The sequence below is a fragment of the Barbus barbus genome (genome assembly GCF_936440315.1).
Source record: "Barbus barbus genome assembly, chromosome: 37".
Classification (NCBI taxonomy): Eukaryota; Metazoa; Chordata; class Actinopteri; order Cypriniformes; family Cyprinidae; genus Barbus; species Barbus barbus.
Window position 1 is genome coordinate 11,408,153 of NC_136715.1, and position 61,720 is coordinate 11,469,872.

Sequence of the window (61,720 nt, forward strand, 5' to 3'; positions counted from 1 at the left end):
GGCTGATCATGTGATCTCAACATGGCCGCCCACATGACGCAGATCTCTACATTGTGCCTGTGCGAATAAAACATGTAGTGGCTCTTCAGAACCATAAGGACTTAAGAGATATTTAGCTTTGACAGGTCAATGCAATGTTATCAGGCCTATTTGAAACAATGCAACATACTTTTTTATTATTTTTAAGGGATGCTTTGTTTATGTTGCAGTAGTCAACGTGGCAATCGTTTTAGGTTGCTAACATGCAGCAACATGAATGTAGCATTGTGCTAAAGCTACCGTTTTTTAGTTACCCATGCAATTAGGCCGCATCCGAAATGGGATACTTCTCTACTATATAAAACACTATGTGGACAGACTACGATGTATGAATTTATAGTATTCATAAAACAGTAGGCAAAAAGTGTACATCTGACACTTATTTACGTTCATGCTACATAGAACATATTTTTTAACGGTAACAGTAAATTACTTGTATAAAAGATGTACCAAGAGTGCTCCTTTAACAGAAAGCACTCTGTAATATTTATTCCATTTCCTGGTTGACCTTAATCTGACACAAGCAGGTTATGATTTAGGTTGTGTAAAAGGAAACTAATCATCAAATTTTAGAAACTCTAGGGATTTGGAATGACATTGGTATTTGCCTAACAGCTATCAAAGGCAAGAACTGCTATTAGTGCAGTTTCTAAAATTACTCTCACACGACACTCTTATTTGCCAAGAGGCGTTTAGCCCCATCACTGTGTAATGGAAAACATCATTTAGAAAAGTACTGTCATTTGCTGTATGATATCCTGTCAAGTATATGCTTCAATTTAGAAAAGCTCCTGTCCTTTCGGGCAGGAAGCAGATTGTTGCATAATGCCCTTTCCAGATGTCTTGTACTATTGCAACAGTCATCCCTGCAATTAGAGTCATCATACAGTTCACAATGCACACAATGTATCTAACTAAAAGCAATGCTGATAGCTTCTTTTTTTCAACAGTGTGAGAGTAGCTCAGTTCTTTTTAAAATAGCATAGCTTTTCTAGTAACACGCTACTCTTTCCAATGACTGGTGGTGTAGCATAAATGCTACATTGCTGTTTTTGTTATTGTATTGCATGCACGGATTTGCAACCAGAGCAAACTGAGGTAATAATCAAAGACGCTCTCCCAAAATGTGTATATATTCTCTAATGTTTTGGGAAGTTTCATTTATCGGTTCATTCAGAGAGTTATTTAAGTCAAGACTGGAAAGTTATTTATCAAGTCCTTTTTTTGTAGAAAAATATTTAGTTAAATTACTGTTTATCACAATGTTTAAAAACAAAATTGCTTTCTAATGGTGCAAACCTCATTGTGCCATATTGTTTTGTACCTGTAATTATTGCTTTAATTTGATTTTGATTACAAAAACAATGCATAATCATTTGAGTTTTATATGGAAAAATAGCCATCCCTCAAAAAATACCTTTTCTATCAGCTAGCGTCAGTGCAATGTTATTCTAATATTATTTACAGTATATGCGATTATAGTATTTATTAAGATTCTGAACTAGCTTTTATTTTTATATTTTCAGTTTTCATTTACATTTTACTTTAAGTATAATTTTAGTTTTTTGCTGTTGTAATTTTTATTGTTCCCCCCCCCCCAGTATTTCTTTATAGCTTTAAGTTATTTTTATTTTAGTTTTAGTAATTTTAGTAGAACACAGACTTAAACATTTTTCATTTTAGCTTTCTTTTATTTACCAAAAATATTTTAGTTAACGATAATAATGCTGTTTGACTGTAGCTAAATTACATTATTTTATTAGCTCGTAGTTTGACAAGCTACAGTTTTAAAATACTGTAGTTCCCCAACATCACCCATTGAAATTTATAGAAAAGATGGTGCCATTACCAAAGTATTTTCTGTATATCTTCGTTGTTGTTGAATTCTGTATTTCTCAATGCAAACAGCTTTTCCAGAACTACAAGTCAAGGCATAGGTCTATCACTCACACATACTCTGCAGCTTATGCAATTACATCACTGTTCACAACAAGCCATTTAGACACTCGTTGACAAACTGGCTTGCATCCCCTTTTATTTTGGAGCTCTTAATGGATTATGCTATAACTGTGCCAGTCAGTTTTTCAACAGTCTTTATGAGATGGCTTTTGCTTGTCTGTTTTTCTTCCTCGCTGATGTTAATTCATTCGCTAGCAGCAGCTGTTTTGAGGATCATCTGTCAAAACAAAAGGGAGCGTTTTGTCAGGGAGATGGAGGGAGGATAGACTGTGTTGTGACTGCCACAGGTGGGGAACTTGACAAGAGGAATAATGAAAAGTCCCAATCTGCATCCCAGGGCCTGTCACTCTGGAATGCCACAAAGAAATTTTCTCAAACAGGAACGGATAAGATGGAACATGCTTTAGTGCCTCGGTTTACGGGCGAATCGTGGCCGAATGACTGATCTAATGTTAATGAAAGACAAACAAAGCATTTGCGTAATTGAAACAGCCAGGCTACGAGATGAGAGAATAATAGTGACAGTTGGGAATTGCCGTAATGTGTCAGGTGTTAACAGGTACAGAGAATAAAGAAAGAATGGAGAAAAAAATGCACTTGAGAGGATTTAATTAGGCTGTTAAAGTCAGGGCAGGAGTTGAGGAAGAGGGCATATCGGGTTTTAGAGACCAAGAGAAAGGAAAGCATCAAACACTGATGCCTTTAAATGGCAACTCTAATATCATTTGCCACTTCAGTTCATCCTATTCATAATGTTTATCAGCGCTTGCAGTGCGCTACAAAAAGATGACTGAGGCGTAAAGTATGTCTTTTCACACTTGTAGATTATTACAATAGCTTAAAATTTAGGGCATGATGTAAGTGTGAAAATATGTTGTTTGAAGAGCAAGTAGACAGTTTTTTGACATGACGTGGCTAATATCCACGTATTATATATATAATTCACTTCACATTTATTTGTATAGTGCTTTTCAAAGGAGCTGCAAAGAAATATAATGTTTACAATTAAGAGTAATTTGTTATTAGAAGTGTCCATATGGCATAAATATACAGTTCTAAGATGTACACAGGAAATACACCTGAAACACACAAAAATTATTGTTATTATTATTCATGGTCCAGCAAAGCAACTTCATCAGCAAGCAACCCAAACTATAATATACTACAACATACTATAATTGAACTCTTTCCTGTTTATTTATTAAAAAGTATATTTGCATTAATATTGGATATCTTAAAATTAAAATTTAGGATGTGATCTATGTGTGAAGATATGGAAATACATAGCAGCCCTATAGTGAAAAATAAATATACTGAAATTTGAAATAACTACATTTTTCATGCTAAGTGTACTAGAAGATTTGTACTGGAGGGACAGTCTACTGTAGAAACAACTTTACACGAAGGCAAATGATGGTAGCTCATGACTTAACCCTTTTGTGGTTTAAAATTGTGAATACAAATAAGTCATGACTGGTTTCTCATGCTCTGCTTGTTTTTAAAAGGCCCGAGTCACTGATTACTCAGAGCTCAATGACTAAAGGATGAACTTGTGAATCTAGTCTTCTGAATGCTATCAATAATCAAAGATGATGTATGCCAGATATTCAAGTGTGGTTTGCTACTTGGCTATTTAAATATAGCTAAACAAAAATAAACACATTTAAATCTACATAATGGCTTAAAGATGACTGACGGGGTTTTCCAAATTCTCAGTGATTTTTTTATAATGCTGTATCACAGTCAACATCACTTTAATACGTTATGCCTGATTAAACAATGTGTCATTTCCCCCTGTTTTCTTAGTAAGACTACGTGTTTGAAATCTTTTTTTGATTTTGACTTTGATAAATTTTGACAAATGTGTTACTGAAAGGTACGAAGTTTGACAAATGACACCATAAAAATCCAACTAAAGTACATGATGCAGAACAAAACTTGAATGGCCCTTTAATAGTTTGAGGTGTGATGTTTCACCCAATTTGAATAAACATGAACTCTGAGAACATCCAAAGAAAAATTAGGGCATTTCTCTCCATAAAATAACATCGCTTTGTATTTCAGTCAGCTTTTTTAATGACTCTTGTAATGATTCTCTTTGTTTTGTTGACCTGAGACACAATGCCCACGACTTCCCCTCCGCTGTGGGCACAAAGCCTAAGATATCATCCAAAATGTTCACACTTCTCTCAACTGAACGTCATAAGTGTATTTTGAGCAGTGTAAGGGACATATTTCATTCCAGTTTTAAAGTCTGAACATTAAATCCAAAACTCCCATTTTTCCATGCACGCACTAACAGCCACAAAAGTGACTCCGTAATGAGATGTTGTTTGACACGCATGCAACATTTGTTCAAGCCATTTGGCATGTTGCAGAAAAAGAGCCAGAGTGGGTGAAAGAAAAGAGAGAGGAAAAGAGAAAGGCTGTCATGTGAACTCTGTCTCAAACCAAGCCCATCGCTACACTGCCTGTAATAATAGAGAGGAAATTGAGCATTAAATACAAATCAACGGTTATTAATTTCAGCGTGACAGAAGAAGGGCGCAGAGGTTGAGCCTTTCAGCACTCCAGCGCATACAATTGCTGTTACTTCACCTCTGTACCTCTGAAAGTAGGGGCTGCGTTAGTGTGGTGTGGGGGACGGTGAGGAGGTTATTGGGTGTTTGGGTTTCGTTTAGATTCATGCTCTGGTTACATTTGATTTGAAGATGATTTATGTTTATATATATATAACTAAATTACACATTAAATTGATCAAAAGTGAGAGTATAAACATTTTTAATTTTACAGAGGATTTCTATTTTAAATAAATACTATTATTTTGAACATTCTACTCATCAAATAATCCTTAAAAACATCACAGTTTTAAAGTTTCCACAAAAATATTAAGCAGCACAACTGTTAATAAAAACAATAAAAAAAAATTCTTGGCTATCAGATCAGCATATTAGAATGATATTTTCTTATTTTAAATTGTAATAATATTTCACAATATTATTGTTTTTACTGTATTTTTGATCATTTAAATGCAGCCTTGGCAGATAAATGCAGACACTTTCTCGTTTCATGTGATTTTACGTTCACTTATATCACAATATTTATGTATTTTTGTTTTTTATAATTAAGCACATTTATGTTTATTTTTTATGTGTAATGTAATATTTCTTTTATTGGTTTATTTTGGTACTGATGATTAGGCTCTGTTTTTTTAAAGGAACTGCCGCCTTAGGGCAAAAAAAAAAAATCAGCCATATTGTAGTGGGGAGTTGAATTATATACAAAAGTTCTTTTAAGTCAATGATCAATCAGAGTCTCAAGCTGCAACTGCACATTATCAAGCACTGGGTCCTCAGTATCATGCGCTCGGAGAACTTACGGAGAATGATGGGACTGATCAGACACAGTGTTGGGAGGCCTTGACCTTTGTCTCCTTCTATAAACCATGGAGGAAGTTGCGCTTGATCCCAGTGTTTTCCAGCACCTGCAAAATGTCAACCTGTTTAGATTTGAAGCAGAGACACTGATAGGACTATCTGGACCTTCACTCATGACTTCCAGCCACAGTCCGTGTTCACAGCCAGCACACTTCAAAAATGGATCAGCCAAGACCTCATTTGTTACTTTTTGACTAGCATAAGGTGAAAGACCCACTCAAAAAAGAAGAAAAAGAAAAGAATCAAACACCACTAAATTGATTCAAACCTCATCCACCATGTAGTAAAAAGATACTCACCTGCTGTAAATATAATTTTGGGGACTTTTTTCCACTTGTCAAAACAAAGATCTGCAATTGCTATCAGGCTTAATCTTCAGTTGATTGTTTTAAACACATTAACACATCCTACTCTCATCTGGGAAAATGCCTCTTAGTAAAAGTGCCCATTTATACAAAATAACTTCTATGCTCTAAATTTGTTTCTATACACTCTTTTAAAAATGAAGGTTCTAAAATGGGCTTTTCATATTTTCATAGTGATACCATGGAAGAACCTTTTTGAAAAATCTTTCAGTGAACAATTTCTACAAAGAACCATTTTTCTTAGTGTGAAGGACATTTTGATAATCTGAAGAACCTTTTGTGCAATGGAAATGTTCCATGGATGTGAAAGGCTCTTTGTGGAAAAGTTTTTTAAAGCATATAGCTGCATTATGTTAACACCTTTTTGTGGAACATATCACAACACTTCTGAAAGCACACACATCTGCGGTAGGTCCTCTATGTCTCTTAACGAAATGGTGACACATTTCTCTGACTTTCCATCGTCTTGGTTTCAGTGCAATATGTCATTAACAGTTTCCATAACTTTGACCCCTATGAGAAAATACTATGTTAAACAATTCAGCAATTATACTTTTTTAACAGTCATAACTTATGTGCATCTACTTGAGAGCGCTTTTTTCCATCTGTCCTGTCAGCTTCGGTGAATGGCGTTACACCTTTCCACTGGCAGACTGTGGCAGAAGCAAATGAAAAAAGGGCGTGAAAAAGCAAGTCAATGGACCCGACTTCACTCTTGAAATTCTGTATGACTGAAACCGCCAAAGGGCAAGGTTAGGGGAGAGGCAACCATCTGGCACGCCTGCGTTTGACTGGCACATAGCTAAACAATGATGCAGTTTGACAAATTCCAAGTAGAGCTTATGAAAAGATAACATAAACACAAGAGTCACCCAAAGCAGTGCATCCACCTGTGTGCATTGCAGAGAAGTGTGAGGTAAAGGTTGTGGCTAATGAAGGAACCACTGGCTCGCTCTTGGATTAAGGTCTTTGTAATGTAAATCACTGTCAGATAAAGGGCCCGTGTTTACTCTTAGTGTTAATATTTTGATCAGCATGTTTAAGGGACCCGGCTCCTTAATGCACACGCTGTGGGATGCCTTGGCGCAGACTGCCCTGTCGTCAACCGCGTTAACATGTCATAAATCTCTTGCCAGCTCCACTGCGGCTCTCCGTGCTGAATCGCGAGACGTGTTCCTCTTAGATTTTCTTGGCAAATCCCATGCTATTTCATTTCGAATTTTTGGGCACATTAATACCCAATTAGCCATCATTGAATGAGTCTTAAAAGGATGAATGTAAAAGTATGGACTGGGTGGGCTTTAAAAAATCGCCTTTACTGTCTCTACAACTTTTTTCCATTTTTGACTCCATTTTACTTGAAAGCTTGTTTGGTATTTTCGTTGGAATCGTTCTCATTCATCCTTCCTGCAAAACACGCCGTGCACTGTAAAGTTTCACGGAAAACGTAGGAGTTTAAAATTGAGGTTTCAATAACTTAAAGCGGCTTTTTTTGGCAAATATTCTGTCATTCCCTGATTGGGGTCATTTAAGCCGCCCTTAACGGCCGACTAAACCACGTACCTGATGCAAAACAGCTGTTTATGGGTGTAAATTGTGTCTTACTGGCTGTATTTGTCCATTGCAGCGTCATATAAACAGCCTTGATCATTCTAACCGACAGATTGATTGGCTCAGCCGCTTGGCGTTGTTACATTCTGCTTGATGGAGTAATATTCATCAATCACAACTGAATGTGTGTGTGTGTGTGTGTGTGTGTGTGTGTGAGAGAGAGAGAAGGGATTCGTTAGCCATTAGCATTTTCAATCTGGAATATTTGGCTACATTGATAATACCATAAATATTAATACCCCTTTGCAAATTACATAAATGAATTTGAATGTTATTTAATTTCACAGAATTAGTCGTCTGTTGGCTTGACTAACATTAGCAGGATCTCACAGCTGTCTGAATGTGACTTAATAAGAAGGATTGGCGACATTATGCTTAGCATATACTGTAAATCTACTATTACTTTTTGTTAATCAGGCTGTAATAAGAAAAAATACTTTTTATTATTTAAATCACATTAAAGACTAACATTGTTTTTGATGCTTGTAAAATCCAGTTTTGTCAATGATGCAATGTGCTCTTTATATTGTATTTCTAAATAGATCTATTATTATATTATTTATAATAGAATATTTCTTTCCGCATCTACCACAATGAAATAACCTACATTTTATCCACTGATTGCTGTGTACACATATTACGGGAAAAAAGACTGATTACAGAGTTTCAATTTTGAACTTAAACTATCCATCATCTTAAAAAAAAGAGAACAGAGTATGACCAGCAAAAAAACAAACAAACAAAAAAACGTAATACTTTAATTCAGCAAAGAACACATTAAATTGATAAAAGTGAGAGTGTATATAAACATATATTATTCTATTTCCAATGCATCTCTATTCATCAAATAATCCATGAAAAAATTTATCATAGTTTCCACAAAACTATTAAGCAGCACAGCTGTTTTTAATATTGACAATGGAGAATGTTTCTTGAGCAGCAAATCAGCATATATTAGAATGATTTCTGAAATAATGTGACACTGAAGTAATGGCTTCTGAAATTCACACAAATACATTTTTAAATACATCAAAACAGAAAGCAGTTATTTGAAATTGTAATAATATTTCACAATATTAACATTTTAAGCAAATAAATGCAGCCTTGTTAAGCATAAGAGACTTTATACATTTTATTTTATATACAGTGCAATCATTTTTTTATTTTATCAACACTTTTGCAACACTATCTCCTCTCATAGGACTTCATATTATGTAATATTATTTTTTAAAATTGAGACTACAGTTCTCAGTTTTGTCAATGATGCAATGTCCCCATTGTATTCTATACAAATGCAGCCCATGTGGATGCTAAAAAAATATATTTTCTTTCTTATGTCTACAAGAATGGACTTGTAACCCTTATTTTTATCCACTGATTGTTGTGTACACATACTGCAGAGGAAGAAAGAAAGAAAGAAAAGTGATTACAGTGTTAAAGGCTTTCTATTTCCAACTTAAACTATCCGTCATCTTACCGCATAAACAGTGACAAAGAACAACTGAGTGTAACCGGCTCGCTACTATTTTCCAGACCATTACGATTACGTAGCATTCACTAAATGAAAATGACCGGAAGTCCTGAAGTCATTCAAAGACGTACGATAACATCTCTGACAAGAAACTGCAGAATGGGGAGAAACAATATTGCATTATTTCAGCCTCTTAATGACTGGCGTTCTGTCGACCGCAACCACAGAGTTACATACTGACCCACAGCGTGTTCTGATCCAGCTGCCCGTCGTCCCTGACGTCTTTATTTAGAATGCTAAAAACTAAAATAACACTTTGCTCAATGACCATTTCTTACTGCAAAATGTTTATGTGGTTTGAGGAACCAGGAACAGAGCATGCTAAGTAATATATTATGAGATCCAGACCTTTAAAGCCAGGAAAAGACATAAATCATAGCTAATATACTCGGGCTATAAATTGATGAAAGTGAAAAGAAGTGTGGCGCAGACCACTCTCTGCTGCGTGCTGAGCAGCCTGGTTTGGAGGCTCTTATGTGGAACTGTATTGTTTTGAGTGTTTGTACAGAGTCCGTCTGTCATTATATGGCTGTGATTGATTAATCTGAAAGCCCTTAATATAGCCTGTAGCAGTTACACTCCACTTAGTCCCAGCTTCAGACCGCATTCCCATGGATGTCCAGTCTGTTCACTGACCATATGATGCATACTGCATACAAAAAGTGTTGAGTGAACTTACCAGTTCCTTTCTATTTGGCTGGGTTTATGCTTGCAATTGCAAAGGCAACATCCATTGTTAGAGTCATCACAGATCAGTTTACAAATAAGAAAATATATTAAAATGTTTTTAAAAATACTTTATGTATATTCTAGTTAGTCTTAGATAAAAGATGGAAGTCATTTCAGCTGATATAATCAAATTTCCATTATAATCAGTCAAATAAACAGTTTTTCCTTTTTATTTTTGTATGGTTTTGAAAGTGAAAAGTTGTGAAACAGCCTTTTTTCCCCATTTGGTTAGCACTTTTGTAGTATTTACAAAGTCATTATCTTTCTGTATTTGTATATTGATTTAGAATACATGACACATTATTTGAAACTGCCCCATAGTGTAAGATGCAACAGTAAAACAAGTCAAGTCACCTTTATTTATATAGCGCTTTTAACAATACAGATTGTTTCAAAGCACTTAACAGTATCAAATTGGAGGATAGAGTGTCAGTAATGTATTATAAGATTAAACACTGAATTTTCAGTTAAAGGCATTTCATTGTTGAATTCAGTGATGTCATTGTCTAGCTCAGTTTAGTTTAAATAGTATCTGTGAAATCAAATTGACAATAATCACTAAAAAAATCAAGTGTCCCCAACTGAGCAAGCCAGAGGCGACAGTGGCAAGGAACCAAAACTCCCTCTGTGACAGAATGGAGAAAAAAACCTTGAGAGAAACCAGGCTCAGTCAGGGGGCCAGTTCTCCTCTGGCCAACAACAGCATTATAGGATCCCCGCGAAAGAACCCTGGGTCAGATCCTTCCGCTATATACCATGTGTACCTCTTGAACTTCTAGACAAGTGGGTCCAGAGAAGAGCATATACTCGCTGCTTGTCATGTCTTCTCAAAAGTCTTTAAAAGGTGGGATTGACTTTCAAGTTAGATTTTGAGAGGAAATATTTTTTGTGCAATAATTGCTATATAATGAGTGCTTCAGTCACCTCCTGCCATATTGTGGCTGTGTTTTTTTATTTACTTGTCTGGTCAGAGCCAATGGCTCTGTTAAAGAGATGGAAAAATAAGTCTTTCCAGCTCCTGCTGGAATTTGATTTCTTCCAACAGCTGTCTTGCTTTATACTACCATGAAGTCAGGGAATCGCCCATCTCAGATCAATCACAGGGGGCTGACATTTCCTGCAAACTGTGCTCATAGGATAAATGGACGGGTTGGGGATGGGAGGAAGGGGGGTCACGGCTAAAAAAGGAACATCAAATTGGCAGCTGAACAGCTGGAATGATGTACTTGTTTATGTGCTCTAATGCCTTCTCCCATTAGTCTGATGTCTTTGAGAAGTCATTTGCTGCACTTTAGGAAAGTCTCAGCACTTACATGGAGAAATATTACTTTTGATAGGGTTTCATTAAGACTGGGAATTGAAGTACTTTCTCCTTAATGAATTTTAGATCTCCCTCTTTTTTCATTTTCCAGAATGATTCCTCCTTACTCATGCTATGTCAGAATATATTTTCTGTTGACTTGCTGCAGGGAAACTGCTGCGGTGGAAGGAATAAGTCAGGACTGCATAATATGTGACTCACACAATAACCGATCGAAAGTGGACGAGGCGAAGACAACACGTGTTTTGGTACTGTTTGTACAATGACGCAATAAAGCCTGCTTTTGAACATTAGGGTGAGTAGCGTGCACATTTCGGTCATTAGGAATTACAAACTATGGCTGTTAAGCTTTGAGACATATATAAATAGTGTTTATTTTAAAGCTGGGCTCTGAGAGAGTGCCCTCTTGCTGGCGTGGTTGTGTAAGAACACAGAAACAGTGGAGACCTTATTCACACCTCGCTCGCTGAGCTCGGCAAGTGAGACCTGAACAGCACCGCCCAGGAGCTCAAGAGTGTCCAACCCAATGAATAGGTCATAATGTGCATGTATAGTAATGAGGCATAGAGGCCCTTAAACCGTATACACTCTATATTTGAATTTTCCTCTCTCGTAAAAATGTCATCACCTCTCCATTCTTCAGAAATGGTGTTTTAGTATGTGCTTTGATAAATGTGCCATAGCTATGGGTATTTATTTAGACATTTTGCAAATGTTTCACAATGTATTTTCAATGAATAGGACTTTTGTAATTTAACATGCAGCCAGTAAGCATGGTGCATTTTGCCATGGAAACAACCAAGAGCAACAATAGTGTCCTTAGCAATTTAGTAAAGCATGCCTCTAGCAATGCCAAGGTCATAGGATCGATTCCCAGAGAATGTGTGAATTCTTTAAATGTATTAGTTAGAAGAACAGTTTACTTAAAATACAACAAAAGACATCGTTTACCCACCCTCATGTCTTTCTGAGTTCGTATGGCTAACTTTCTTGTGTAAAACTCAAATAATGTTTTAGTTGTTCTGTCCATATTATATAAGTCAATGGGAATCAAATCTTTCAAGCTCCAAAAGGAAATAAAAGCAAAACATCTACACCACTCTCCGGCAATGCTGCTATCCCGCTTATTTCAAGTTTGTCTTTTTTTTAATTCAGCTAAGTGACATATCATTCCTATATTTGTGACATGACACAAATTTGTCAGGTTAGAGTTTACCTCACTTGAACTTTGGAATGCATTGAAATACACATTAGCTTGTATTTCTTGTTTCTGGAATTGGCATTCGTATGTATGTAAGATAATCTTTAAATATGCAGATACAAACCTTGTGCGAGAACCTGGGAGGTTTGATGTTAGTTTGCATTTGAGGTTCATGGCGCCATATTGGAAATGTGTTCACTTAACATTGTTTTGGTTTGATTTAAAAGTGAGTAAAGGCTTAAAATTTGATATGTTCATCTTACAAAGTGATAATTTTGCCATGAAGAGTTGTATTATGCCATAGGGGTTTTTGGATTTTCATTTCATGAAGTTTTATTAACAAAGTTCGGGATGAGCACATTCAGTAATTCAGCATAGCACAAAAATAACGACTTTATTCAACAATTCTCCTCCTCATCCCGTCTGCGGCGGCGTGCCGCCATTGTGGACAGTATCATGACGCACGTGTTTGCTCTCCTCTAAATGTAAACAACGCAAACATTGTTGAATAAAATTATTTTTGTTTTCTTTGTGCGCAAAAAGCATTTGTACTCGTAGCTTCGTAAAATTACGGATGAACCACTGATATCACATGGACTATTTTAACAATCTCCTTGCTACATTTCTGGACCTGGAAACAGTTGTTGTCTATGGAGGGTCGGAGAGCACTCGGATTTCATCAAAAATATCTTCATTTGTGTTCCGAAGATAAACAAAGGTCTTACAGGTTTGGAACAACATGAGGTTGAGTAATTAATGACAGAATTTTTATTTTTGGGTGAACTGTCCCTTTAATTAGCATGATAGTAAATATATAGAGCAGCTTACCTTTGTCCCGTGACATTTTTCTGATATCCCTCCTACACACCAACTCCTCACTCTTAACAATCCTTATCCCAGCTTGGGGATAGGGGTGTTCTCTGGGTTCAAGCTATATACTATTTGCTCAATCTGAATATTTGTTATCAGAAAATGCTATTTGGATGTTTTTTTGTAGCTTGAAATTTTTGGGACCCATTGACTTTCATTATTTGGACAAATCATTATTTGTGTGTGTGTTTCAAAGAAGAAACAAAGTCATATCACTTTGAAATGCACAGTTTGGCTAAATTATGTTTGCTTTAAATAAATTAAAAGGTAGTTCAAAGTGTGAAAACACACATTTGATGTTATCACTTAAAATTTGAACAGAGTGACATTAAAGCATGCTGTCAAACATAGTCCAGTGAAAACAGAGGGGAGGCAGGGTGACCGTAGAGGTACTCCATGCTGAATCAAGTTTCAGCGTAATTGGGATCATACGCAGCATGTGCAGTTTTGGCACATAAGTTAGATTAATCAGAGGAGCTTTAATCGTGAAGAATTCTCCTGTGTGTGGCTGGGCAGACGCTCAACTTGTGGCCCCCTAAGTTGAGTTCTGTTTAAGTGTGCACCTTTTGACTCCACAAACACCCATCTCAGAATCTGGGGGTCTCCCCCCCCGCACCCATCAATCCTAGCTCGCTTCTTGCATCAGCACACGAACATGCCACCACAACAGGGTCCACTTAATGATTAAATTGCATCTCACGTGGAAGTTTCAAATCACCAGATCCCTCGAAGCTGACTCTTCCTGCTGATTGTAATTTATGTCGGAAGTCATTGCCGTCCAACTCTCGGCCTTCACGAGGTCCAGACAGGAAAGAGAAGACATGTGGAGCGTTTAGCCGTGTGCTGAACATCTGGTGTTGGCATCACACAGTCTGTAAACACACAACCTCTCACAACACATGATTACAGGTAATGAAAGTTGCCATGGTCATCACTGCTGGCCTTTCATGCTGTTGCTAGAAGTGCGTGTGCACCTGTTCTTAATCTGCATAATGATTGCCGCAAGACCTGATTATGACATGGGTGAATACTGACGAATGGATAAACTGTTTAACTGAGACATAGGGAGTTGTGGGGCCTGCCGATATGCATGCACAGTCAATCGTTTAAAACAAAAACACTAGTAAAGATAATGCACACAGATGGAGAGTTTGGGATTTTGTGTTTTTAAGCGGATCACACAACTGAGCTAAATATATTTTCAGCTTTGCACGATCATTTTAAAATCTTCATCTTGATTGAAGAGACCTCGAGTTTATCAAGTCCAGGCTCAAAGTCTGTTTCTGGGATGAGGTTTTGTTCACTTGAGTGCATTAGGCATTCCTGCCCATGACTTCATCCGCAACGGATTCCCTTCAATCCAGACGACAATGCATGCATTTATTTTCCACAAGCTCTTGAGCTAAATACTTCTGAGTGAAATTTCAGCACCTGCATTGTAAACCCATCTCTTTTGTTCAGTTGAAATCCAAGCTAATGACACTGGAAAGACTGCAAATAACATTAAATGTCCCATTAGGAAGGAAGAGTTGTATGGGATTGTGCAGGGCTTATTTACTAAAACTTGTACTGTTGTCTTTGTGCAGTTAACAGTATTAAGTGTCTTGTGGAACAGAAACTTAAACGAAAATGACCATCCTGCGGTTATGTCTCCTAAAGATCCCGCACCACCAGAGTGATCGCTACTCATGTTTTCATGACATTTTATTCTCTTTAACTGCTACAAATGTGTAAATAAAGCAGAGTACATCTGTCTGTAACAGTAGACCATGGCATCCTCTGAATCATTTCACTCTAATGATTCTGACACCAGCATTTGTTTCCTTGTAATCCAGTTAAACTAGTGTCATAAACACCCAAAGGAAATAATTGTTGGTTATTATATGGTGTGGAAAGACCTGTATGGGGCAGGTACCCTTAATACAGCAACGAGGATATTCAGGGGATAGACTGTTCAGTACAGGGCAGCATGTTTGTTATAAAGCTACTTTGTCATGTGATGATGTTTGGTGACATTCTATATATATTTATATATGTAATTTTGTATTTGGGTTCAGGTAAGGAAAGAAAAGTCACTTTAGGTTTCCAGTGTATTAGTAGTTTTATTTTTAGTTTTTTTTTTAATCATAAGTCTATTATGTGCAACTTAAACAGATCTTTCTCTTGTAGAGGCAATAATTATCACCGTTCAATTAAAAAAATAAAAATGTTAACCTAACAAAGGAGATTTCAAATGAGAGCTTCCACTCTTCCTCATCACCATCCTCTTCTTTCTCCAAAGCCAGGTCTGTAATGTAGCCATATGTGACCCTGGAGCACAAAACCAGTCTTAAGTCGCTGGGGTATATTTGTAGCAATAGCCAAAAATACATTGTATGGGTCAAAATTATCGATTTTTCTTTTATGCCAAAAATCATTAGGACATTAAGTAAAGATCATGTTCCATGAAGATATTTAGTAAATTTCCTACAGTAAATATATCAAAACTTAATTTTTGATGAGTAATATGCATTGCTAAGACTTCATTTGGACAACTTTAAAGGCGATTTTCTCAATATTTCGATTTTTTGCACCCTCAGATTCCAGATTGTCAAATAGTTGATTTTCAAATATTGTCCTATCATAACAAACCATGCATAAATGGAAAGCTTATTTAGGTGATCTAAGGCTTATCTTGGTGACTGCCATTATTAAACTAATATTACAGCAAATATTTTATTTTAAAGAACTGTATGTGTACATTATAGTTTTATGAATGTTGTATGTTTCTTTATGATGTTAAACAAATATCAATAGAGTTATTGCAGTTTTAAAACTGCAACACGTTTTTGAGATTCTTTTTATTTTTTTCACCAAAAATAAATAAATAAAGAAATAGCATAAAGTAAATTAAATAATATTACATTTAAAAAAATGATTGAAACCGTGTCATAGTCTACTTTTTAAAATGTATTATTATTATTTTGTTTGACTCAACGAGGTTCAATAACTTTCATCGTCTCCACAACATTACATAAATCCTTTTCATGTTGGTTGACTGGCTGGAGGCAAAATCTTTGGTCTTACTTCAACACAATTGGATTTGACAGCTACAGTCACGAATTGTTTTACTACGTGCTGTTGTGGCGAACTCCATCTAAAAAACAACAACAAAAAGAAAAAAAGAAAACATAAACACGTACAACGTCACTTAAGACTACAGTAAAACCTACTGTAATACACACACACGCACACACAAAATCTAAAATTTATTATGGCCTCATTTAGGCTATTTAATTGGAAAGTACACTTTTAAAAAATCTCAGTTATAAAACTGGATTCTCAATAATAAGCTATCTCGTATCTCTCTTAAAAGAAAACTTGACCACGTTATCTGTAAATTGGCCTGTAACATACTTTATGTATCTTATGAGATATGGCCTTCACATGAAAGAGTTATTTCACTTTGCACTTAAATATAGTTAAACATGTATGTAATTAGATTTATTGGGGAAATTCCAGGCGCAACAAGTGCAAATGTGTGAGCTTGATAATGGCAGGTGGGTCATAACTCAAAGATCCCTAAAATAATTTATTTTTTTCAGTGTTTAAGAGAATATCTGTGTTGTGGAGACTGTTAGATTTTGTCAATATAAATATCCTAAATGTCATTTGAATATATGGAGTTGTCGGAAAAGGCGGATGGAGATTGTGGGCTGGATTGCGGCTGCTTAATTCAGAAAAAAAGAAGAAAAGAATGGAGCCTTGCCACGCGGCTAAATACAGCCTAATTAATGTTTTTACTGTTATTGTATGCAACCACATATGGGCTATTGATGAGTGCCGTTGTTTTATATGTGTTCTTGAATGATGATCCTGTCCTGGCACTATAACTCCAGCCTCCAGAATTTATACAGGACCAAGAAAACCTATATTAGGATCAAATTTACCAAGACAATTGAGCACTGCAGCGCATCGTTATTCCTTCATTAATGTATGATTTTGATTAATAGCCTTGTCTGGAGTTCTCATTGGTCAAACGAAACCTAGAGCATGTTAAATTATTTGTACCAAATCACTAAGGTACTATTCTCTATATTCCAGGCAGGATATGATTCCGTCCACCCAGACTAAACTATCAGGCCTATAAAAGAGACTTGATATTAAAAATGTCTCATAATTATTTCCTTCACTGTTCGATGATTGTCTGATGAGCTCTTTGACAGCTATAGTTAGCCTATTTGTGTTCTTATTTTTGTATTAAATTGAAAACGGACTTCCCACAAATGGCCCAGCTCAATATTTTGTGTGCAGCCAAATATATTATGAAACAAAAAAAAGAAAGATGATATGACTTGTTCGTGATTCTGTTAAAATAGCCTAAAATTATATTTAAATATGTGTCCGCTATAAGTTTGTAGGATGTTACGAGAGCCTAAGTCCGTAAGGGTTTACATATTTTAGACTACAGACAGTGACTCAGTGACTTAAGATCACTGAAAGCAACACTTAAACATGCATATTTCTGCTGGATAGCCATTGTTTATTATAGATCATTTTATGATTATATTGTTATAGGCTATTGGAGGATGATGCTGATGGGTGATATAAATCATTTTGTACAGAGTGTGCAAAATACGCGTTTAAAACTGGAGTGCATTATTATGCTACTTTATAGCTACAGTAACTTTTACCAGGCCACATCATCAACAAACATTTTACATCTTGTAAATTCTAAGCAAAGTAGCAGCTGCCTCACCGGTATTTAAAAATGTTGTCCGTATGAAAATATATGAGTCAAATATTAGGCTAATAGAACGATTTGAATGTACAACTTATTTATATGCATTAACAGCCTAATGTAAGTCTAATATACTATTCGTTAATTTTCTCTAGGCTGTTTATAAAATGTTACTGTTTATTTCAAAATCTAGTATTTTCTAGCATCATGAGGCAAGGGTCCTAGGCGTTAAATATGTTAGGCTACTTAAAGAAAATCGAGAAAAGAGCCGTATTTTCTTAATAGCCCAATTCCAAAGTTATCAGCAGAAAAAGATCATTTTAGCATTTTGCAAATACTGTGGTGGAAATTGAAAAGGCCTACATATTCATCAAACTGCAAACCGCTTACTTCAGACACTTCTTCTTGGCACCATAACCAGTGTCATTGATTAAAAGGATCTTTCTGTGAAAATAAATAACCTCACTTCGAAAATATTGTGTTACCACATATTTACTTTCACTGCGTAAACACGCCAAAATAAGTTTAATGCGCGGTGTGATGGCGCTCATAAACAATTCCGCATAATATTACACAGCTCGCATTCGATGAGCCTCAGAGATATGGAGCATGAATCTGACACAATATGAAAGGAAACCCAGCAACGAGGGATTTTACATTATTTATGGTTGTTGTTAGGCTACTATTATTATTAGCCTATTATGGTTGACTTTGCTGCTGTCATTTGTGTCTTGTCGTGCCATGTTTTAGAAAAAAGGTCACATTGTCACAACATAAAACTGTCTTCGAAAAATTGACATTTTAATCATTTTTTAGAATATTTTTGAAATACCAATGAAAAGCGTAAAAAAGCACAATATATGCCGATAAAATGTCCATGATACCACAGCCGTCAATGCTGAGAAAAAGCCCATTCACTACTAACCACTGCTCTGGTTCCTGGAAAAAGTTCACTATGACTTTTCAAGGCCCGCAAAAGTTGGCGTAATCAAACAAACAGACAAAACATAGGTATTATAAAATCAGGCCAAGTGGTTAGGTCTGTAAATGCCAACATAAATGCATCGGTGCACACTGATCCAAAGAGGCCGTTTAGGCCCGTTCGCGTCCTGGAGACAAACATATTCGCACGGATGTTGTCCTTTTATTCCTCTTGGTTTGCATCAGAAAGTGAAGAAGCACCGCCGTCGGATAAGTGGTCCGCTCCTCGTGTCCGCTCCTGCTCCGACAGCTGCTCGCTGGTGGGGATGGAGTTCTTTTTTGGACGACCCTTGGGTTTGGTCGGAGACTCTAGTCCTCCTCCTTGCAACACCTTCGAAGCAGCAACGATACACATCAGTTTAGACTTTCTCAGGTATGACAGTTGAATCACAATTTCTATGTCAGTTATAACTTACGATTTTTTTCCATTTCATTCTTCTGTTTTGATACCATGTTTTGACTTGAAGCTGACTCAGGCCTAGTGACTCTGCTAGGTCTATTCTGTAAAAAGAGAAAGATGTCGACTAAGCCATTTCTTAGACAACACCAATATGTTCTTTGCATATAAGCTGTGAGTCCATAATTACGCTCATAAGAAAATAATACAGTTGGGGGAAAAGTCAAACATTTACATTGTTTTAAATAGGCTACGTAAAATAACTGAAATTAAAAAGCGTGTTTACCTGTCAGGAGTTGAGAGATACTTCTGTTTCTCAAATCGTTTTTCCAAACCCATCAGCTGTAGTTCGGTAAACACAGTTCTACTCCTTCTTCCTTTCTTAGTCTTGTTCACTGCATCAGCTCCAGGGTCGAGTTTTCCCCGAAGATGGAGGTCCAGCGGGAGATGATGGGATGAAGAGCCCACCTGCAGACCCGCAGCGCCGGACAGAAGCGCAGAGCCCAACGGCGCCCCGAGCGAGCAGGACAGAGGAGACACTGGAAACTTCAGGAGACTGGTCTGGTCTGCTTTCAGGACTGGAAGTAAAACAGTTGTATGTGTGTGCGTTAGTCATGATAATTTAGTCGGAACTACAACTTGCTGATATGGCATGTTCATGTCAGTTAAAAAATAAAAGTTTGGATGGATCCATAATGGTTCATCATAGTGAAAAAGTTTCTTTTTTTTTTTTTTTATACATAGGCTTATAAAATAATATAACCGTTTTCCTGATCAGTCTAGTTATTACCTACAATTGAATTACATGCTTTTGAATCCAGAAGGAGTTTTATGTAAGATACTAAAAATCTTGAATAACAAAACAGACTAAATTACATGTCTTGGATTATTGTTTTGCTTACATCTTTCCATCCGTAACGGGTGGTGTTATTAAAAAATTAACAGTCTTATTTTTCATACTGGAATATTTCAGCGTCAACTGAAAGCTGCATTATTTTTCCTCAGTGTAAAAATGTTTTCATTACAATCTTTATTTCCAAACGTCTTTTCGGCCTGATTTTCATCTGAATTTCTTCATCTTAAATTCAAGATGAAGAAATTCAGGAAAAAAGGCTAAATGTAACAATGCAGTTTGTTACTTTATCACCACTATTATTTTATTTTACAGTTTAAGTCGGCAAATAAAACACTTTTTTTATTTTCGTGATTTTTTTTTTTTAAATGCATGAGCTGGTAAGAACTCTCTTTCCCAGAGTATATATATATTTAAAAAAGCATGAAATGCATGCAGTAGGGCCTGAACTGAACGTGCATTTGCAATTTTTACAAGCTTGCTCGGTGCAATGCATTGCATAGGCTATTTCGATCTGAGATATCTGATTTGTTTTGTATTGGCCCGCAGAGACAATGTGGAATCTTTTCCCTGTGAGTAGGCAAATCGAGAGGTTGTGCAATTTGAATGTCCCTGTATTAAGAGAAGGTTAAGATTAAGCGATTGCCCATGCCGGATCTCAAAATATCGTCTGACTGAAAGGTCACGGACCGGTACTTACCTAAGTGGTTGTGGTATGGTCTGGCGGACAAAAGGGCATGTACTCCAAATTTGAGAAGGTCTCCAGTAGGACGTGATACCTTGTGATCCGGATGGTCTGTAAGAATCTCTTCAATCATGAAACTCCTGTACCTGTGAGACCTTTGGTCTGGATAGGCATCCGGGGGGTAGTAGTGCGCCCCAATCTCCAAAGGATGATGCATTATTATAGTTTAAAGGTAGCAGATGTTCTCCGAACCTCCTGGAAGCCTGTAGAAACCTTGAGGTCACATTGAAGATTCAGATGTCCTTGTGAAGCACCGAGGCATAAACGTCCATTCAGATTTTTAGATGCGATCATTAAAAAAAAACATCCTCACGGTTGTGGAGAACTTTTGAAACACGTAAAGAAGTCTCTGACTGACGCTTGATCTTAAAACACGAGTGAAATTGCTTTCTTTTCTGTTGGCGAGTTTCGAAATGTGAGGTCCGGTCCACGCAGCTGGAGTGAGAAGTCTGATCCGCCCAGTAAGGGCAGCCTGTTTCTGTTCTTACCGCACCAACTGAGCTCTGAATCAGGAACATAGACATCTGAGTTGTCTGAGGAGGTCTAGCACAACGCCACACCTCCTCCTCAGCATGCTTGGGCACCCTCTGTAAATAAAGGGAAAACAAATAGTCAAAACATTTAACTTGTGGTGCGGCTTTTTCAAACGTCTTCGATGATTTGAGTAAGTTTAGTTTTAAAACGGGCCAGAGATGCTGTTTGTACGGATATATTAAATTATTCTAAAATACATTTTTAAAAAGCCATTCATACAAAAATTATTTGAATAGATACACTTCTGTAAGCTAATGATGTTTCCATTTCTGAACTAAAAATGTTTTGTAGGTCTTGTTTTTATTTTATTTTTTTTGCATTTGATTTCTGCAAGATTTTTTAATAGTCTCGAAATTCATTAATCGCATGTTTCACCGACGTGCTTGTCTACAGGGAATCAGCTTAACAAAGAAATAGGTTGTATAATTAAATTACATGGGAGATATTTTATTAAATTGAAACTTGCAAAAAATTAACGAAAGCCTTGCCATAATAAATCTGAATAAGTCCGAAATAAAGATGGGCGCTTATCAAAGAATGGCACATCACCTTCACCAATTAGGTTATTTATCATGGTTATTAGCCTAATAGATATACCTATTCATTTTTATTTAAAATCTAAGCTTAAGAGACTGGGGCCTTTAAAAAAACGTCCGCAAAAATGTACTGCGATAATTAGAGGAACATGAAAATATCGTAAATATTTGCGCTGATGCAATAAGCTACATAAAAAAGTATATAACCTAGTTCAAACATTTTTTAAATGGCCTTTTAACTGCCTAATACTTGGCACACAGTTTTCATTTACTTGTGATGTTGTAATAGAAAAATAGAAAACGTTTCATCACGTGTTATCTTATAATTCGACGATAAAACAAACAGTGGTGAATCATTTAGGCCTGCCTATAGCTTATTCACCATCGTCAGGAAATTGTTTTGAATTTTAGCTCATCATTTTTTTCTTAAATACAGTGAATCCATTTAACATGGCAATTCAAGTGTTATAATCAAAATGCTGTTTGTAATCTTTAAATAGCTATAAGGTGCTATTTTTATGCTTACATCTTTTAGTTTGGTTTATTTTATGCATCCAGCATTCCGATTCATATTGAAAAGTTCATAAATAGGTTAATGCAAAATATTGTTAAGTGAGACACTTCTGGTCAGTAGTAAAGTCTCTCCTTTAGACATATGGTAGACCACTGAATTGTGTCTCATGTTACAGTCCTTTGACATAAATAATATTTCTTTCTTTGTTTTAAACTGTTTAGTAATAAGCCTACTATCGCCGTCGATTTGAACATTAACTCCAGAATTATGCAGCAGCACGCGTTTTCTTTCTACTATCGTCTTTCTTTATCACAATCGATTTATTTTTGTCTCTACATGCGAAATTATGTTGTTTTACTTTCATAAAGTGCGTACCTGGATTTTTACTAGCCTATTAGAGGCTAATTACCATTGTTACTTGTGTATTAGTTGTGTATTATTATATCTTAAATACTGAATTTACATATTTGCTATCACAGAAATAAAGATATTGATATGAACATTTCTGTAAAGAGATTTTCTTAAAAAGAAAGAAAGAAAGAAAGAAAGAAGTCGTTATACACATCCAACCCCTTCTCCACCTTAAGATATTATAGGCAAGGTGGCCTCTGGTGGGAGCGCTTCTATATTTCAACCACTAGGCGACATCATGTGAATGCTGCATTGCAAAGCATCAGTATATATTAATAAGCAGATGCATTTTTTTAATATATTGTTTTTTTAATATATAGTCCTTTACTAGCTGCATGAGTGCCTTGCAATCACTGTTCAGAAAAAAAAGTCATTTTAAACTGCATAATTAAACAGTGGGGTTATAGCCATTAGCCATGCAGTATTGTGGGAAGTGGGACCACTTCAGCAAAAGGCTTAGTGTGTTAATGTGCTTAACCATATGCACCACCAAGGGGTGGGAGGGGAGAGGAGGGGTGTGGTGGAGGTGGGTGATTGCAAGGCACTCATGTAGCTAGTAAAGGACTACATATTAAAAAAATCGATAATTACATCTGCTTATTGATATATAGACTTGAAAGTGCACTATTTAAAGTCAAATTGTTATAATTCATGAATGCTTTTGAATACAGACCTAAGGTTGGTCTCTTTTTAAAGAAGACAATCAGCAGATTATTGCAGAAGTTAAATAAATTAAAAAAATGAAATTAAAAAAAGTTATAAAAGTTTAAATTTACTGTAAATAAAATGTACGGTACTATTATTATTTTATATTATATAAAATAAATATTTTACAAAATGTTTTAATCCAAATTTGGCATAAAATTAAAGCCATATGTTTAAATAAGTTGTGTTCCAAATTTGAAGTTGATATATAAAAATTTGAGGTTACTATGCAATTTTGTTTAGGCGTTATACCACCAACAGCCACCTGGTGCCAGGCAAACCCCTTTGATTTTTTTAAATGCACTTTTCTGTCACAAATGTATCAATTTCTCTCTCAGTATCACTCCTATCACAAAATAATTTTGTCAAGATTATAAAAAGTTTTGATTCTATAAGACCTTAATACATTTGGAATATGACACCTCCCACTAAGGGGGAGGAGCCCTCTAAAATATTTTAAAGTACCATTTCTATGGTAATGCAATATCCGATTTCAAAACAGTTTTCACACCATGAATTTTGAGATTCTAAGCTTTCAAATGATATGTAATATATGATGATTACTAAAACATGTGATAGGAAAAAAAGGAAACAAATAGAAATTTTGTGTCAAAGGTCAGAGCTCCTGTTATGGTGTATATGTTTTGAGGTGCGCTCTTGTCATAAATTAATCTATTACTGCTCCTACATAATTTTTTAACAACAAACAGTGGTAAAATATATATTTAGGAGTCTTGGACCTTTCCAACGATATGTAGTTTGTCGTGATTTGGATTAGGATTTAATGGTAATATAATATTGAACTAAAGTTAGGCGTTAGACACCACATTGAATTTAACGCGTTTTTTTTACAAAGGCGCGTACTGTGCATTTTTATGCAGTATTTTTGTCTACTGAAATTTTGTCTATTAAAAGTTTTTATTCGGAAAGACGTTTTGAAATCCGAACACTCAGTATGTTGATAAAAAAAAAAAAACAGTCCAGTGAATCCAGTCCATTGAATTCACTGAGCTACTAGCTACTTCTATCACTCACAGCCTCGTTTTCATTCCAGTCAAAAATTAAATGTGGCGCTGCCCTGACTAAGGTCTATTGACCACGTGAACTCGTTTTTACTAAAGATCAGATGTTCTTGCTTCCATTGAAGCATAAAATGCTATTTGGATCATTGACAAATCATGTGGGATAATAGGGCTGGGTATTGTGACCAATTCTGCGATTCGATTCGATTCTTATTTTTATGGTTTCGATTCGATATCGATTAGCTATCAATATTTCATTTAAAATGTTAGTTTTGCCGAATCGATATCGTTGCGTTAAACTGAAGATCGATTAAAATCGGAGAATCGATATTTTTTACCCAGCCCTATGGGATAATATGCTCATTAAATTTTACACAGATGTGGCGTTTACACATCTCGAGACATAGCTCTGACATTAAAGCATGTGATAGCAAATACTAAAACATTTTGAAACTCATGTAATTTTCCATTTCAACATTGTCCTTAAATTGTTATCGCAATTTATAATAAAAATATAAAATTAGAACAAATAGAAGCTATGTATGTGGGCATTTCATATGTGGGCACTATTTTATTATAGGCTATATTAGTCGTCTTTTTTATACATAAGATAATGGCAATTCGTGACTACCTTATGAAATATGATTTCATGGTTACCCTTTATTTCAAGGTGTCCTTGTTACAGTGTAATTATACATTTAAGTTCTTTTTCTTCACTACATATAGGCCTACTTACTATGCGGTTAGATGTATATGGTATATAGCCTACGTTTCCATGCAATTCTGCATTATTTATTGTTATTATAATAGTAAGTAGGCTACATGCAACATGTTTAATTAGGACACCTTCAAATAAAGTGTTACCGATTTCATTATTTATAATGGCAGTGATATGTATTTGTAAGTACTTCAGTTCATTAGTTAGATCAAGTACACTATTAAGATGAGTCAATAACACTTGTGCTGCTCCTCAAGTATTTAGCCCCATTTCCTTATGCTCTCACCGCTCTTCATCCGTGCTTTATGGCCCTCATTTGATCACATGACCACGGATCGGCCAATGACAAGCCTTATCTGTTTCCTCCAACCTGTTACAATGTAACATCCCCTTGAGTAGCGAAACTGATACAAATGCACGCGACAGCTGTCTGTTGTTGATCCATGCTTTTGCATTTCACCATGACCCCAATGGAAACAATGGTCTTTAGCTAACAAAAACCGGATACAGGGACCAAGGTATGTAACAATGAGCCCTAATGTTAGCCTTTGCTTTTAGCACAGTAGCATTAATGGTTAGCTAGCTGAGAGATGCACCGCAAGAGATTAACCATACAGTCTTTTAGTTAATGTAGTGATCTGCTCTTTAAATTCTTTTATTGTGTATTTGCGTCTCGATTTTGTTTCGAAACGATGCGCACAAGGGCAAACGCTTTATCTACAGAGCCAAAGGGGAAAACAAGCTGCATTGTCCTTCTCGTGAGCTGTAATGTATGTTACTGCCAATAAATTAACGCTAGACATTCATTTGTGGGATCAAAGCAAAAAGTTAACACGGATGAAATACTGAAAATATGATCTTATCTTTTGAAAGCATGCTGTTAACGCTTAAGAACATTGTTATTAAGAGTCAGTGCCCTCTTAATAACCATGTTTTATTTGTATGTATAGGATGCCTTTATCCTCCAGTGTGCCGAATATTATACTGTATGTGTATGTGTGTGTGTGTGTGTGTGTGTATGTATGTATGTATGTGTATACACATTATTCTCCCATGTGACACATTTTCTTGTTGCGTCTGTCCAAGCTCACTTGGTGTTTAAGTAAAAAAAAAAAAGTATATATATATATATACACACATACATAAAACTACAATACCATCTTTAAGCTACATGATATTAGAAATGCAATAAAATAATGAATGAGAAAGAAGTGGACAAAATTTTACATCCAGGTCAAGCAAGTAAAGGGAAGAATCAGGGTAGTAACATTGATATTTTTTATGTTTATTTTCTTTTAATTAGTAAAAAAAAAAAAAAAAAAAAAAAACCAACAACAAAAAACCAAACAAACAACAACAAAAAACAGTTATTTATTTATAAAATAACCAAAACAATATTGCATTGTCATACACATCAAACAACATAACAACAATTGTGGTAATAATAATAATAATAGTGATAATAATCTCTGAATTTTTTTTTTGCATGTTGCATATAAAATGTACTTCACTCCATAATCAGGGAAGCAATACATTACAAAACCTTTGACCTCGGGCTGCAATTCATGATGCAGTTTAGTCTGGATGTCTTATATTGACGTAAATAAACTCCAAGCCAAATGTTTCCCAGGATAGATATCTGCATAGATCAGTAGCTACCGAGACATCACGTGTACTTGGTGGTTTCTAAGGAAGAGGGCATGTGAAGGGTCAGACACTGAGCCAGCAACAACAGCAAGATTTCTCTAAACGCTTCAGAGAGTGCTATGATTGGCTGAGGTAACAGTGCATCTGAAAGGCAATGTAAGCCTAACTAAACACATTCACTAAGACATTTAAGCTGTCATTTTTACATTATGCTGAGAGGTTGTGGCTTAACAACAGACATGCTGAATCAACTAAAGCCTTTAACTTAAAATTATAATTTCATGCTTTATAACATAAACACATTTATGTTATATGTTGTCATTTATGTTGTCATTTTATCAACATAGTCATCAGAATAGTAGCTGGTAATGGACACCAGTCAGTAGTCTAGTTAATAATGAATGCAAAATAATCAATGTGCAAATTTAGCAGTAACACTAATCTGATATAAAGTATGCAGTCCTTTTTATAACTCTGTTGGTTTTGAAAACGCTTTGAAAAATCAGTTCAAAGTTTAGATGAAAGTGATCGCTGCCCTTTGATTAAATCCAGTGGGCAGCATTCAAGGATTCACCCAAGCTCAGACTCTGACAGCTTTTGTAAGGGTGACAGCTGGAATATTGTTTGCAAGCATGTTCATAATGTTAATTTATTAAAATACATTACAATGATTTTAAACACCTGAACTGCTGGAATAAAATAGGAATGGATTAAGGAACTAAAATGACCTTAAAATACAAGACTCAAACACCTTAGATAAGTTGTCTCTTTATGTTGAAGTGTTGATCAGGATTAAGAAAAATCCATTCCTAATCAGATGAATAGCACACACTGATTGACTAGTGTCAGGTTGAGTTTTTGGATGGCTCGAGGGCATTTTGTCTTTGTCTCTGTTGGATCAGTGTGTAAAGAGAAGTGTACGTTACAATGCAAATGAGTCTCATAATGCCACTCCGCTGTCATGTGTCTTCTCACTTTACAGTGTGAATTAATCACGGTGTATCAAATGACTGCTAACATCATCCAGAATGTGCCAAAGATCGCTACAGAAACCCAACACAAATAGTCATTACTGAAAGCAGCACTGTTCTGATCCACTTTCGATTATTGTTAAAGATAAATAAATGACTTGAAAGAAATGTTCAACAAGACACAATCTGAATGTTTGAAAATGTTTTGAAATCTGTCTATTTTTATAGATTGCAAAAAGTTTTGTTGGGCTATAAAAAATATTTGAAGTTGTAAATAAATCAAAGATTATTGGAGTATGTTTTGTAAGAAAATACTATTTCAGTCATTCTACTTCCAAGTTTCATATTTACTAGTGAAATAATTGAGTGAAAATTGTTTCTACACCAGATTTGGAGAGGTCTAGGAGGAATTTTCAATTGAGGTTTATAGAATTTTATTGCAAGTTAGACACAGTATATGAATAGAGCAGGCTGGTCTGTGCTGAGTTCATTGGATGTAACTTATCTTATTGCTTTCGTACTACATTTAGAAAGTGTGATTAGGAATCAAATCCCAGTTTTGTACAGTAGTAATATTCCTTTGTCAGACCAAATATAATTAGAAAAATATTGACAAGTAGTAATGTAAAAATCCAGAAGTATTAGCTCTGTTTTAGAGCAGGACGGTTCCAGTCATTGCCACTCCAACCTGTGATTAAAGTAATGGCTATTAAGGTCACAATGGTAATGTGAGTAGACACTTGATATGCAGTGGAGTGTAGGGTTAACCAACACATTGAAGTTTCCAAAGCTTCTCCGTACATACTAATACAGTGTAGGTTACAAAAAAATCTGTCACTTAAAAATCTAATTTTTTTAGGTTAATTCCTGTAAAAATCCTGATGATTTGAGTTCTTTTCTGCATCAAAAACAAAATCATAAGGGTTTATTTGTTATTTTTCAGCATAAGGATTTATCTGTTATTTGTTTGTTGGTATCCTCCGTAGTCAAGATCTCTTTTAAATGTGTAAAGTTCTCTATTTATACGTTCTTAGTCTAGAACTTGCTCATTATATTTGGCCCTTGCTGACACTAGAGTCAACACCACACTTTGTATATTTTCCTCCCAGGAGGGAAAACTCCCTGGCAACCAGCCTTACAGCTTCCTCATTTATGTTTACCCTGCCACTGTTTTGTGTCTGAGTCTTTGACACCATGTTTTCTCCCTTCTTTCAGTGTCGGCCATGGCAGCAGGCGTCAGTTTGCTGAGTGACCTGCCCTACTCCACCGGCAGTTCAGCTAACAGTAGAGAGTCCAGCACTGACATGGAGCCAGGTAATAAACTGCTATTTCTGTACCTATGGCTGGGGAATTTTTTAAATGGTTAATGCACAGTCTATAATTTAAAATAATTAAGGTGAAATTCTGATATGCAAGGACCATATTAAGAGAAATAGGTAACAACTGGTGTGTTTATTATGTAAAATCACTGGAGCTCTAGTTAGTAGTTATACAAGTCAAATTTGATTTATGTTATAGTGTCATTTATGAATCCCAATTCAGATTTTTTACTGGTTTACTCAGAAACAAACCAAAAAGAATTAAAGATCATGAGGAAAATATTTGCATTGTAATTAACTACAATAACATTTTAGATTTGAAAGATTTTTTAAAATTCTATTTATTCTATTTTGATATTTTAAAGATGAAAAATAAGAACACTAGAGCTTGTTTAGTCTATTATATTACTGTTATATTATAATAGTAATATACTATTATATTATTGTAAAGACATTTATAATGTAATAAGAAATGTTTCTTGAGCTCCAAAATTAGCATTATAATGATTTCTGAAGGATCATGTGACACTGAAAACTGAAGTAGTTTCTGCTGAAAATTCAGCTTTTCCATCACAGGAATAAATTCTATTTTAAAATATATTACTATATTATACCATCGTCTTTCTATTAAGGCTAATAATGGGTAATAATATGGCTACATAAACTTATCTAGACTTGTGCAGACATTTTAAAATCTTTTGTCATTTTTTTTCCCAATCTATTTGAAATGACTCGTTCCATATCAATTAGCCCCACTAAGTACAGAGATAATGCATCTCCTTTTAATTTCCTCTGAATTCAAGCAGGTTAGGTGAGATATGACACTCTAATAGCCACGATAACAAAAACTTTTGTTTACAAGTCTCTTCAGATGTTGAGTCGACTGACGTATGAGGAAACCACTTTTCTTTTATGTGGTATTCAGTTTTTGTGCTCTGAGTTATGTAAAATCTTTGTATTCAGCGCAGCAGATGGAATTAGTTGAAAAGGTATAATTCAAGTCTTATTATGTTGAAATGCATGCAGGGTTATGCAACCCGAGCGGTCTTTTTCATTTCCATAAAACACATCATCCTGTTTCTCTTCCACCTGCGACAACACACACAAGCTTCTGCACAGCCTCCCACTGACTTTGGACTTGGTCACCATAGAGACCCCTTTCAAGTGCAACTGCAGAACCAGTTGGATTGTATCTGCCTCTCATGCCTCTTTTGTGCAGCATGGTGATTATGTAGCGATGATTCACTGCTCTGGGGTCAGTGCTTGGTTTGTTCAGGCTCTGCTAAATGTAGTGTCATCGCTACTTTAGACGGGAGACGGGCTTGCTCTTCCCTGGTAGACGAGATCTTCATGGGTTTTCGAAAGACACGTCGGCACTCGGCTTCAGAGATCTTGAGGTGCAGCTCAGCCATAGAAGTCTTAACTTCTTCTTCACAAAGGGTCATTGTGGCGCTTAGCATGTCTGAGGCACAGACTGACATCACAGACTGTGGATGTAATGTGTCATGTTTAAGTTGGAGCTATTTAGTCTGAGGACTGAATTCTGAATCCTCATTTTTCTTCATCTGTCTCTACAGTGAATGTCAGAGTACCCACTGCAAAGTACACCAAGGTGGGTGAGACTTTGAGGCATGTCATCCCAGGACATATGCAGTGCTCCATGGCATGTGGTGGTCGAGCGTGCAAATACGAAAACCCCTCTCGCTGGAGCGACAAAGAACAAGCCGTCAAAGGACTGTACTCCTCCTGGTAAGCTGTCTTCGTGCTCTCTTCTCAAACGGTGCGCATTGTTTAAAGTCAACATGTAAAATATTTAGCAAGAGTCAACACTGATTCATTGTGCTAGTCCTAAACAATCCAAAACTCAGATATATTGTTAATTGAGAGCAAAGATAATTTTAGACTATTAATTAAAAAAAAATGCTTGTCTTGGATGGTCTGTTAATTTTATTTTATCTTTAGTTTTCATGAAAGTAGCCTTTAATACTGATATGGCAAACAAACAACATTATTTTCCATCCATTCTCCAAACTTGTCCATCCATGGTCAGTCCATTTTTTATTTTTTTATTTTTTTTATTTTACCATAAATATAGCCTGTGATACTGATATGGCAAACAAATTATTATTTTTTTCCCATCCAATCTGCAAACTTCTTGTCAATCTTGGGCAAATTTTATTTTATTTCATTATTTGTAATTTAATTAAATTTTCTATTTAATTTAATTTTATTTCCATGAGCATTGCTTTTGATACTGATACTGCAATAAATAAATACCATTGCTCACTTGCACTTTAACCATTTGTTTTCCTTTTTGTGCTTTTGTAATATTTGTATTAATGTTATTGAGTGAGATATCAAATTTATATTCTGTTTACAGGATAACGGATAACCTGTTAGCCATGGCAAGACCTTCAACTGAAATCAATGTAAAATTCAACATCATCGAACAGTTTCATGCGTATGTTGTACTCAGTGCAAGCTACAAATAACTGATTCCCAAGATGCACCATGGACGGCTTTGCTGATGCTTAATCTTGCTTCCTTCTAGGTGTGGCTTAAAGACAGTAATCAACTTGCAGCGTCCAGGGGAACATGCCAGCTGCGGCAGCACTCTGGAGCCAGAGAGCGGTTTCACCTATCGCCCAGAGGTTTTCATGGAGGCAGGGAGTAAGTAGATCACACGCATGCACACAAACATACACCTCTTCCTCTCTCAGTAGTCAGGGGAATCAGGCTGGGATAAATCCTTACTAAATCTTTACCGTTTACGCATTAAATTGTCAGTGTGTTAGACAAGCTAAAGAACCTTTTATACAATATTTGCTTTCTATACTTGAAGTGGTTGTGCTTGCAGTAGTTGTTCAGCTTCCATTCAGGTTTTGAGGCTTAGGGGGATTGGCAGCCCTTAACAAGATCTCCTGAGAGTGGTGCCGTGCTTATAGACAGCCCCTTCTGGGAAACTATGTAAGGCACAATTTCCGAAGAGCGCAGCATGTCGAAACATGCACCAAACATCTCTCAAATTAAGAAAGCATCAGCACCGATGAGAGATCCTCTGTGTGTTATATAATGTGTGTGTGTCATATTCCCATTTATCCAGAAAAAACAGAGTATGATTTCACATAAAAAATAGACAACATTTCCACCACAGCGTCATTTCCACCACATCACAAATTATGTTTTGTCTTTAGCATTCTGGGATTAAAATGATGATGGTGGAAAGTACATTTTATATATATATATATATGCCTCACAGGTCTTTCTAAGTGATCAGCTGTGTCCTGTTGCATTATTCTTCAGATATTAAAAGCAGGGAATGTGTCGTATCAGTTATATCCATTACTTCTGTATTCTGAATCCTGCAATCGTTGATGACACACACAAACCAGTATGAAGATGAGGGAGCTGACTTTGAGAGAAAAGCAAGCAATTTGGATGCTAAAAGAAAAGAGGAAGTCAATTAGAGCTCTAGCAAAAACAAAGGGCATGGAGAAATCAAGAGCTTGGAAACCACCAGCAACCAACAACTACCTGATTGGCTGAGAAAACAACAGTAGTTGATGACGGACAAATCATAAAAGCTGTGAAAATTAACCCTAAAAGACGTGTCTGTAAAATCACCAACAACTTCCAGAAAGCTGGGGTGATGCTCTGACAATCTACTGTCCTCAGGAGACTTTGACACAGAATTACAGATGCTACACAGCAAGATGCAAACCTCTGACCAGCACCAAAAATAGAAAGGCAAGATTAGAGTTTTTGGAACTGTGTTTATGGACCGATGAGACAAAGATGAACCTTTATCTAAGTGATGGGAAAGCAAATATGTGGAGACAAAAGGGAACTGCAATGATCCCAAGCATACAGCCTCATCTGTAAAGCATGGTGGAGGTGGTGTCATGGCATGGGCATGCATGGCTGTCTCTGGAACAGGCCCTCTCAACTTTACTGATGACTTAATGTATGATGACAGTAGCAGAATGAATTTGATAGAGTACAAAACCATCTTGCCTACCAATATTCAAGCAACTAAATAATAGCTTTTAATCTTTTATATCTGCCTTTTGTTCAACTGTCACAATACTTATGCTCACATCAATGAGTGGGATGAACTCTAAAAGTGCTGTTCTTTTTATTTGGTAAAACATGTATGTGTTGAAACGGCTAATAATAAAATGTGACATTCTGTAGTTTTGTCTCATATTCATCTTTTAATCATATTTGCAAATGTCTTGACTCCACAGCCAACAGAGCAATTTTGTCTTTACTGTTCCAATACTTTTGGAGGGCACTGTATATGTATGTATATACAGTATATATCCTTAAATATAAAAACAAAATATCTCCTTTGTCTTGCTAAGGTTGTTTTCATAGCCAACATTTAATGTAGCCTAAATAATTATTATTATTATTTTTTTTTTTACCTTTTTTTGCATAATTTGACAGAATTACAGCATGATTGGAAATGGCACAAAATAAAAATATTGTTTACAAGTGAAGAGTTCCAATGTAAAAGCCTCTAAAAGCCACGTTGGTCAAAAATGAGAATGCTCTCCACACACAGTATATTTTCATCAAGTACTTTCACTTTAAATGCGCAAAATTCCAGCCTCAACCCATTTATAAGTACCAGTACTTACATAGAAACCTATAAATAGTAGCCAGAAAGAAATGCTTATTTTAAAGAAAAACGTCAGACGTACTTCTTCAAGTGATAAATTTGTTGTCTTTTTGAAAAAATCAAGTGTACTAACTTGCAAAAAAAAAAATCTGGGTTTTGGACAAGCGTAAGACAATAAATCTAAAAATAAAGCAATTTGAGGCCAAAACACAAGGTGAAAAAATAAATCTTAAATCTAAAACGAAATCGGTTTACAACCTTTGGTACATTACCATGCAAAAAGCAAATAGCTAAAAAAAAAAGTATGTTGCTTGAACTGAATTTTTTGAATTGCACTTTCACTTTTTTAGTGGCTTCTTTGTTTCATCTTAAGAGACATACATTTGACTTTTTACAGTTTATTTTTACAACTTTGGCTGGAAGGACTATGGCGTGGCATCCTTGACTACTATCCTTGACATGGTGAAGGTGATGTCCTTTGCCATGCAAGAGGGAAAAATGGCTGTCCACTGCCATGCTGGACTTGGCAGAACAGGTCAGTATCTTGATTCTTTTATAAAAAAAATTATGCTAATTTAACTGCAATAGATTTGCTTCAATCCTTATACATTTATCAAATTATTAATTACCCTTAATGCACATTTGTCTTTTCTTAGGTGTCTTAATAGCATGCTTCTTAGTATTCACATCCCGGATGAGTGCAGATCAGGCCATTTTATTTGTTAGAGCTAAACGTCCAAATTCCATCCAGACTCGTGGCCAACTGTTGTGTGTGCGAGAGTTCGCCCAGTTCCTTGTGCCACTGCGGAGTGTATTCTCATGTGCTGAGCCCAAAGCTCACGCGGTCACGTTGTCGCAGTACCTGTCCCGTCAGCGGCACCTGCTGCATGGCTATGAAGCACGTCTCATGAAGAACGTGCCAAAGATCGTACACCTGGTCTGCAGGCTCCTACTGGACATAGCAGAGAACCGACAAACAGTGGAAGAGGAGGTGTTGGACATCCCGGACCTCACAGAGGAAGTGGAGAAGACAGTCTCGCTGCAAGCCCTTCAGCAGTTAGGGAAGGAGATGAGGGGGAAAGGGATTCCCATATCCTCACCTCGCTCTCCTGACCAACCCAGCTTGCTTCTTAAAGAAAGCCAGTGTGATCCACCTCATGACCGGCCTCTCTGTAGCTACCAGGAATTTGATGTGCTTTGGAGATGGCCAACGGTAGACAATACCTACAAGTCTCAGGTCATCTTGAGGAAATGTTTTAGCTATAGCGACTCAGCCTTGCACAAACTGGACTCCAGAGTGCAGGTACTACAAAGTCCCCAGAATGCTCTTGGCTGCAAATCTGGGTTAAACTTTACAGAGGTGTATGTGTCGCAGAGCAGATTAGCTATACAAACCCCTGACCCTCTGCCATCCCCATTGACATCCAAAATCATCAACAGTCCCAAACATGGCTCTTTAACTGGTTCCTGTAGCTCCCTGGTACAATCCAAAAAAGTTGAAGGCCAAGCATCCTGCTCTCCTGTCTCCGTAAAACGGGTACCTTTGAAGGAGGCAAAGCGCAGCATGTCCTATGGGTTTTTAGGGAGGACAAGTGACAGCATGTTTTTAACGCGTCAAGGTGGCAAAAGTCACCCTAGCCCTAATGAAAACACAACCTCTGATGTCACACAACAATTGACAGATGTTCCTACTCTGACGCGTCAAAGTGAACTCCCACCTGAGACTCGTCGACTGTTTGTGGCCAAAGCTCTGACGATGGACATCGATGGAGAAGACCTCAGGAGCACAGTCTCAATGTGGAAGGTAGGAGCAATACTACAAGATTTTTGGACGAATTGGGTCTCGGAACTTCATTTTCATATCCTATACTTCTATAACAGCACCTCAGATATTCACTTTCAGTTGTTTCTGTTGCCTCTCAGACAGAGCTGAACTCCCGTGAAGGTGCATGGGAGAGGTTGTGCACTGAGAGAGATCCTGTGGTGCTCTCCATGCTCATGTGGTCTTGGCTAGAACAACTCAAAGAGCCAATCATCACAAAAGAGGATGTGGAGACTTTGGCTGGAAACAGATTCAATCCCCAACATGCTCTGAATTCACTGGACAAGGTATCAAACCACATGAGAAAATATCTTTATAGCAGTGGTTCTCCACCTTTTTGAATCAAAGGCCTCCCTCTTTGACCAAGATAATATTCAAAAGCCCTCCTATGTAAGATCATTTGTACATCCGTTGTACATCTTTTTGCATTTGAATTCAAATTGGCATGAAATGTAAACTGTCTTATCACACAGATCAATATGAACTTGAATATATATATATATATAGGATATATACTGTATATACACACACACACAGTGCCCTCCAAAAGTATTGGAACAGTAAAGGCAAAATTGCTCTGCTGGCTGTGGAGTCAAGACATTTGCAAATATGATTAAAATATGAATATGAGACAAAACTACAGAATGTCACATTTTATTATTAGCCGTTTCAACACATACATGTTTTACCAAATAAAAAGAACAGCACTTTTAGAGTTCATCCCACTCATTGATGTGAGCATAAGTATTGGAGCAGTTGAACATAAGGCAGATATAAAAGATTAAAGGCTATTATTTAGTTACAGATCCCTTGCACACAATCACAGCACTGAGTCTGTGACCCATAGACATCACCAGACTCTTGGTCTCATCCTTTGAAATACTTTTCCCAGCCTTTAATGCAGCCAATTCCAATTGTTGCTTGTTTTGGGGAGTTTCTGCCTTTACTCTCCTCTTCAGCTGGTGAAATTCATGTTAAATCGGATTTAAATCTGGAGATTGACTTGGGCAATCTAAGACTTTCCATTTCTTTGCCTTTATAAATTCCTTGACTGAACTGGCAGGGTGTTTTGGGTCATTGCTTGGTTTATAGATGAGGCTGTATGCTTGGGATCATTGCAGTTCCCTTTTTTTCTCCACATTTTTGCTTTCCCATCACTTAGATAAAGGTTCATCTTTGTCTCATCGGTCCATAAACACAGTTCCAAAAACTCTAATCTTGCCTTTCTATTTTTGGTGCTGGTCAGAGGTTTGCATCTTGCTGTGTAGCATCTGTAATTCTGTGTCAAAGTCTCCTGAGGACAGTAGATTGTCCGAGCATCACCCCAGCTTTCTGAAGTTGTTGGTGATTTTACAGACATGTCTTTTAGGATTAATTTTCACAGCTTTTATGATTTGTCTGTCATCAACTACTGTTGTTTTCTCAGCCGATCAGGTAGTTGTTGGTTGCTGGTGTCGCTGGTGGTTTCCAAACTCTTGATTTCTCCATGCCCTTTGTTTTTGCTAGAGCTCTAACTGACTTCCTCTTTTCTTTTAGCATCCAAATTGCTTGCTTTTCTCTCAAAGTCAGCTCCCTCATCTTCATACTGGTTTGTGTGTGTCATCATCGAAAGCAAGATTCAGAATACAGAAGTAATGGATATAACTGATACGACACATTCCCTGCTTTTAATATCTGAAGAATAATGCAACAGGACACAGCTGATCACTTAGAAAGACCTGTGAGGCAACTGTTCCAATACTTATGCTCACATCAGATAGAGGGATGAAACTCTAAAAGTGCTGATCTTCTTAGCTGGTAAAACATTTATGAGTTGAATCACCCAATAATAAAATGTGACATTCTGTAGTTTTGTCTCATATTCATCTTTTAATCATATTTGCAAATGTCTTGACTCCACAGCCAACAGAGCAATTTTGTCTTTACTGTTCCAATGCTTTTGGAGGGCACTGTGTATGTGTATATATATATATATATATATATATATATATATATGTATATGTATATGTATATATATGTGTGTGTCCAACTTTTTTGCTTCCATACAGTGCATAAAGGGACCTGTACAGCAAATCTTAACTGCCTGATTGTATTATTGCAAAATGTAAATATTATCGTCCAACTCTTTAAAGTCGGTATGCCCAACTTTATCTGTAAATTTATCCTTTCTCCATACAGTATACATGCATAGTATATACTAGCTTTATACTCTTTAGCATATCTCAACTATTTGATTGCTTCTATCATCGCAAAATGTAAACTGTATTATCACCTAGTTCTCATCTGCTAAATGGGATTATAAGGCATAAAGATATTTAGATATTTTCAACATTAACATCATGATTTACTATAAAGCTACTTTGAAACAATGTGTATAGCGAAAAAATAAATCAAAATTCTCTCTATTTTCTAAATCCATGTTATAAATCTTGTTGTGAGCAATATAATTTTTTTTTTATATCCAAAATTCCATAACTGGACCTTCTGATGAAAGTGTCAGACCTCTTTCTGGAGACTCACATTCATATGCCTCCACTTTTGAGTGAAACACTCAAATCTCAAAATCCATTTTCGATAATCTTTTTCACTCAGATGTTACAATACTGAACAAAGGATCTGTCGCTACGACTATATCATCTTGACTTTAAGATTGTTAATATAATTAAAAGTAATTATTATCAAGACTTATTGGGGCTCTTCTGGAAGTTTGAGAACCACTGCTTTGGAGTATATTTGATTGCAAATGTGACTTTTTTCACCATCTCAATGGATAATGTGTACGCTAAAACATCTGTGTGTCTTTTTATATTGTTTAGGGACAAAAACAAACCCTTCTGTGTATTCTTGACTGTGTTGCTCATTTGCTTAAAATACCAGAGCAAGTTGAGAATGCCTTTTTTGAACGCACAGTCAAAGCATTCACTTGGGTAAGTCATAGCCACAAAACATTTTCACAACAGACAATGGGAGAAAAGTCAAGATGTTTTTTTTCTGTCTCCTAGTAAGGTTTTGTGGTACTTTTTTTAGATTATTTATCCTAATTATGTGATTCTAATCTTTGTCTAATCCAGATTTCCTCAGATTCAGAGAATGGACAGTTAATCTGTAAGACTCTGAAAGACGTCATGATGCCTGTCCTCAATGATTTGAGAACAAAAGCAATGGAGGAGCTTGAGCTGACCTGCCGCTGTTCCCATGTACCCTGATCAAGATGGTGGGAAACTGAAATCTGGAGTCTACTGTAAAAATGAAACAAAGACGAAGACACAAACTAACAGATTTACTGTTTTTTCCCCCCTTGTTTGACTACTCATTCAAGAAATGCATTTTTTTGTCTTTTACTTGTGAGAGAACAATAATTACTGCCATACATGTATGTGCCACCAGGTTTTGTTAGGCTATTTTTCTAATTTGTTTTTCTTAATAGTTTATTTTTGATACACAATATTTATTAGCTAACTGAGGAAACTATTTATTAATAAGTATGTCGTGTATTTATTTTGATGCTTTTGTTTGGCTGCAACTGAGGATTCTCACCAATGTTATGTCATATAATACTGTTTGAATAGAGAGATATTGGTAGATGTACTTCATTATTTACTAAACCAAATAATATCACTGTGCAACATCTCATTTTATGAAACAATCTTTAAAGCTTTTACTGAATGAAGCAAATTTACATATTTGCTAATTCTTGCCTTTGCAATTTGTATTTAAGGGTTCAAAAAGGTTTGTATTTACGGTACAATAGAGGACAACTGAATGCTTTCATTCATAATGCAATGCAGTTTACATTAGGAATAGCTCAGTATGGTAATTTGAGAATATATCAATACAATTCCTGCTCAAATGGAGCAAAATAATGCCCTGTAGACAGACTTTTGCAGAATGCTTTTTGCCTTTTATTGGCATTGTGTATAACTAAGCTGCTTCTTTAACTTAAAAAGAACAAATATGTTTGTCATGTGTTTTAGTACTAGATAACACTGTGTTGAAACTGACCTCATTTGTCAACTAAAATGTTATCATTGTCTTTTTAAGTATCACGTAGCCAGCAGAATACGTTTATTCATTCATGTTTATAGAAGAACTGTAAAATGTTTTCTTGTCAGATTCCTAAAGACATTATTGTGGATTTTCCAAAGCACTGCATATTTTTTATTTATTACATTTTCATTCAAGTCTATAAAATAAACATTCTGAATGTGACCTTTGGCACAGTCTTATTAACATCCTAATTCAACTTTGCCATCATTAAGCAAGTTTCTTTATTAAACTAATAAATCCTGTTTAATTACGTGTGTGTATCATAATTTCATGAAAGATAACTTCAGTTCGACGGAGGTCATCTGATTCAGCAAGTGCTGCAAATAATAATTCTGATCATTCTGTTTCCTGCTGTAGTTTTAGTAGCCCAAGTGTTGCCCTGCAACCAACTCCAGTTTTTGAATAAGGCAAGATAACACAAAGTTTTAAAAGTACTTGGCATGTTTGAAAAGCAGAACAGTTTTTATAAGACTCTGTCTTGTCTTGTGTGTCTGGATCTTTTCATTCGGCTTGTTCTGGAGCTGCCTTGCAGCCATAATTATTACCAGAAGTGCATCAAACCAACTGAAGTTGCGTAAAAGGGCGCCCTTTTCCCTGCCTCGTGCCCTGCTAGGTCAGAAAGTATTTTTTCATGCATAAACCCACAAGAGTGTGATAAATGGTGTTTTATAGTCTAATTGAAAGGTATGCCAGATATGAAGATGAATTTAGGTATGTGATATTTTGTATAATTTCAGAACACTTTATTTTCAGAATGTTGCTGTGTCTATGAAGAAGTTCATCTCTGGTTTATTTTGTTTTAGGCTGGCCCTCTCTTTATGGTAAAAAATAAAATAAAAATATTTGTTCAACTTGTCTTCATAGATGATTTAAGCTATGTAGTATCTGTGGGGTGAATATCAATATATATATATATATATATATATATATATATATTTTTTTTTACTGGTGATCAAGACGTGCCAGGTGGAAAACAGGTAAATATGTACTACTTTAAGATCCTCTTACAAAGAATATAGATATAAATATATTCATGTTATTGCCCCTACATACTATACCCTGGCAATCTGATTAAGTTTCACGCACAGATCATTTAATAACAGTAAGCTACTGGCTGAAAAGTCTTAAGTTGTGGATCTTTTTCTCAAAAAATCCATGAGCGGTTGATTTTATTTCATATTTTATATATTAGCCTACATATTTTTTGAATGTATCAATGTATATAACCATTCAAAAAATATGTAGGCTAATATATAAAATATAAAATAACTCTGCTCAGCGAAATTCAGTGTTTGATGATTGGTTAAATCAATGAGGTCTAGATATTAGTGTTTGAAAAAATAGCAGTGCTATACTTTTTAACTTCGAGCAAGACTTTTTTTATAGCCAATTCAACAGCTCCATCTGGTGGTTGGCAAATACAGCAACTTCACTTTTAAAATTGTTAATGAATAAATGGGTTATTTGAAATCAGTGCATCTTCTACCGTTTACGTTTGCCACTAAAACGTGCTACGCGAGCTTCCGGTGTAGTATCCTCCTTTAGCAAAACTATGTTTGTTTGTTTGTTGTTTTCAGTCGAAACAGTTGTAGTAGAAAACTTTATCAGATTTTTAATAACTATCAATCACAACAACTTATATTTCAATATAGTATATCACATATATATTTCAAATTATAGTAAACTATAGGCCTATTATGTAGGCTATTAAACAATTAGTAAATGAGTTACAGAAAACGTAAATAGCTACCTGGATCATGTGGACCTGGGGCCCGTTTCAATAAGAAGGTTCAACCAACTCTGAGTTTAAACATGAACTCAGAGTTGACTTACTCTGAGACAGGAAACTCTGAGTTTCCCTGATTTCAGGGTTAACATAGGCTACTCAGAGTTTTCACTTAACCTCCTTTCTGAAACGGGCCCCGGCCTGTTCTCTTCGTCAAGATGTAATTTTGTGCTACATTTTCTCACAATGCCATAAGTTAAATACATTAAGGTTCTGCAATATATAAATATTGTGGAAACTTAAATTCCTGTAGAGCGGCTTTGCAACAATTTGTATCGTAAAAAGTGCTATACAAATAAACTTAAACTTGAACAATTTCCATAGGCTACTGTTGTTGACGTTGAGGTTAAATGCATAATCAATCCGTCAGTCAGTCCATATGAAATACTCCATAAATATACAGGCTATTCTACACTGTATGGAAAAGTCTCTTTCCTATCCCAAGAACACAGGCCTACTAAGATACATCTTCTGTACAAACAAAGCACTAATTGTTTTGTCGATTAAAATAAAATGTAATGATATTACATTACATGATTTAATTTTATTTTTTGTAATGTATTGTAATTTAATTGACATACCGAAGCTGCGAGGGAGGTCCTCCTCATCGTCATTCCTGTAGGCGTTCATCCGGGTCCTGGAGTCTCAGCACAGACGCTGACCGAGGGTGTTCATCGCTATTAGCCGACTAGCCTTCAGCTTCCATTGAGGACACAGTGAAGGTATGATAGAGCGTTTGTGTTTCAAAACAGTCCCTTCTTATTGCCAAGGATACCGATTCGGTTTTATAGTGCATTTCTGCATTTTTCCTTACGTCCGATAAACTTTACAAGAAGTTTCCATTGCTCACGGCATTATTTAAGAGCGATATGCAAACTAGCTTGCTGGCTAGTCTGTGAGGGACACTAATCCTAGCATGCTATCTGAATAGAGCCGAAATATATCACATGCTGTCCTCTGAAGGTTTTAATAGTGTAGTGTATATAAAACAAATGCTGTGCAATTTCTACTTGTTCCGAGAAACGTTATATTTGGGCGATAAATCTATTAGCAGGCTAGCCACTGGAGACCGCCATTTTTTATGAATCAAGCGAGGGAAATTTGAGCAACATACAAAGAGTTTGAGAGAGACTAAAGAGTCCAGCGTTATAATGGAAAACAGGTGATATGACGGACTGTCTTCAATTTTTCTCTGAGTAAAATGCCGTTTTGGAAACTTAATACATGTGGATGAGGAATCTTTACGCTGTGAGCTAGAAAACAGAAATCTGTGTCGATTATTTCAAGATATCTGTAGTTGTTTAGTACTACACCAGCCAGGATGTGTCGATTATTTACAGACTTGAGTCCAAGTCTGAGGTGTGATTTCTTTAGTAATCAGTTTGACACTCAGCAGTGACATTTCAGCTGCAAATGCAAACTGCATTCAGCTAACTTATATATATATATATATATAGAGAGAGAGAGATGTATAATTGTGTCCGATGCTTTTCTGTATCATGTCATGAGCTTTCAGAGAATGAATGCAAGGTAAGTAATGTTCCCATATTGAAAAACTGATAGTAAGATCAACCAATTCAGCACCACTTTTTAATTATTATTATTAAGTGCAATTAATTGATGGTCAGATGCAGTTTGAGGAACTAGTATCTTATTAACATGTCAAAGATGAATATGCAGCATGATTGGAAAACTTGCAGAACTGCCAGAAAGTAAGTTAGGCTTGTGTGTTGCCAAATGCCAAGTGGGCAAATTTAATGCTTTCACTACCAGATTTTTGGAATGGATCTTTAACCACTGTCTTTCTACATTAACAGTGTTCTTGTTTCCCGAATTTATTTTCTCTCTTTACAATAACCAGCTCAGTTGTCAGTGTTTCCTGCACTTATCCCATGGCACAATATATTATATACCATATTATATTGAGAATAATATTCAAACTTCTTATTGCATTATTCTTGCTGAGAGCATGCAAACATGATTGTACTGTGCAATATGCTGTCCAGTTTGTGAACAAATCACTCAACTGGGTAACAAATCAGTATTAAAGGAACACTCCACTTTTTTTGAAATAGGCTCATTTTACAACTCCCCTAGAGATAAACCTTTGAGTTTTACCGTTTTTGAATCCATTCAGCCGATCTCCGTCCCCGGCTATATCATAACTAGTTACCTAGCTGGGAACCCTAGCTCAGGCTCTGCGTAATATCACTGCACCTGCTACACCCACTGTACAGCAGAACATTTCCTTGATTATTACGCCGGAACGAGAGTATATTTCCTAGCCATATCAGCCTAGAAAATCACAACTTTTCATATTCCGTCAGTCTTAGTGCACGATGTAACTACAGAAGAGTCAAGTTTTAAATTATCGAAACTCTTTGGTCATTTTTGAGTGAGATGCTAATGGTCTAATCCGATTCAATGATCTATGCTAAACTAAGCTAAAAGTGCTACTGCCAGACTCGGAGATCGGCTGAATGGATTCAAAAACGGTAAAACTCAACTGTTTATCTCTAGGGGAGTTGTAAAATTGGATTGGATTGGATTCAATTTATTGTCATTGCACATGTAGGTACAAGGCAACGAAATGCAATAAAGAAGAAGAAATACAGCATAACATGAGGAAAAAGAGGAGAAAAAAATTGTCCTCACACTACGCTCCTGGACGAGAGTGCAGTGTGAGAACAGACAAAAACCTCAGCATAAAGCACAGTCAACACAGGAACATAACTTGCATAGTAATCCTAGTTCAGACGAAACAGCCATCCGGCCAGCAGCCATTACAGCGCAAACACACGGACCCGTTATCACTGACAGGATGAAGCGACGAAGGCGTGGGATGGGGGTAGGGAGGTGTATGAGTGTGTGTATGTGTAAGTTCGTGTGAGTTCGTATGCCTTGAAATCCGTTTCGCCAGCACTCCAAACCAGTCGACTCAGTTCGCAGGTTGTGATGCGACATAGCAATTGCCATGGAAACGACCTTGGACAGAGCACAAGCGCCCGACAATAACAAGGTGTTTGATGGGGGGAGGGAATGGAAGAAAGAGCGTCTCCCTGCAGTATTCACCGGAGAGTTGATACCAGAGCGGCCTTGCCAAGCCGTTCTGTTGTGGGAAGCCGGGAAGAGATAAGATTGTTTTGTCTTAGGGCGAACAGCTGTCTTCCAGTTTCACAGCTATTCTCATTGTCCATTCTGATCTGCTTGTCCATCAATTTTTCTTTCCAAAGCCGAGAGCTTAGCCGTGATCGAATCCATATTGCGCTCCGAGGCGACCGCTCTGCCTACAGCCTCCATCATGACGGGCAGCCGTGAGAGGTTTTGGATAGCCAGTCCCGTCTCCTTAATTTTCTGATAATTTAGGGCAACGCCTAATCCAAATAGCAGAAACCCAGTTATCATTGTTCCGAATAAGAAGATGTCTTCAATGTCCTCCACGGAGAGAGCCGCCAGACACACGACCCGCCATCTCTCCCATGCGTCCATCGTGTAGCCAGCAGCAAACGTCCCAGCGGGACATTCCGGTTCTCCAGATCCCGCTTTCCTAGTCGAGAAGATGGTCAATTGCGTTAAGAGACCAGTTGATCAGATCCATAATTTTGGTTTTGTAAATAGTGCAGCGAGAGTCTCTTAAGAAGGACAGGACAATACAAGAGAGCAAGCAGGGAAGTTCAGGAGGGAGGGAGGGAAGAAAAATGCGACCGCCTTCGAACAGAGCCAAACGAGAAGCTGCCTAAAATGAGCCTATTTCCAAAAAAAAGTGGAGTGTTCCTTTAAAAGATTGGTGGTCGGTGCCAAAACAACATCATGAAGGGAACACTTTATTATATTTTTTAACTATATTTATAAGTGCACATATGTACTCTGGCCCAACACTTAAGTTTGTATTTTGAATGCATGTATATCATAACACATTTTATTAACTTAAATGCATTGCTTCATAAAAAATGATCAGAATGCATTTTGTAAAACCATTTTTGCATGTTTAACTTAACATTAAAAAAATGAAAGGAATAGTTCACCCAAGTTATAGGAGATGTGGTTAAGTTTGTTTCATTATCAGAACACATTTGGATAAAGGTAGCATTACATAACTTGATTACCAATGGATCATCTGTAGTGAATGGGTGCCGTCAGAATGAGAGTTCAAACGACTGCTAAAAACATCACAGTGATCCACAAGTAATCCATATGACTCCAGTCTTATTAATGTCTTGTGAAGCAGAAAGATTCATGTTTGTAAGAAACAAATCCATCAAGGCATTTTAACTTTAAATTCTCACTTCTGGCTAAAAATATCAGGCCATAATGCATAATAACACTACCTCCAGTGAAAAGGTCCACCACCCCGTTGTCATCTCATATCAAAACCAACTTTTTTTTTTGATTGTTTTCACTACTTAACCCGTGATTGCATATGCTTTGCATAATGTTTTGTCAAATTCCAAAAAATATATTAATAAACTTTTTATCATTTCTAATTAAAACAACAGAATAAGAAGTAGACTAAGATAACTATCAAATGAAATCAGTATTTAAGAAATAAATTTGTACTGCAGAGGTGGCACAGAAGAACACACAAGTGGCTTGTAGGTGTATTTTCAGATGTTTAATGAGGCTCAGAGGTTGCATAAGTGCAGTTAAATTCATAAATTCATGTTGAGGTTAATGTTTTGAATGTAGAAATATTAAATGATTTAAATAACAGAAAAGATACTTTAAAAATTAAACTAAACTGCCAGTAGGTGGCGGTATGTCACTAATTTGATCACTGAATCATTCATTTAATTGATTCGATCATAGTGTTATTACTGTTCCCGGTCCCGCCCACTCCCGCTGCACATTTTTTCCTGTCCTGTCCCAATCACGTGATTCGTAGTGATTTTGAATCCTACGGGATTCACGGAAAAATGTCAGCCTCTACTACAAACACAGTTTATGGATTATTTTGATGTTTTTGTCAGCTGTTTGGACTCATTCTGCTGGCACCCATTCACTGCAGAGGATCCATTGGTAAGCAAGTGATGTAATGCTGCATTTCTCCAAATCTGTTCTAATGAAGAAGCAAACTCCTCTACATCTTGGATAACCTGAGGGTGAGTACATTAAGCCAATAAAATTTTTTGGGTGAACTATTCCTTTAAGTTTCGAAACACGAAAGAATGACAAGATGTCTGAAAACAAGGCTTTAAGTGCTTTGGTTTTCGCCTGCTTGCCTGCTGTTACTGACGACATCTATCCCAGAGCCAAACTGGGCCCAAGTCCGAATGTGGTGGCATGTAATCTTTACTGAGATGTTAGTACGTAGCCAAGGCACACACAATGTCAACATGGCTTCCTGGTGCCTGAGAGGGTGCCAGTAACTTGGCCAGACCCTCCATTTTGCTGCATTACCCGTGCTGTCTGATTCAGTTCGAGGGAGTGTTTTGTAGTCCCATAGCCGTCTGGTTAGGGTCTTTTTTTCCGTGATCTCTTCTTTCACTAACTTCAAATGATGTGCGATGAGAGCCGCGACTATTTTGCATTTTGAACGGTCGGTTTGTTTTTTATTTATAAACTTAATTCAATAACCTTTTTCTTGTCCACAGACAGACTGTGCATTTTGAAGTATGGTAGATGCCGAGGCAAGAATCCTAACATGGCGGACAGAAAGGACTTCGGAAAACATCAGTTTGGTCACTTCTGTCACTATCCTGTTACATTACTTCATTTCCAGGTGGAAATAAGGTGACGTGCACTGTGGGATGAGGTAGTAGGTTGTATAGTTTTAGGGTCACACCCACACTGGGAGATAACTATACAGCCTACTGTCTTTCTCAAAGTGAAAACGGAGCTACGGAGTATCATCCTACATTTCCTGATGTTTAATATCAGTGATAGCATTGTCGCGGTATGTGCTGGCAAGCTGAAATGTTTTTGATTGTTAAAAGAGATGGCAGTGCTTGTGCAGTGTGAGGTAGTAGATTGTATAGTTGTAGGGTAGTGATTTTATCCTGTGTAGGAGATAACTATACAATCTATTGCCTTCCCTGCGGGGCAGAAATACACCTATTTATCTTATATAATGTGATTTCTTTTTTTATTTTTAAATCAAGCTTTAATTTTTTCCTTGTGTCTAAAGTAACTTTTTCACAAATACAATAAAAGTGTTTGCAAATTTATGAGTGGTTTTCTTTGATTTAATATTTATGATTAGTATTAAGGGCTTCCAGGTTTAATGCCTATTGATTAATAGGATAAACCATTGTATGGTGCTCAAGTGAAAAGAGGTTGTTCTCAGCATCATGCATTCATCCTGGAGATGGCGCTCTTGTATTGTCTATATATTGAACACATGGCTGAGCTTGACAGGATAAGAGCTGTATGAATGATCAGCCACCAGTTTAGTATAAGAGGGTGTCTTTTATTTTGCATTAAGCATATGCTGGATATATTGCACGATTTTTTTATATTCCTATAGTGTCAACTTAATAAACTGCATGCATGAAGGATCTGTAGGTAATTGCTGTGTGGGTCTTTTTGGGATGGATTGTTGCTTGGCACCTAGAAGTTAAATCTGCAATATTTAAATCATCAGCTTCACTACCTTGTTTTGAGAGATACTTGCATTTCATCTGAAATGTTTTGAAAAAATGTTACTAGTTGACAATTTAGGTGAAATGTTTAAAAACTCCTCCAATAATGGGTCTGAAGTTTAATATTTGGACATGGATTTTAAAAGGTTGCATAATTTAAATATTATACTTACTGATTTCACGTGATTGATTTTTAATAAACAATCTTAATTAAACGGTCTTAAAACCTGAGACTGTCAGTGCTACAATGATCTTATAAATCTAGTCATGGACAAACATATCAACTGGTACATGTCAATGTTAAATTGCAAGTAGCTATTATAGAGAAAAATTGTACAAACAAATAACCAGGCACTTTGATTTGAGTTGGGGTCATTTCACTAAACAGGAACCATTTTCATTTCTGTCAGACAAAATAATTAATATTAATATTATGATTAATATGTTAATAAATTGTGTTGGGCTTTCTCAAGCTAAACTTAAATATGTATATATAAGTTGGGATACAACTATATGCCTTTAGTAGTAGAGATAACTGGGTTAATTTATCCACTACTAACTTTATATCTATACAAATATCCAGTTTGCATGATTATTAAAAATCAAGTTAAAATAGTTGACACTTTTTCAAATTGTGTCTGGCAAACCCCAAAAAAGTGACAATTTAATGAATAAGTAAATAAAGACACCCTAAAGAATTAATGAAGTCTTTGAATTATTCTTTTCTAATTTAAGGACTTATTCTTTATTTTAAAGATAAATTATGAAGGTAGCATGATTTGTTGATGTGGAAAGATAATATGAGCAACTGTTAAAGTCATTGCTTACACATTCTAATAAGGGACACTTTTCTTGGAATGACCTTTCAGTTATGAACATTTCATCTATTCATATTAATAAACCTTACAGAGTTTAAAAGTTAGTTTCATTTTTCTCTTTTAACATTTGCTGTCCTGGTTCTGGAGTACACATGGTTCTTTGACTTCTTTGTTTTGGAAGATGGATAGATGAACACATCTCCCACCTCGCAATTAAGGACTTGAGGTGGGTGAGGGGGAAATCTAAAGTTGAACAAGTTTTCTTTTCTCATGGGAGGAGCAAACGGGTGCAGGAAAATAGATAAAAGCTCCGTTTAAGAAGCTGGAGTTACTGCGATATGATCTTCGCCAAGGAGCGCACAGAGAATATACCTTTCTTAGATTTATCATGGTATTATAGCTATAGAGTATAGATACATATCGCAGTGACACGTCAGAAATCAGATTTTTACCTCCATACATACCGTAGGCTACGTCTATGCATGTGTGTTGTTTGGTTGAACGCGTGCTCGCGGTGTGTTTTGAAGTGATTAGTCGCGTTATCAACCTGTTACTCGGCTTCAGGAGCGCACAGACGTATAAAGGAACATCGAAAAGTTGAATTTCCTTCAGAAAACATCTTGATAGATTTAACAGATAAAGGATGTGCTGGAAAGTGTGCTGTGAATGTAAAAGCGCGTAGTTGTCTGTTGCAGTAAATCGAGACGCGTAAAAGTGATTGAGAAGTTGTACATATGCAGAATAATATTCATCTCCACACGTCCCGAAGGATATCAGCTCAGGTGTTCACGTCAAGTTTTCACGGAGTTTTGCATCCCTCCAAGGACTTGCTTTGCTTGTGATAAAGCCTCGCGTCCACCGGTTAGGCTACCCATCAGGAGACTACTAACATTTCACAGTTTATTAACAAAGTCCAGGCTGAACATGAGCAGGAAAACACGCCGCTGGATTTTTCACATTTTCCTCTGTTTGGGGATTATATATCTGAAGATTGGGTAAGTAGGGTCAAATGGAATGTGTTTAACTGTTTTAACTTGTAAAGTATTCACTACTGCATTTATGCAAAAAGTTTAGCTGTGAAAACAGGCTAGGTCTATAGGCTATTAATTAGCGTTTAATTATTGCGTGAACAGTTTTACCGCCATTATGACACTTTGATAAAATACTGTGAATATATATCAAACAATAGCCTAAGAGAAATGCACTGATCTACAAGAGCAGTGGAGTTTTTTTATGGAAATGTGATAATATTTCACATTTACGAGTCATTTTATTTGTCCGGATTTATGGAGCTATTTAAAAATAAAATGCAGTTCATACAGAAATTATATTTGAAGTAGGCTGTTTTGAATTATGACCATGTTTACAGCCTTTTAATTTAAGGATGGACTTTTTCGAGGTGCTTAAATTGGGGGTGGGGGGGTAATTTAGAAAGTAATTTAGTTTTTTTTAATTGAAGGTTAAAATAGATTTTTGTAGAAAAAACAAGGTGACTACAAATGACATAAGAACTTGCACAAGATTAGAAAAGAAAAAAAGATTACTCCTTTTTATCATCTTGTACATCCTTCATTGTCATTGACCCATATTTTCCTATCTTTGTGGCATGAGATTAACTTTTTTTATTTTAATTTTTTTTTTCTGTTGTTTATTGGGGACAAGTCCCAAGAACAATGTTTAAATATGCTATGAGTTATAATACATAATAAGACATCCATATATCCATATAATAGTTTGTCTCCCAAAGTGCTTTAGGGCTCGGATTTGTTACCATCCATGTATACTGTGAACTATTTTGTAGTCATGGCCCCTTCCACACAAACTGCATTTAAATATTCAATATTTTCCTGCATAAACATTCCATTTCATTTTAAACTTTACAGGGGCTTTTCCTCCGTGGTTGCGTTGGGAGCAAGTGTTATCTGTAACAAAATTCCTGGTTTGGCCCCTCGTCAAAGGACTATCTGTCAAAGCCGGCCTGACGCTATCATTGTCATTGGAGAAGGAGCGCAAATGGGAATCAATGAGTGTCAGTTTCAATTCAAAAATGGAAGGTGGAACTGCTCGGCCCTCGGGGAAAGAACTGTCTTTGGAAAAGAGTTGAAAGTGGGTATGTTACCAAATTATTACATTTATACTGTTACAGTATTCAGAAATGAATTGCTGCTATTTTTAAACAAGCGGTCTTGTATTTTAGACAGAGTTCTAGCAAAAAAAGACTAAATTGCTTTCTTTCAAGCCCTGGAGAGTTTCTAAGCCCAAATAAAGCTGTTTTTACTAAACTTGATGAATGAGGAGACCTTTAGATATCTGTTTTTTGCTGAGAGACCGACTGACAGTCTTTGTGGTATTTAACACTGAAATCGGAGGTCACTCTTAAACACCTGCTAGAACACTCTTACTTAATACTTCATTCATGCAAATAGATTTTTTTTACAAACTTTGCATAGATTTATGTGTTTCGGAATGACGCTGTATTGTGTACTGTTTCTGACATCTCATTTGGTGAATGTTTAGATTCTCACACGTCATAGTAAACAATGTCAGGTAGGTTTCAACTGCATGCATTCATGGAGCAAGTGCTAACGCGGCTGGATTTATAGCCCTCTCAACAGTCCACCCTCTCAAAAGAATTCTTTTTCTAGTCGACCTGTCTTATCTGTAGATTTTAATGATTTGGCAGTCAGGGTTTTCACTTTACCACGGGTATAAGTTACAGTGGTTGAATAGTAGACCAAAAGAAAGTACAGTATTGTGAAGAAATGTAACAATATGTCACGTTAGAGAGACAAAGCATAAGTAATTAAGTGAGTTTTTCACTTGGGGTAATGTATCCATTTTCCTAAGGCAAACTTAGGCCTGTTAAGGAGTCCGTCAGTGCTACTGAGCCTGCGACACATTGTTGAATGGTGGTGTGAAGGACTTTGCTTTAGTTTCAGACCCTGCTAGCAAATAGGAGGTGGCATTATTGCGTGGTTTTCCTGCGGCTGCAGGGAATTTCGATGCTCAAATATCCAAACTCTGCCAGAAATAAACTCCAATATAATATTATCTGAAATTTCTTCTCTTTCCTTTAGCCGCACACTCTTAGGATCCAGCCAATGTTGCGATGGTGTGGTTGAGGCCCAGGGGAGAAGCTTAGATCTGTAGAGACTTGTATCTATCGCTGAAGGTGAAGCTGTATTTTATCCCTCTGCATCAAAGACAAGCGCCTCCTGAAAAAAAAGCACAGGTTTTCGTCTCTTTCCATCTCATTCTGGAGCTGCACACACTCAGCCGTTTACACTTGAATGGCAGCCTGGATCTGTGGGTGCTGATTATATTATTTAATGCTGTCTGCTTGGACAGCTGCTATGGGTCTTGGTGTTGTGTGCCCTCTCATCTAAGCGCCTCAGAGATGACGCTGACCTAGAGTGACAGACCGTGGTCTCCATTTCTGAAGCGGCCCAACTGCTTTATTTACCCAGACTCTTTTTTGTCTATGGTCGGTATAGGGAGGATTAAATAAAGTGAACAGCCGTTCATACAAGATTGGTTTCAATGGGTGTATGACCAGTCATGCTCATAGTAGGAGAAGTTAGAAGATGAAAAGAGGTAGTTAATCCTGTGGGGAGGGGCTTGCGTACTCACAAAAAAAAAGCAAAAAAAAGTTGTTGAGTAATGTGCAGTAATTTTCAGGGCCTGGTACCAAAGTCCACATTTGGCACACACGGCAATGGATTCCACTTATAGGTGCACTTTTGCCATCTCCACTACCCATGGACCCGTTCACCTTTTTATCATATATGTGAATGAAGTTCTGATTGAAATATAGCTTGCTGGAAATCAGCAGTTGGACAGATATGTGAAAGGCGTATCATCTTTGTGCTTGTGTTACTTTATGTTGCTTGAGTGCAACCCTCCTAAATCTTCTCTGACTTAACCACCCTCTGGTATGCTCAAAAATAGTTTTCCTCCAACAGCATTAATGCCTCAAGTCCAGACAAGTACATTGTATGAGGTTTATAAATTAACCTCTTGCATTTACAGTTTTGGCAAGAGACATCTCGCACAGAATCATGCAATGCCACTGATTCAGATTTCTCTTGAAAATAAATGACACCCATGTCATAACACACATGTTTTATGGAAGTCTTATCTGCTGTGTTTGTGTTCAGAATATCTTGATTTAAGTAAACATAGCTCGAGTGATATACAAAGACAAAGAGCATTCTGCTCTAGTATTGATGAGAATTTTAAGATTTTACATCAATACAGTCTTCATTTTCCTTTCTTCAGGATACATCCCTACTCCTTTGGCGACAAGCCCAAACAACTCATAAAAATCTCCACATAATTGATGCCCCAAACTGGCCTTTGTTAAATTGCATGGGCAGAGTTCCAAGATGTTTATCATCAGCAGGTCAACACATACCAATGTTAGTTTCAGGAAACCACTGAAGAGTGTTGTTGCTGCTCTTGATTGCTTAAAGGTGAAAATTCCTGAATTGCTGAGCCAGTCTGTTAACAGTCTGACATATATATGTGTTTTTCACTTCTTGCCATATAATGATCAAAAGATAGAAAATATATTCATTCTAATAACTCATGACATCAATCTTTATGAGGCCTATAGAGGTTAACTTTTTAAAGTGTTTCTTCGTTTCAGGTGTGTAAATGATTCTTAGGACAGTCAATACATGATGACTCATTAATCCAGAAAAGGATATGTACATTTCCGGGAATGTTAACATAACTGAGCAACAATGAATGCATCATATTTTTAAAGGGATTTTCCATGCAGCACTAAGTCCCCATTTATATTTGGCAGATAATTTTATCCAAAGCAAAATACATAGTGTGAAAATGGAAGCTTGGAACTCTGGGAAAGTTTTTTGTTGCTTGATGTCACCTTACAAAAAAGTCCCTGAAATAACTCTTCGCAGGACTTCAGACCTATCTTTGTCCTTATAAATGAAATACACCATTAACCTGGAAGTGTCCTGTTTAACAGTGGCAATCAATTATAGAAGTGCCCTGGCCAGGGAGGCACTGCATGCCTGAGGAGTTCATCTCCACAGGGTGGATCCCTCGTTCTGACGGAAGCTGGGACATTGGCCAGGCTAGAGTCTAAACACATACCCTCTATCTCTACCATTCTATTGTCTCTGAAATAAACCCTTGTCCTTTGTGCTTATTAAAGAGATGGAACGTTCCTTCCTTTGCTCATCTGTGTGCAAACAGTTATTTGTCTTTCTGTTTCCTCTCTTTGACATCTGAAGGACATTCATTTGTATTTTGAATAATCACAGGTATGCGATCCGTGTTTGTTTTGCCTATGTCGGGTCCTAGATCATTTTTATATCATGTTTTTCTCAGTAAGCCCCCACACCATCTACCGGAGGCAGCATACTGTTAATCAGTGTGAAGTGTGCATGATAAATTAACTACACTTGACTCAACTAACACTTTTCTTTATTGCTGTGAGTGTCAAGGTATGTCAGGTATGTAGGGTTGTTTAAAACTGCCTCTGCTGGATCTTGTTGTCAGCAGTACTGACGGGAGAATGTTCTTTTGAATCCAGGAAGTAAAGAAGCAGCCTTCACCTACGCCATTATTGCTGCCGGGGTCGCCCATGCCATCACGGCGGCCTGCACTCAGGGTACGCTGAGCGGCTGTGGTTGTGACAAGGAAAAGCAGGGCTTCTACAACCAAGAGGAGGGCTGGAAGTGGGGAGGATGTTCAGCTGACATTCGCTATGGTCTGAGCTTCTCAAAGGTGTTTATAGACGCACGGGAGATCAGGCAGAATGCCAGGACACTCATGAACCTCCATAACAATGAAGTGGGACGCAAGGTATGTGGCACAGTTTGCATGTTTTTTAAAAAGTACCATGTCCTGCATAAAAACATAATTAGGCCAGGGTTGTCCAATCCTGCTCGTGGAGGGCAACTTTCCTGCTGGGTTTATATCCATCATACCTGCCTCGAAGGTTTTTAGTGATCCTGAAGACATTGGCTAGCTGGTCAAGGTGTGTTTGATTGGGGATAGAGCTAAACTTTGTTGGAACATGGCCCTCCAGGAGCAGGATTGGCAGGTGTTTCTTGTAAGTCCTACAGCAGGGGTTCTCAAATCTGGCACTTGAGGTCCATTTTCCTGAAGAGTTTAGCTACATCCCTAATTCAAACACACCTGAACAAGCTAATCAAGGTCTTCAGGATCACTAGTTACAGGCAGGCAGGTTTGATCAAGGATGGGGCTAAACTTTTGCAGGAAAGTGGACCTCAAGGGCCAAGGCTGAGAATGAATTTTCTCTGCTTTGGAGTGGGTAGTAGATTAACAATAACAAGGTGTAGCAATGCAATGCATTTAGTTTTGGCATGCACTTGACCAGCTATTTGTGATTATGGCAAAACTCATTTTTCACAACTGTGAAATAATTTAAAAGCAACAGTGATTCACTAGTGGACTTGGGATCAGTTGTTAAGACAATAAAGATACTACTGGATTTTATAGTCAGAGAAGACAAAAAGATTTCTTGTGTATTTGTAAAAATAACATTAAAAATAGCATGCCCAGGCAATTTGACTGACCTTCATAAGCTTTTCGTCATTCGGTGCCACTCTGGAGAGTGTGATGTTTCAGCACTCTGGACAGAGCTTTTATTGGGGGCTTTAAAACCCTTATCCTGACCCGTAGCCTTTTGTAACCTGCACCAAATCCTGTCTTTATAGCAAGTATAATCAGTCCTGTGAATTGACAATTCCCAAATTCATGCAATTTTGCACTTTTTATTGAGCAGTTCTCAATGAAACTAAGGTCATGGCATCAATATGCCACACCCATGATTGTGTATGGGTAATGAGATGCAAGGGGCGTGGCCTCACTTAAGACACAAGGATCTTTCCATTGTAAACTTTTCCAGAGACTTACTGTTTATCAGGAATCAGCAGCATGAACATACTAAGCCCGATATGCATCCTAGATTGCAGACAACTGCCAACAAGACTCCTGAAAGTCTGAGAGGGAGAAAAAAATCATTAAAACGCAAGGTAAAACCTCTCCCACCCACAGCAAAAGGGAAAAAGAGTGAAAGGAAGAGAAAGAGAGGGAGAGAAAAGACACATTAACCAACCACACCAAAGATTGCGCCGCCCTGAACAGGCAATCCACTGATGCCAATCAGGCCGCTCACATATCTTCCATATCTAAACAGGCACTCTGCTTCACTGAGTTCTGCTTACATTTGCCCATTCATTCATCTATTCTGAGCTAACCTATGTTTTTTTTCTGTGCATTTGTGGTGCATTTCTAAGCCTACAGTTAAGGTGAAATGTGAAATGCATTAATGTTTAGCATTAGTTTGCATGCAAATTAACTACAGGACAAGAAATGATACAACATCCCTCAGTTACACTGCAGCACAAAATGTTTTGTTTTTATCTGTGAGGTTTGACGTGTGTAGGTATAACGAGGGGGGGCACACAGGTACCTGAAACCTGACTCCTGAGCTTTATCTGTGTACACTACACACAGGCTGATTGTTGTAGGAACTCTGCGATCATTGTTCAGTCAGTATTTATATCATATACTGTGCAGATTCCGCTCTATTGCTTATACAAGACAAGAGACTCCTACAGACAACCTCTGATAGTTTACCCCATGCAACAATTTGTGGCGTGTGTTTTGTACACAAATGAAACCGTTTCCTACAAGTAGTCAGATAGCCTGTGAACACAAGCTGTGTTTTGCAGGCCCGCTCTCTACGCAGCGAGAGGAATGAGGTAGTCTTGCACTGCAAGTTTAACAATCCTTGCATTCTTCAAATCGGAATGTTAAAAAAAAAACCTTTGTCTCAACCTGTTAAACCATTCCCAGAAATGTCTTAAAATACCCAACTGTATGCCATAGAGGGTGATTTCACTAATCCCCACTGTATTGTTAGTCTATCCAGATCTTGGTTTGCTGGAATATGCCTTGTATTAGATGATGTGAATATATGCAAAATGTTTAAACATAGTTTACGGCCAAAACTACCACATACCTTTTCGTAAACAAGATATTTTCCTTCCTCATACATTCTCTACTTAGCATCAGCAATTCTATCTTTTGTAACGGATGATTGCACACTTCAAATTTGTCACCAGTTGGACTAACTAAATCAACAATGAGTCATCAGTCTACTTTCATAATTACCTTAGGCTAAGATTCCTAAGAGAAACCTAGGTGCCTAAATAATCCCAAAGGTATTGACTTGTTGATTTTTCCTCCTACTTCAGGTCTTGGAGAAGAACATGCGTTTAGAGTGTAAATGTCACGGTGTATCAGGATCCTGCACCACCAAGACTTGCTGGACCACTCTCCCAAACTTCCGGCAGTTGGGTTACATCCTCAAGGAGAAGTATAACCACGCCGTACATGTGGAACCGGTCCGAGCCAGTCGGAACAAGAGACCTACCTTTCTGAAGGTTAAAAAGCCTTACTCGTACCGGAAGCCTATGGAAACGGATTTGGTGTACATCGAGAAGTCGCCCAACTATTGCGAGGCAGATCCCATGACCGGTAGCATGGGAACCCAGGGCAGGATCTGCAACAAGACTGCACTGCAGGCCAGTGGCTGCGACCTCATGTGCTGCGGCCGGGGATATAACACACACCAGTACTCGCGCGTGTGGCAGTGCAACTGCAAGTTTCTTTGGTGTTGCTACGTCAAGTGCAACACCTGTAGTGAACGGACAGAAGTGTACACGTGCAAGTGAATTTTTTTTGCTGGGGAATTGATACAAATCTGTGACTAGTGCGGTAGAGGGTCTACAAGTGTCGCAACTGGATGACCACTGCTATGGGTTCCAGCTATTGAGAGGAAAGAGCCATTTGCACTGGAAATCGTGGGTCTGGTGGAGTCTAGACGGAGTAATTGTGTACAATGCATGCAGCTTTGCTCCAGAGTTCTGCTGAGGGCGTCGGTGTTGGTACCAGTAGACACCTTTCTGTTCCAGTACTGAGCAACAGAGCTAAGTAGCCTTCAAAGGTTTGATCTGTAGACCGTGAGAAAGATGTGGGGTGTGATTATTGAGGGTGTTCTGCTCCGTAGACAGCACAGAAGGTATTTTTGAGGAACGTTTTTGGCCTGAGTGATTGATATAACAAAACTTACAACATAAAAAAACTGTACATGGACACAACAGTGATATTTAACTTTTTATTTAGAGAAAATGGCTATTGTTAATTTATTTAATAAGAAAACTACTGATTTTTCTCATTGTGTTTACTAGCTTAGATTTAGCTCTTCTCCTGTTTAATATTGTGTGTTTTGGATAGAAATAAAATGACCAACTTTTAAACCGTACATCATGTGCTTTAGCTTATGGATGAACCAATGATAATAATGCACAATACAAAAACAAGTGCACTGCACTCAAGGTGTAATTACTGAAAGGAAACTCTACTGTCTTTAATGTATCATTGTAAGGCTTTTTGCTTCCATTTTCCCATCTCCTTAAGTGTCATCCCTTGCACATATTTTCCTATGTACAATTACACACTGGAATTGGGCATCGTATTTAAAGGCTCATTCCTTCCAAAGTGAATAACTCTTGTTTTTAACATGGGTCCACAAGAACATTTGTCTTTAAATTGGAATAGTCCAATTAAAATAAGCGTATTTAAATGGGATCTAAATTCTACCCACTTAAACTTTGAGACCTCATTTGACAAAAAGCTTTATGCTAATGAGGCCACAAGCTTCCCTCGCTTTTGGCTAATATTTGCTCCGTTGGCAGCGAAAGAGAATCAGAAATTAATTCACTTTTCGAATGGAACAGCCTCAATACAGATGCTCCATCTGCTACTGATGTGGAATGTTGAGATCAGATAACCAGTTCTATTAATGTAATATATTATAGGTAATAACACTTTTTGCTGCTAGTTTTGTTTTGTTCTGTTCTGCAACTGTAGTTAGTACTAGTAGTATTTTGTGTGTTGTGAACAAATGTGGTTGTCCAGACAGATTGTCCCTTTGTTGACATATATTTTGTAAGAGATTATTTTTATATTTTATTTATTTTGTGTAAAGGAAAAACCCACTACCGATGTCCTTTAGATGGACAGAAATTAGAGAGATAAGCTAGAAACATTGTGATTGTGTCATGGTACCAGCTTGAGCAGTTTATTGTAATCTACATCTCAATGAAGTATCACTCATGGTGATGTAGTTGCCAAGTACGTAATAATTATTGCATTTTACAAGATGATCATACTGGCTTTCGAACATGAAAACTTTCAACCATAGCATTTTCATGACAAAGGTCCTGGATGTGGGATCAGTAAGGGAAACTGTAGTTAAATAATCCTGGGACAAAACTCTCTGGTACTGAGAAAAATTCATGACTGAGGGTTTTTACCAAAGAACATCTGAATTTGAGTTTGGCTCTTTGTCAAGAGCTTGAGAGCAGGATGGCCTTGATGTAATAATTATTTTACAAAAATCTGTGATTTCGACAGATGTTTTGCCAAATTGATTGTACTACATTACTGTGTCATCATAAATTATAAAAAAGATGTTATGCATTATATTTCCAACAGTGTTAATAAATACTTCCTTGCCTTCTACCATTTTTGAATTTTTTAAGAGGGAAGCAACAGTTTCCAAGGCATACTTTTTATTTATTTTACAGGGTTAGTTAGTCAAATCAAAATGACCTAAACTAAATGACCTGTTAGTCAGAATCATCGCATTTCCCATACCATCTCTCAGCCTTACTTCTTACAACCAAACAGAGTCATCACTAGCTTGACAGTCCCTCAAATTAGTAAAGCAGTAGCAAGTGGCAAAATATATATTGCACTTAACTAATGGTCGCCTACTGGTTCTGACATTTTTTACTACATGGATGACCTCAGGCAAGGGAAAATGCTAACAAAAGTACTTGCATGTTAATGGTAGGGCTGGTGTAGAGCTTTAATTGATGAGTAGCAGCGAGGAGGGTGTCACAGCAATGGGCCGATAGAAGGGGGGGAAGAGGGGTGATGGATTACTCTGACATCTGCTTCATTCACTTCCCAGTGCCGTCACCACAACAACGCCTCTGTGGGCCCCAAAAATGCTGTCCAGTCTCCCTGAGAAGCAGGCCTGCCCATTAACGAAATGTTAACTATGCAAAATCCAGCTAACTTTTGGATGCTATTTATTTTGTCCCCCCCCAGAAGGCGACAGGGATGGCAAAAAGAGAGGCTTTGCCATTGTGAAGGATGATGTCAAGAGGAATTTCAATCCAAAAGTTAGAAAAGATCTTAGCATCACCCCTTGAATAATTGCCACAAAACGCTCCTTTGAGAATCGGATGAAAACTCATCAATAGGCAGCAGCGTGAAAAGGCAGCTGCCCAAACAGCCTTGGCTAAAGTAACATCGACACCCAGTCACCATGAGCTGAATCACAATATTGTGTGGTTTTGAAAAACCTTTTGGATGTTACTCTCTTTGGCTCAGGCTCCTGCTTCTTTTCCATGTTCTGAATGGCATGACGTCGGAGAGCTTAACACTTGTAGATGGAGGAGACAAGAAATGTTAGAAGAACAATTAAGGGGAGACAAATTCCACATCTAGTTGCCTCTGTTCGTTACGCCTTCACTTTCCTTTCACAATGAAGCCATTTAATTAAAAGAAACTCCGTGAAAACTTTATAGTCTCAGAGATGAGTTTTCTTGTTGATGCGCCAACGTGTCTCCTCCCATTATGTTATTATGCCTGCTTAATTTCAGATATGCAGGGATCAAAATATCAGCTTTTACGCAATGTGTTCGTGCTGCAGTTGAGCACGTTAGCCACCTGTTAGGGTGCATAACTGTAAGCCAGGTGTTCAGCATGATGGCAGAACGTTGACTATGTACCTTACCTCAATCTGACTGCTCTTGGGTTTAATATCATGCTGTCTGCCAGCAACTGTTAATGCCAAGAGGCTATCATTGAAAGGCTAATTAAGATTCCCGCAATGTTTTCCTATAAACTGCGATTTTGCTGCCAAACTATTCACCGTTTAACGTCAACGCCTGTCTAGCAGGGTGATGGTTGTGAACTGAGACTTCCCCAGCTAACATGCGCTTTGGGCGCACCTGTGCACACCTGGAATTCAACAGAAGCCTTTGATTTATAGCTGCCTGTTCGTCTACTTGAAGCTACTGCTGGAGAAATGCAGGGAACGGGCCACAGAAGACTGGTAATGTCCTCAAGAAATTTCCTGGCCTTTGTGCAATCTCATCTTTAACCCTATAAAGCTTCCGGTATTTAATATTAAAATTTATAAAGCCTCTTAATTATCAACATTATCAAAACTTTGCTAAAAAAACCCCCTGTTGTATACAATCTGCTACATGTCTTCTATTAACAGTTTATAGTTTTTAGCAGTTAAAAACTCTTGTAGTATAACAATGAAATTAATTCTAAATTCTAATGCAATGTTTCTTTTTGCTGTGAAATCTACTGATTTCTTTAAAAAGTATATAAGAATACATTTTATATTGTTAGTAATGTTTCAAGATGAACATTTATTGGACTGAAGCAACTTAGATTCACTTGATTATCCATGCATCATGTTTTAGAAAAATCATGTTAAAATATATAAAATGACACATCAGGCTTTTGAAGAACATTTATTTTATCTTTCAATCATTGTATTCCATTGGATTATATGCTTTGCCCCACAATAAAAATTACTGAGCTTTAATCGGAAAACTAAGCATTTAAATATCATCTTACTAAGAAACGTACAACTGATCATTTGGAGCGACAACTGATATTTAAGTGTATTTATCTAAGCATTCTGCAATACCATTATATAACATCTCAAAGATTTACAATTCAAAATATTAGAATATCATCTTACTTTCTGACCATAAATATAAGCAACTGCTCCAAATTGCATATTTCTCC

The 61,720-nt window shown here is 36.9% G+C and overlaps 3 protein-coding genes across 3 annotated transcripts; 2 read left to right on the plus strand and 1 right to left on the minus strand.

Moving 5' to 3' along the window:
* Positions 1-18,261: 18,261 nt before the first annotated feature.
* On the minus strand, positions 18,262-21,328 carry barx1 (BARX homeobox 1). The gene is made up of 4 exons (XM_079396187.1): positions 20,715-21,328; positions 19,448-19,739; positions 19,181-19,265; positions 18,262-19,095 (listed from the first exon to the last, which is right to left on the minus strand). The coding sequence occupies exons 1-4, from the start codon at positions 20,914-20,916 to the stop codon at positions 18,928-18,930; spliced, it is 747 nt and encodes a 248-aa protein (XP_079252313.1). The 5' UTR covers positions 20,917-21,328; the 3' UTR covers positions 18,262-18,927.
* Positions 21,329-25,582: 4,254 nt separating this feature from the next.
* ptpdc1a (protein tyrosine phosphatase domain containing 1a) lies at positions 25,583-39,878 on the plus strand. Its single transcript, XM_079396333.1, has 10 exons — positions 25,583-25,717; positions 29,033-29,131; positions 30,714-30,885; positions 31,517-31,597; positions 31,688-31,806; positions 34,158-34,295; positions 34,417-35,564; positions 35,684-35,869; positions 38,399-38,509; positions 38,654-39,878. Exons 2-10 carry the CDS (start codon positions 29,041-29,043, stop codon positions 38,786-38,788), a joined length of 2,181 nt encoding a protein of 726 aa, XP_079252459.1. The 5' UTR covers positions 25,583-25,717; positions 29,033-29,040; the 3' UTR covers positions 38,789-39,878.
* Positions 39,879-49,141: 9,263 nt separating this feature from the next.
* LOC306856737 (protein Wnt-7a-like) lies at positions 49,142-59,401 on the plus strand. The gene is made up of 4 exons (XM_079396167.1): positions 49,142-49,806; positions 50,695-50,921; positions 54,375-54,646; positions 57,070-59,401. The coding sequence occupies exons 1-4, from the start codon at positions 49,736-49,738 to the stop codon at positions 57,547-57,549; spliced, it is 1,050 nt and encodes a 349-aa protein (XP_079252293.1). The 5' UTR covers positions 49,142-49,735; the 3' UTR covers positions 57,550-59,401.
* Positions 59,402-61,720: the final 2,319 nt, after the last annotated feature.

Coding starts and splice junctions, on each gene's coding strand:
- barx1 (XM_079396187.1), bottom strand. CDS start 20,916: ATGCATCATCCTTTGGAGATTGGGGCGCACTACTACCCCCCGGATGCC. Junction 19,740..20,714: donor ACCATACCACAACCACTTAG/GTAAGTACCGGT, acceptor TTTTACTTCCAG/TCCTGAAAGCAGACCAGACC. Junction 19,096..19,180: donor GAATGAAATGGAAAAAAATC/GTAAGTTATAAC, acceptor GCTGCTTCGAAG/GTGTTGCAAGGAGGAGGACT.
- ptpdc1a (XM_079396333.1), top strand. CDS start 29,041: ATGGCAGCAGGCGTCAGTTTGCTGAGTGACCTGCCCTACTCCACCGGC. Junction 34,296..34,416: donor TGCTGGACTTGGCAGAACAG/GTCAGTATCTTG, acceptor GTCTTTTCTTAG/GTGTCTTAATAGCATGCTTC. Junction 35,870..38,398: donor CTCTGAATTCACTGGACAAG/GTATCAAACCAC, acceptor TATATTGTTTAG/GGACAAAAACAAACCCTTCT.
- LOC306856737 (XM_079396167.1), top strand. CDS start 49,736: ATGAGCAGGAAAACACGCCGCTGGATTTTTCACATTTTCCTCTGTTTG. Junction 49,807..50,694: donor ATTATATATCTGAAGATTGG/GTAAGTAGGGTC, acceptor TAAACTTTACAG/GGGCTTTTCCTCCGTGGTTG. Junction 54,647..57,069: donor ACAATGAAGTGGGACGCAAG/GTATGTGGCACA, acceptor CTCCTACTTCAG/GTCTTGGAGAAGAACATGCG.